This window comes from Tiliqua scincoides, chromosome 6 (genome assembly GCF_035046505.1).
Source record: "Tiliqua scincoides isolate rTilSci1 chromosome 6, rTilSci1.hap2, whole genome shotgun sequence".
Taxonomy (NCBI): Eukaryota; Metazoa; Chordata; class Lepidosauria; order Squamata; family Scincidae; genus Tiliqua; species Tiliqua scincoides.
This window is the reverse complement of record NC_089826.1, coordinates 30,158,755-30,230,843: the sequence shown is the minus strand read 5'-3', so window position 1 is coordinate 30,230,843 and position 72,089 is coordinate 30,158,755. Positions and strand designations below refer to the sequence as shown.

General features: G+C 44.8%; 1 protein-coding gene across 1 annotated transcript; it reads left to right on the top strand.

Annotated features, from left to right (window-relative positions):
• Positions 1 to 21,311: 21,311 nt before the first annotated feature.
• QRFPR (pyroglutamylated RFamide peptide receptor) lies at positions 21,312 to 64,174 on the top strand. Its single transcript, XM_066632538.1, has 5 exons — positions 21,312 to 21,651; positions 46,859 to 47,017; positions 59,314 to 59,375; positions 61,289 to 61,524; positions 64,126 to 64,174. The coding sequence occupies exons 1-5, from the start codon at positions 21,312 to 21,314 to the stop codon at positions 64,172 to 64,174; spliced, it is 846 nt and encodes a 281-aa protein (XP_066488635.1).
• Positions 64,175 to 72,089: the final 7,915 nt, after the last annotated feature.

Genomic DNA, 72,089 nt, shown 5'->3' with positions numbered 1-72,089 from the left:
AGCTCTGCCTGTTGTCTCTGATGACAGCACACAAGTAGCTTTCTCTGCTAGCTGTACTTGCACTGGGTCCCTGCCTATTTTGCCCATTGCCAGCCATCATAGACTGAGGAGTTTGATTGGCAGCTTCCCTCCCTGTTCTCTCTCTCTCTCTCTCTCTCTCTCTCTCTCTCTCTCTCTCTCACTCTGTGTGTGTGTGTGTGTGTGTGTGTGTGTGTGTGTGTTCCTTTAAACCAGTGATTTTCAACCTTTTTCATCACATGGCACATTGGGAAGGCACTAAAATGTTCAAGGGACACCATCAGTTTTTTGATGACAAGACATACCACACTGCTGGTGGGGGACTCATATCCCTCAGTGATCCTGCTAATAAATAACCCTCTCCCCAATTTCTGTGGCATGCCTGGAGACCATTCACGGCACACTAACGTGCCATGGCACAGTGGTTGAAAATGGCTCTTTTAAACAGATAGAGCTGGAAGTGGAGCAAAACAGAGCAGTTTCAGAAGGAAAGGAAAAGGTGTGGTTTAGAAAACTTGCTGTGTTCTTTCCTTTCTTTTGCTGGGCTAGGTGAGGCTCTGCCTCTCCTGCTGTCCCTGACAGCATGTCACTGTAGAAATACCCCCTGCACACATCCTGTAGATGACCTGCAGAGTAAGGAAGGTGAAATGGCATCACACTGCTTTCCCCTCTTTTGTTCTGCATAAAAGCAGAGGGAAATACTTGAAAGGAAGGAAGGAATTGGGCTGAGTGATCCTAATAGAAAGAAAAAGAAAGGGGCACAAGGGAGGGAATGCCATTTGGTGGTATTCACTACACGCAGCAAAATATCATAAGCTAGAATTCTCTGAAAATGAACAGTGCCAACTTCAGTGGTGTTTATCAATCCAATAATAAGACCAATTCTTGGTCTATCTGCTTGGTTACGCTTGCAGGGCAGCAATCTAACATGCTATCTGTGATAGTGTGTAAAAGATTGCTGAAAGACCTACTATAACACTTTCCTTCCGTCAGTCTCATATTATAGATAAATGATCAAGGCCCCATCTGAAGTCCCAGTGTACTTACAGTGTAGGCTGTAAGGAATAAATAACTTCTTATGGCCTTGAAATGGGAAAATGCTCTACACACTGTTCACATTAATGAGAACCTGCATTCTATTCAACTAACCTCATTATCCAGAGCTTTGTAGGCAGTGTTACAAGCAGTAACAACAAATGTTACCAGGTGTGCTCTAAGGCACATGTAACCTTTGCATGTGGAGGAAACTGACAATTTGTTCAGGGACCGAGTGCAGTGGCTCATGGCACAATTCAGTGGATTGGTTTGAAATGAGAAAGGTAAAGTGCACAAAGATATGACTTTATAATGGGGACAAATATACAATAAAAGGGAATAAAAAAAGATATGCAATGCAATACACACACAGAGAGAGTAAGTCCTAAATAGTAGCAGTTGTGAAGCAGCCTAGAAGAAGGGGAAATATTTACAAGATTAAGGGCCCAACTTTCCAGGGCCAATTCAGCTGCAATGCAGTTTCAAGGCTTCCAAGACACCTCCCCCACTGCAGGATGCTGTGCACACCCCACTGGCATGGCTGCATTGGTGCTGGAAAGTTTGATAGAACTGGGCCCTAACACACAAACAGTGTTAACCTTGGGGTGCATTAACACACACAAAAAATGGAGGACATAGGAAAGGAGGAGGATGAAGACAATAGTCTCTTAGGAAAATCTGAGAGATCATCCAGGGAATCCAGGAATTAAAGAACTGGGGCATATGCATTAGCAGGAGGGGAAGAGGAAAGAAGCTAGAAAGCATAAAATATTCCAGCTGTGGTGCAAGACTGTGGCCTAGGTCTATATCCTCTGTAGGCCAGAAACTGGTTTGCAGACAAGTAGTTTGCATGGTCATTATTTTATTTCTCTTTAATCTCTTTAATTCAATACGTGCAGGAGACACGCATCTCAACATGTGTAATTGGTGCTAGGTTCCTGTCTGGAGAGCAAAGGGCCAGACCAATAATCTGACTATTTGCACAGGATTAACAGAACAAACTGCATATCCACAGGACCAACTTTTAATTCAAGTTTTTTAAAAAAAAAGGGTCGCTGTGCTCCACTTTTAATTTAAAACCTTGTAATCACCCTCCTTCCTTAATTAATCCATGGGGCTTTGCACTCCAAATGTGAACTATTTACTCCTTAAATAGAAATAAATGTTCATACCTCCAAAATTTGGATGAAATCTTCCAGCTCCAAATACAGCTGAAAAAGCACACTTGGTGTGTAGTCACCATAGCCACCTACATCGGTGTTTTTCAACCAGTGGTACGGGTACCACTGGTGGTACTTGAGGTGCTGTCTGGTAGTACACATGGGACCCCTGGACATAATAAGCAGCTCCTGCTGCATCAAGTCACCTGCATTCTAGGCTCCATCTGAGAATCACCATTGCAGCTGGCCTTTGCTGTTACAATCCCTGCAAAGCAATGCCCTTATGCCCTGCAGAAACAGGATAGAAAACCTTGCTCTGCAGTGCACCCCAAAACACGTGAAATCCACTGTCTTTCCTTGTTGTCTAATGTGAAGCCAAACTGTCTGTAGGCTTAACAAGTCTCTCTGTCTTTCCTATCTATGTGATTGTGTATTTGACTGAAAGTTTTTTGAACTGTTTGTTGGAGGCCTGAGATCAGCCAGCAACCTCATTTGACGGATCCAGTAAGTCCTCTGAGGCTTAGCACACCTGTCAACAGTGCTTATTGAGTGGGAGAGACTAGGCCTCTTCTCTTCCTCACCACCTTCTTCAGGGCTCTGTGCTGTGTGAATGTTAGCTGTAGAATCCCCTATCTAAAATAACTGTGAGTGAGCTAATTCAGTTAGACACAACTGAACCCCCTTTCTTTGGTTTTGGACCACTTTTAGCAAACTGTCACCCTTGAACTTTCCTTTAACCACTGAATTATACATTCGTGCCATTGGCCATTACATGTCCCTGTCCCCCCCACATGATTGTTGTTCCCTCATGTGTGCATGTTAGTTGTGTATCAAAAAGCACTGCCAGTAACAGGAGGGAGATCCTGAGACGGCCATAAAACACCTCCTTGTCTTGCAGCAGTATTGGAATCGTGGAAGATATTGCAAGGAGATAGGATGTGGCGTTTGCAGTGGCCCTTTGCTCTGGTGAATCCAGGAGACATGGGGTCAAAACCTGGGCTTTCAGCAGTGGGTGTGCTGCACAGCTTCAGCCACTAGAGGCAACAAGGTCTTTAGGCAGTGGTTCTCGAACTTTTCCGGTCTGCGGCTCCCCGATCCTTGTAGCCATTGGCCATGGCTCCCCATTACAACACCTCACCTCAGTTACCTCCAAAATGGGGATGAAGGTGTTATAATTATACACTCAAAACAAAAAAACAGCTGCCAGCATTCTGAGGCTGCAATCCTAACCATGCTTACCTCACAGTAAGTCCCATTGAACAAAATAGGACTTACTTCTAAGTAGACCTGGTTAGGATTGTGCCCTGAGTTTGTTTGCAGCACACCTGGAGGGTTTTGGAAAGGGAGGGGGGAAGTGATGAATTTGCTGGGGGAGGGAAAGACTTTGTTTTGTGTGTTTCTGCTAATTGCAAACTGATGCAAACTGAGACCTAGAGACTATTTGGCTGCAATCCTAACCTCACTTTCCTGGGAGTAAGTCCCATTGAACACAACAAGACTTACTTCTGAGTAGACTTAGCTAGGAACTTTTGTCTTACAATAGCAGCCAACAGAGTAAAAAAGGAGGCAGGAGGAAAAGTGGGGATGTCTGAGTCCCCCTTGAGTCCCTTCGGGGAGAAAAGCGGGGTAAAAATAAAGTTATTTATTATTATTATTATTATTATTATTATTATTATTATTATTACGGCTGAAAAGGAATGGGTGCTTTTATTTTTAATCAATTTTTGGAGACAAAACCATCAAGAGTGGCTTTTTTTCTTTTTTTAAGGGGAAAGAAAAAGAGAAAGGTGAAGATCCTTGGTTAAGCTGACACAGACCTCACGCCTATATAGGTCTACTCAGAAGTAAGTCCCATTTGAGTCAAATGGGCTTACTACCAGGAAAGTGTGGAAAGGATGGCAGCCATACTAAGCAAGATTACAACTCACCCCCAGAGTAGATGGGGGCATGCTCACACTCATACACCCCAACATGCAGATGCCACCCCTGTTCCCCCCCCAGGCAAGATGGAGGAATGCAGGCTAGGGCATTTGGACACCCCCCCCCCCAAGAATAGGCTGGCTCCTTCCTTCCCAAGCAGAGGAAAACACTGAGCTGCTCGTACTTACTCTTCCCTTGCAGTTTGAAGCCTGCCAGGATCTCCCAACACTGTCCAGCCAGCCTTCTCTCCCACCTCCGCCTACCCTGTTTCACAGCCCTCCCCACCTCACGCTGCCCCATCCACCTCGTTCACAGCTGCAGAAAAGCAGGCAGCACGTGCAGCTGAGCAGCGCAACTACAGCCTCCCCAGATGCCCCATGATGCCCCTGGAGGCTAGTCACGCCTCACTAGGGAGGCTGGACGCACAGATTGAATACCTCAGTCTTTAGGGATAAAAGTAGCACCTGGATGGGGGGGGGAGCGAGAACTTGCTAGCTTATTGGACTGATTTTTCCAGCTGACAAACTAATGGACTGGGGGGGTCACGTGGGGAGTCCTAGCCGACAAGATGTCAGAGTCGGAGCTCCGCTACCCTTATCACTCTTCTTTTGTTTTTCAAGCCTTTGGCTGTTTTATTTTTTCTCCCGTCACATTATCAGGTTAGGGGAACGACTCCTGAACTTGCTGCGACCAACTTTGTTTCGCTCTGCTTTGTTTATAAGAACTAAAAGGGAGCCTCATTATTTCTGCCAGTTGGACTGCTCTTATCAGATGCCATACTTCTGAACTGTGAGTGGGTGCTCCTTGTTTACTACCTAGCATTACCCCTTCTACTCTAATGGGGGGGAAAAGAACACTCTCCCCTGGGAACCCTGACACCTGCAAACTCCACCCTAATATCAAGCAGTCAAGGCTCAAGGCTTTTTCCCCCCTTCTCAACCATCATTGCCTGCTGCTTTACCTCAGAGCCCATCCCCCCTCTCCTGAATCTGCCTGCTCGGAGCCTAATACTCCCTCCAACATACCTCAGGGGAACCAGCAACATCTACAATCGCCTGGCGATGGAACTTCTGATGATGGAATACCCATGAGCCATGAACCGTCTGACCTGTTAACTAAGCACTCTCTATTGGCTGCTAAAACCGTGCTTCAAATATTTTCCCAACTTGGTCATGTTATCGATCTCTTAAAGGGGCTGTACCAAACTGTTTCCATGATGCTTTCTGCTTACTCTAATACTCTTGCTGATTCCAAGCCTCGTGCCCCCCAGACTCTTACCACCTCCTTACCAGAGGACCCCCATGTTCCTGCTCCTCCCAAAACTACTTCTCAGCTAATATATGAACCCAAATGTGCAGTGATCACAGTATTTACTTTCAAAGGAAGAATCCCTGACTGGTCCGGGATCAAGTTGGCCATGAGCCATCTGGCCACTCTTCTGAAATAATCTCCATCTAATATTAATCTCTTCAGGATTGAGAGACTGGCTTCTTCCTCGCATTCAGACTGCTTCTTGTTGCATTTCACCTCCAACCATATCCCAAGATTGCTGTTTTCACATGCTAGAAGTCTGGAAGGAGCAGGCATCTTTCCTCACAGATATTTTAGGAGCACTGCTACTGTGAGCCTTCTGCCATCTAAAACCATCCTACATGACCACCCTCTGGATCGATCACTTCTGCTCAACCTTCCCTCCCCTCTGATGGCTGCATCCATCAATTCCGGTGCCTTGAATGACTCTCAAATGAATTCTTCAGACTGCCCGGCTGGTCCATCTTCCAACTTCTGCTCTTTTACCTCGAAGCCAATTCCTGACTCTGTGGTTTTCAGTTGTCCCTTGAGGACATCACCTGACTGCGATAACCTAGTTGTACCACCTGCCTTCAACAAGAGTGCTTTTCCCTCCTCTCCTGCTGCTCCTCGTCCAAGCAACCCTTTATCTCCCACCTGTACTGTGGATAGGCGCTCTCAAGGTGGTCCCTTTCTTCTTATTGATGCCTCAACCCAACTTGAACCCCCCCCCGAACTATGACCTCACAGACTCCAACTCCGAGGGGGGAAGATTGCCTATTCCTATGGAGACTCTTTCGATGCTCCCAGTCTACAGCCAGCGACTTACCTCTGCCAATTCTTCCCCTCTATTGCCAGTTGAAACCCCTGCAAGAGTGCACCCCTCTGCAATGGAAAGAATCCCTTCTGGTTCTACCAACTGCACAACCATCGCTGACCCTACTTGTTGACTATCAGATATTTCCCAGACCTCCCTAGACTTGACTTCTATCCTCAAGCTGGTATCATGGAACATCGCAGGCTGGGAGAAAAAGAAATTTGATCAAGATTTTATTAACTATCTGTCCCTCTTTGATATTATCTTTCTGCAAGAGACTTGGTCCCTGACCCTGCCAACCATCCCTGGGTTCACCTCTCATCATCTCCCTGCTTTTAAATGCAAGCAAATGGGTCGCCCCCGTGTAGGCCTATGTTGCTTGATTAGTTTCTCCTCTTGGTTTTCCTTATCCCCTCTTCTCTCTCAATCTCGGTTTTTTCAAGCCTTCTTATTCCAATGTAAGGAGCTCAAGATTGTAATGTTTAATACATATATTCCTCCCTCTGACCCCTCCCCTTATGTTTTTTGGAATGAGGCCAAGAACCTCTGCTGAAAAATACTTGGCCTCTACGCCCAGAGCTTTCCTTTTAATTATGGGTGACCTTAATACTAGATTGGGACCAAATAACCTTGCCCTGGCCCACTCCATGAACTGGGACCTAGATGAACAAATCCCCCTCTGGTTCCAGGGCTCTAGGTCTTCCAAAGATCTTGTTGTTAGTAGTTATGCCCCCTACCTCATTGATTTATGCCTCGAGCTTAACTTAGTAATCCTTAACGGTTCTACCAGAAGGGATATCCCGGGCGAATTTACTCACTTCACACCTAGGGGGACAAGTGTTATAGATTACGCACTTGCCTCTCTGGCTCTCCTTCCACTTTTCCCTGATTTTTTTGTTAACCCCCATTCTGACAGTGACCACTTGCCCATTCAACTATCCCTTGCCCCACCCTTCCTTAAGACTTTGCACAAGAAACCTCAACCACAGTTTTCACCCCGTCTTAAATGGTCCCTTAGGATAGAGCAGGGGTGCCCAAACCCCAGCCCTAGGGCCACTTGTGGCCCTCGAGGACTCCCAATGCAGCCCTCAGGGTGCCCCCAGTCTCCAATGAGCCTCTGGCCCTCCAGAGATTTGCTGGAGCTCACACTGGCCCGACGCAACTGCTCTCAGCGTGAGGGCAACTGTTTGACCTCTTGCATGAGCTGTGGGATGAGGGCTCCCTCCACTGCTTGCTGTTTCACATCTGTAGTGCAGTAGCGGCAACATAGGAAAGGCCAGCCTTGCTTTGTGCAAGGCCTTTTATAGGCATTGAGCTATTGCAAGACCTTCATTCATTCATATAAGTTCATCTTTAATATATACATTTATGTAAACTTATGTAAATTTATTCAAATTTTAAATGTAAATTAATTCTTTTTTTCTCCGGCCCCCAAAGCAGTGTCAGAGAGATGATGTGGCCCTCCTGCCAAAAACTTTGGACACCCCTGGGATAGAGGATGCCTACTACCACTGGACCAGACTGGAAGAGTCTATTAATCTAAGTCATACCCTGGCAGAGGCAGACTCACCTTCTACGGCCATTTTAACCTATGACTCCCTCTCTGAATCATTAATCCAGTTTCTTAGATCCTCTCTTCCCTCTCACTCTGATAACCGTGCCCCCACTTGGTTTGATTCAGAGTGCTGGTTAGCCAAGACTCAAGTTAGGCAGTCCTTTCTTTTAGCACGTCATAACCCCTCCCCTACCTCCTTGAGATCTTATTTCCACCTGAGGAAATGTTGTCAGATCCTCTTGGGGAAAAAAAAACAACACTCTTTTGCCCAGCATAAATGGCGACGACTTTATGATGCAATCTCATCCAATAATTGTAAATCCTTTTGGTCTCTAGTTACCCGTACCAACTCACCTCCCTTCAGTAACGTCCCTCCCCCTATCTCCCTGTCCGGCTGGGTAGCCCATTTCTCGGGAATGTTTTCTGCTACTGACTTTCATGAACCCTCTATTCTTACCCCCCTAAATCTCCTGCAATGGCTACCCGTTTCTCCAGATAAGGTGGTAGCGCTGATTAGCACCTTGAAACCCGGGAAAACTCCCGGCCCCGATGACATCCTAAGCGAAATTTTAACCAGCAACCCTTCTTGGTTGTTGGAACCCCTGTCTAACCTTTTTACCCTGATTAATCAGATTGGCCTTTTCCCAGATTCCTGGCTTTCCTCAACTCTTGTCCCTATCTTTAAGAAAGGTGACCCTTCCTTCCCGGGTAATTACAGACCAATCAGCCTTCTTTCCTTTATAGGGAAGCTTTATTCTAAATATCTACTCACTAGACTATCATCTTGGGCTCTTTCTAAAGCCCTACCGGGTAGAGAACAAATCGGCTTCCGCCCAGGTGCTAACACTGTCGATCATGCTTTCCTGCTTTCCTGTTTGGCCGAGAAGTATTCTGTCCACCATGGTGCCAAACTCTTTGCGGCCTTTATAGACCTCCACGGAGCGTTTGATTCTATTAATAGGGCCATGCTGTGGAACAAACTGGCCAGCTGGGGGATAGATCCCCATCTCCTCTTTCTAATTTGCCGCCTCCATTCATCTAATTCCTGCAAGGTTCGCCTTAATGGCCTGGGTATTACATCCGACAAAATCCCCATCAACAAAGGAGTTCGCCAAGGCTGTATACTCGCTCTTCTCCTTTTTAATTTATTTCTGGCAGATTTACCCCCTTACCTATCTAGCTGTCAGAACTCCCCCCCCCTTAACTGTGTCCCCCTTCCTATCCTTCTTTATGCAGATGATGCAGTCCTTCTGTCTGTCACGAGATCTGGCCTACATCACTCATTGTCCTCTTTCCAAGATTACTGTCTATCCAATGATTTAATAATTCTGAAAAAACCAAAATCTTGGTTTTCACTAAATCCTGGGCCCCGCTCCCCTGGAAGATAGGTAATCTCTCCTTTCAGCAAGTTCAAACTTTCAAATATCTGGGGATTACCTTTCACTTCTGTCACAGCTGGCTCCCTCACAGGAAATCTGCCATTTCCTTATCTTCACTTCACTTAAATGCGATTGCCCGTTTTCATTACTCTAGGGGGGGTTCCCAATCTAATTAGAGGGATCCACCTCCCCTCTACTATTGCTTGGTCCCTCACTTTTAAGTTCTGGCTCCGCCAACACTTAAATACTCATTCTGAGTCTCTTTTAAAAGATCTATTAAGGGACTCTTATCTTTCTAAGTGGTTCAAATTTATTGATTCCAAGCTCCTTTCGTTAGGCCTGTCCCCCGAATCCCTTGCAGACATTAACCTTCATAGGGCCCACGCAATTATTAAATCCAAACTTTGGGAATCCAAATTTAACCATCTCTCTTCAAATCTCAACCCTACCTGTTCTCCCCAGTTTTTTGGCCTCCTTCCCTCACTTGGTCGCCCCTTCAATTATTTCAGTAAACTGATTAACCCTATTAAGAGGAGAGCGTTTATGCTCGCAAGATTTAATATCTTCCCCTCAGCTGTTCATTCTGGCAGATTCTCCAATATCCCATGAGATCGCAGATTATGTCCTTTTTGTTTCTTAGAACCGGACACAGTGGAACATATATTACTCTGTTGCCCGGCCCATCAAGCTCTCCGAGATACACATTTGGAACCCCTGCTGTCTTCTTTTTCTGACACTTTTACTGACCTCTAACTTGTCCTCTTGAGCGACAACTCTGTGGTCATTACCAACGAAGTAGCAGAATTTCTTTCCACAGTTGTTAAGCTAAAACCCCCACCCTGATCATCTTCCCCCCCCTTGTTTCCCTTCCTTTTATTCTTACCAGTCCCTTGTTGCAACTTTCCCTTTCGGCAACACAGCCACTGTGCTGGCTATTGTACTGCTATTTATTGTTTTAATGCCAATAAAGGTTTATGGTATGGAACTAATGGACTGACTCATGGATTAATGAGATTAATGGATCCTAATGGATTAATGGCTCACTGACTGATGGACAATGACCTTGCACACTAACTAATGAACTGGCTAATGGATTAACTGACTGCCTGGCAAAATAGTGGAATGGAGATGCTAGAGACTAGTATGCGGCTGCCATACCCAAGAGTTACTGCTTGAAGAACTGGGCAGAGGGACCCTGCAGCCCCACAGACAAGCTACCTACTAGTTACCTTCCTGCTGGTGCTGGGGTTCAGCAGTAGTTTTATATGCTGCTAGAGCTAGCTGAGTTTGAGCCAGGGGGACTAATTAGCTTAAAATGGGCACAAGTTTTCTAGAACAAACTTGGAAAAGGAATTTGGCAAAACAGCAGCATGGGTATAGTAGTGATTTTTATCAAATGCCCAATTACTTTTAACTGATGCCCCATGTCTCTAAGAAGAGAATCCACTGAAAGCAGTGATTCTCCTTGTTTTCAAGAGTTCTTGTTGGATTGGTGGAATCATGTGGTGGAGGCTTAGGGCTAATCTCTGGGCTTCTGCTTGAACAGTAAAGTATAAACCAAGGAGTGCCAAGATAAGGGAGCTGAGAGAAGGCTATTTGGAAAGTGGCTTAGAAAATGTTGGGAAGGGATGAGAGTGGTCTGATACCTGTTCTGGGTGCCAGCAAGCACAGAGGTTCTTGGGTCACATGCTTAACACATCACCAATGGGTTATGCTCAATGCAAGACAGAAGAGAGTGAAAAACAACAGGGGGTTTGTGACCAATCAACAAATTCCCCATAGGATAACATGGAAACTTCTGTTAGGTAAGTTCACCTTGGTAAATTCACCTTGGACCATTCTTCAGTTTATTGATGTTCCTTCCCTGATGGAGTTGGATGTACAGCACCTGGAGAAGTGTGCGGCAGGATACTTCTTGATTGCTTGTGCCTTAATTAGCATACAGCTTGTGACTGAGTTTTTAATGTAGTTGGTGAGAGAAGCCAAGGTTGAAGGCTCTCCTTTTATGAATGTTCTTGTTTACCTCTAAGCCAGAAAACTCTTAGAATGTGGCATTGTTTGAGTCTAAATCAGTGTTCTTCCTTAAATCAGTGGGTCATAGCCCCAAGAGGATCGTGGGGGAGGTGGTCAGTAGTGGCAACCTCTCAAAGCTCACCTCTTACAAGAACAAAAATGAACAAACAAGAACTTCACATTCTTCTCTCTCACTAAGTGTGTAGGCATACTTGGAGCAACCATGACTGCCTTTCCCCTCTGCCCACCCCCACATGAAATCTTTCTGCTGGAGTGCCGCATCTTTTCCTAACTGTAGATGGTGTATCTTCAGAGCCCCCTGTATTGCCCAAGCTTGTTAAATATCTAAAACTAGATTCTATTGATAACCAGAAAGTGCTCCTGAAAATAATCAGAATCTGACTGGTTACCCTGCTTATTTCAAAGGCCTCCCTTGACACTTTGTGGGGTCAGTAACAAGTTACAAGCTGTTACATCCACCTTATCCAGTATTTATGATTCCATCCAAGCCATTTCAGTTTCTTCCATTCTACTTCTGGACTTAAATAATATATATAATATACAGTATTTATATACCGCCTTTCTTGGTCTTTATTCAAGACTTTATTCAAGGCGGTTTACACAGGCAGGCTTATTAAATCCACGCAGGGATTTTTACAAATTGAAAGAAGGTTCTCTCTTTCAAGAACCACCACATTCAAGCTGTTACACTCCGATCTGGTTTAACATTCTGGCCTCCATCCTCCCACGCTCCGAGCAGATGGAACAGCTCAGCTGCAGCTTGCCAGCTGCTTCAAGGTCGCACGGTGCCGGTGGCCTCGAACTGGCGACCTTGTGGATGTTAATCTTCAGGCAAATGGAAGCTCTACCCTCTAGACCAGACCTCCTGAACTTCGTTAAGTTCAACCCCATCCAGGTTGAGCTTCATTGTGGCCCCCAGTTCCTGCCTTATCCTGCAGGGTGGTGTGTGTTTTCTCCCATTGCACAAGTAGTAGGTTTCAGAGGGGGACTTCAGGGCAAGAAAATGGTACAGGGAGGAAAGAGTTCTGATCAGATTCCCCTTGCTGCTTTTATCTTTCAAACACTCAGCATGAAACCTGCTGTCAATTCTACTTTGGCCTTCAACTCTTCTCTTGATCTTCCAATTCACTACTCATTACAAAGTCTGCAGACAAATGGTAGTTTCTTTCAAAGCTGTAGTTTGAAAGAGGAATCTCTGTTTATGGAATATACACTAATCCCACTTGACTTCTAATAGGCAGGTTTCATTAGAGGTCATAAGACTGGTGGGGGACACACCACTTGACAAGAGGCAACAGTGGGACAAAAAGAAATGTGTGGATACATCTTGGGAAGCAGTGTTGCTCTCTGTGGTCTGTGGAACTCATTGCCACAGGATGTAGTGATGGCATCTGGCCTAGATGCCTTTAAAAGGGGATTGGACAAATTTATGGAGGAAAAATCCATCACGGGTTACAAGCCATGATGTGTATGTGCAACCTCCTCATTTTAGAAATGGGCTATGTCAGAATGCCAATGCAAGGGAGGGCACCAGGATGCAGCTCTCTTGTCATCTGGTGTGCTCCCTGGGGCATTTGGTGGGCCGCTGTGAGATACAGGAAGCTGGCCTAGATGGGCCTATGGCCTGATCCAGCGGGGCTCTTCTTATGTTCTTATGCTCTCACCTGGGGCAGCCCATCCATTAGGTTTGGTGATATGGGTTGCATCAATTGCAGGTGGATTTGGGCTGCTCTCTGCTGCCACCCCTGCAGCCTACTGCAGATCTGACCTGCACTTTCAGCCTGTTAAAACTGAGCACTTGCCTCCTTGCCTCGCTCCAGGCACAGTTTCTTCGGACACAGGAGTGCAGGACTTCTGGTCTGATTTGCAGGGATTGGACAAACTAAAAAATTCCTCCATTCACACAGGTCCATTAAATCAAACCAGAAATCCTACACTTCTGCAACTGAAGGCACCACCTGAGGAGCATAGTGTAAGTAGCACTACAGAGGCAGTGGACCTGGGAGCAGCAGGCAGCGTTCCAGGTCATGAAGCTGTTGTTCTCAGTGGATTTTCAGCTCTGTTTGAAACTGTCCAGTCCACCAGCATTGCTGCCCTGGACCTGCTTCTGTACTGACTTAACTCTTCCCAAAGCTTTGCTGTATCACCCATACTATGAGGTGACTGGAGCCAAATGAGAGAGGATGGCAGCATATTAACATTAACCTCTACCAGTTGTTCGATTGGTAGGGGGTGATGTTTACTTCTGAAAACAAAAGGGATCCTTCCCTCTTTCTCCCCTAGGAATTTTGAAAGGCAAAATCGGCTCCTACCTTGATTTTCACAGTGTCTTGCCATGAAGCCGTTCTGGCTGAAAATCCACATCTTGTCCCTGCTTGCATTTCAGTAATGTTCCTCATGAGACTTCTCAGCACAAAAAAAAAAAAAAAAAAAATGTATGCAATGAGAATAATTTCAATTCCCTGGAGAGTCAATATAAAAGCTTGCATTATGTTCCTGCATTCCTTTGCTATACTTGCCAGTGTTATAGTGATAACAGTCCCCAGTATGAGTTCCCGCATAACAAACAAATTCGATTGTTCCCAAGTGGAAACAAAATCAAAGCATTCTGACTGATGGCATGCTTTATTGTCCTCAGTCCAGGAACAAGGCAGTTCAAAGAAAATGTGACATTGGGGTTTCTGCAGATCAAAGTTCTGACAGAAGAATGCCAAGAGAAAAGTCCCATAAAATGGCGGAAGGTTTTACACAGCCTCCAAGCATGGAGAACAAGCAGCTCTCATAGCTGCTCTATGACTCATGTCTCTGTGTCTCTGATAGACTGTTATATTTCAGACTGTGATACTGTTGCAACTTGAATGCCTCCCTAGATGTATCTGTTCCCCATTGGCTCAATGAGTTTTTTCTTTTTCTCCTTATATTTTGCTCCATATAATGTTAACACATTTAAATTTTTTATCATGTAATATTAAAACTATATTTTAATGCCTTGCTTGATGTTTTTACTTGTGATGCTTTGTACTTGTTTATAAAGCTTTGTAAGCCACCTTGGATAGTTGCTTTGGCATGGGAAAGGCAGGGTATAAATCTCTTAAAATAAATAAAATAAGGGCGCAATCCTATCTTGCGCTGGGACAGGCAAGCCAGGAGGCTTATGCTGTATCCAGAGCAAGATAGGGCTGCAAAGTGGCTCAACCAAAGGTAAGGGGAAACCCAGGGAAACCACTGCAGCCCCTATGAGTCTCCTCGAACTTGTGCCATCTCAGGCGGTGGCACAAGTCCAAGGAGAGTGGAGCAGCTTGGAGCCATTCTGCGCTGCTCGGGAAGGGGGGTTGGGATCCAGCATAACAGCAGGATCGCAGCCCTGCCCACCCCTGGAACCACCCTCCCCCCACCCCAGAACACCTCCTCCCACCCACCCCAGAGCCTTGTGTTGGCCAAGCTTGACTGATGCAAAACTCGTCCCACAAGCAACCACATAGGGTGGGTTCAGCCTCTGTGTGCCAGCACACTTCTGTGCGCTGGCGCAGCTTGCTCCCAAGGAGGTGCAAACATGCTTAATGACACGTTTGCGATCCTCCTAGGTGGGTGCAAGGGACTTGCGCCAGCCTAAGGATTGCTCTGTAAATATAATAGAAGCATATGAGGCAAATCAATGGTGTGTGTCCTTGCACAGTTCAAATGAATGGCATGAATGAAATAAAGAAGGAGGCAAGGTTTAAGGTGCAATAACTGGGCAGGAGAATCACAAATGCAATGCAATGAACACAACAATCATAACTAGGCCCTGAATGTCAGTGGTTTCTACGGAGAAGGAAAGAGAAATTCCTTACAAGAAGAAAGGGGCGCATAATGGCGCAAAGGAGCAGAACACAAGGAAATCAGGAGGCCGCCCCCAGGGAGAATAAGGGCTGAAAAACTAGAGGTTCTGTGGTAGCAGGAAGGGAGGGGAGGGGAGAAATACAGGGGAAAGACAAATGGGAAAGCACCCAGGTTCCAGCCACAGGGCAAGACTGAAGCTGAGTCTTTGTTCACTGTAGCCTGAACCAGAGCTAAGTGCAAGGAGCGAACCCCTCAGCAGATCATGACAGCACTTCACTTTCTTGCAGTAGAAAAGCTAGTCTCTCCCACCAGACAAAGCTTGCTAACAGGCACTGGAGGTACTCCTTTGTGCTACTGAGCAGCCCAGTGTAATGGTTAAGGAGTCTGCCAGGGGCTAATTCTAGGCCTCTCCCTTAGGAAATAAAAATCCTAGCAAAGAGACTCACAGGCATATATTTACCAAATGAAAAAGTGGCTCTGTGGGTGCTGGAGATGCAGTGTGCATTTGCACTCATGAAAAGGATGTGGAGGAGAAAGAAAGATTACAAAGAAAAGACAATGGTCTGATACCTGTCCTAGGTGCTGACTAGCACAGCGGTTTTTTTGGTAGTAGAGGGATGCTGGAACGTGCTGGAATCCCTAGCATGTACGCACTACTGAAACAGAGACACCTGCGTTGGCTCGGTCATGTCGTGAGAATGGATGATGGCCGGATCCCAAAGGATCTCCTCTATGGAGAACTCGTGCAAGGAAAGCGCCCTACAGGTAGACCACAGCTGCAATATAAGGACATCTGCAAGAGGGATCTGAAGGCCTTAGGAGTGAACCTCAACAAGTGGGAAACCCTGGCCTCTGAGTGGCCTGCTTGGAGGCAGGCTGTGCAACATGGCCTTTCCCAGTTTGAAGAGACATTTGGCCAACAGTCTGAGGCAAAGAGGCAAAGAAGGAAGGCCCATAGCCAGGGAGACAGATCAGGGACAGACTGCACTTGCTCCCAGTGTGGAAGGGATTGTCACTCCCGAATTGGCCTTTTCAGCCACACTAGACGCTGTTCCAGAACCACCTTTCAGAGCGCGATACCATAGTCTTTCGAGATTGAAGGTTGCCAACTAGAGGGATGCTTGACACAGTACCAGTGGTTGTCTGAGCAACAGCAAGAAGAACAGGGAAAAGATAGGCAGTGGACACAAGGGTTCTGTGACCCTGCTTTTTATCATCCAGATTCCCACAGGGAAATGCAGATGTTATTGTGAGAGTAATAAACCAGGACCTTCCTTCTGTGACTCAATGGCCTTAGTGGTTCCCACTGACATGGGATAGATGCCTCTATAAATCCTGCAGAAGGTTGGGCAGAACCTTCCTTCATTGTTCAGGAGGCCTGCACTTTAATCATCATACAACCCTTGATCAAATTTGCAGTGAGGTTTTGTGCTCCTAATGATTTTGTTTACTCCAAAGTCAGGAAACTTCCAAGATGTGGCTTGTTTACAGAACTAACTCTTTTGAACAAGCGAGTCATGGAATTTCCCAAAAAGAAAGGCAAGGCTTCTCCTAATTTGGTCAGCTTCTCTGACTTAGAATCAAAGGTTGTTCCTCTGCAAAATCAAAGGTTGGCCTTTTCCCCAAGATCTGTAGGACTTGGATCTTTCTTGACATCAGCAAGCAGAATGCCTTAATACTGGCCTAGTCTAGCTCACCTGGCATACACTCAGCACCATGTACATGTGTACTGTATATGAAAAAATGCCAGGCAATAAACTAGTCTGAGAGATGCTGGGGAACACCTCTTAGGGAGGTCCATTTGTGTATCTTGCATTTCAAGAAAGGCAACACTAAGTCTGGATTTCCTTAATCAAGGAAGCGAACTGCTCTCTAAAATGTATTTGTAGAGTTTATATTCCACTTTTCAACATAAACACCCTCAAAGCAAAGCATCTTCAAAGCATAAAAGCAAACAAAACATCACAAAAGCAGTAAAATGTTATATAAAACCTGAGCATCAATTAAAAAAAACACAAAATGCAGTGAACACAGTAGCTAAAAACAGCAGCTAAAAAACCACTGAAAGGATAAAGTACATGAAAGCATGAAAGCATAGGAGAAGAGATACTTGACATCTAAAAGATGAAAGAAATGGTGCCAAGAGAATGAGGGAAGGCGTTCCATGGGCTGGGTGTAAGCACACAGAAGACCATTTCTCTGATAGCCACTCAGCTGGGGGCACACAGAGAAGAACCTTTGGCTGTGACCTTAATCAATGGGCAGGTTATTATGGCAGACTTTGAGATATGGAGTGGGTCTTTGAAATGTGTATGTGGTCAATTGGGACTGTTAGTAGAAAACCACATTCTTTGCACACAGAAGGCCCCAGAATCGATCGCTTCTATCTCTGGGCAAGGCTGAGAAAATCCTTTGCCTCAAACCCTGAAGAATTGCTGCCAGTTAGTGACAATACTGACCTAGATGCAGGGCCAGCCCATCCATAAGGCAAACATGCCCATTCATATCAGGCAGCAGATTGGGACAGAGAAGAAGGGACATGAATGGATGCCTGCCTCCTGTCCCAACTCCACCACTGTGGACAGAATTGGCCTCCTCACCAGACCCGTCTTCCATGCAGAGGAAGGAGTGAGAGTCCTACATTCTGATCCTTGGAGGTCACCATCATCTTGCTTGCATCAAGGTGAGGTATACCACTCTCTGAGGATCAGAACACAGCTATGCTGTCTACTTATCCAGCTCCTTCATGTGAGCTCTTGAAGCTAAACAGGAAAAGTTGAACACATTGGGATCACTTCCAGCGAGCTCGGTGTTTCCTGCTTTGTTTCAAGAAGGAACTGATGGAAGAAGGGGTTTTGTTTAAAAACAAAGAAAGAAATGCCAGCCACACTGAGAGATCCTGGCACCCTCTCGATTTCCTGCTTTGATTCAGAATTGTTTTTTTAAATAAGCCCTTAATTCTTTCCTCCTCTGCACTTACCTCTGCCATGAGAGTCCACGTTCCAGTGAAAGGGACAAGTTCTCAGTTTCTTGATCTTGTTCTGGAATCTGACCAGGAATTTCAAAATGGTGTCCTCTTATATTTAGCAGGCGGAGAGCAACTGCTTTTCCCAGTATGGCATCTTTTCCAGTGGCTGTTGCTGGTGTCTCGTCTGTATATATATATTTTTTGTAAGATTGTGAGCCCTTTGGGAACAAGGAACAATTTATTGATTTACTTTACTATGTAAACTACTTTTTGAATTACTCCTGTTGAAAAGCAGTGTATAAATATTACCATGTTGTTGTTGTTGTTGTTGTTGTTATGAGATTTTTGCAGTCAGGTAGACGTTATTGACTGGTTTGTTTTATCCAGACATCGAGTCTTTCCCAAGGACTTGAGATGCCTGGTTTTTATCCTTTTTGCTGTTATTGTTGCAGAATGTAAGCTGTTCCCAGTAAAGCTACTTTTTGTAGTTGGTGGATGGCAATTTCTGTGGCCCCAATGCTGTTCAGGTGCTCTTCAAGGTGTTTTGGAATAGCACGGAGGGCACCAATCAACACTAGGATCACTTTGGTCTTCTTCTGTCAGAGCCTTTCAATTTCTACTTGTAAAGCTTTGTATTTTGTTATTTTTTCCAGCTCTTTTTCTTCCACTCTGCTGTCCCCTGAGGTTGCTGTATCAATGATTTTCACTTGTTTTTCTTTCTTCTTAATTACATATATCTGGTGTACTGTGCAATAGATGTTTGTATGTCTGTAGTCGTAGGGCTGAAAATTATTATTATTATTATTATTATTATTAAGAAGAAGAAGCAGCAGCAGCAGCAGCAGCAGCAGCTTTATTGGGAACAGTTTACATCTTGTGACGATATTTATAACAGTAAAATAGGACTTGGGAAGGACTTGATGTCTGGATAAAACAAACCAGTCAATAACATCTACTGATTGTACAAAAATATAATAATAATAATAATAATCCCCCCCCCCCCACTGGCACAGCAGAATCACTAGCAAGCTAGTCCAGTCCCCTGGCTATGAAAAGAGATGGTTGCAGTGAGGAAATGAGGGAATCAGGAATGTTCAGGTTGTTACAATGCCATTAAGTTTCCAAAGCTGGCTGTAAGATACTGACCAACCTGGAGTGGTGCAATCAGGATCACAGCATCAGCCTGTTCAGTGCTTGCACAATTCTATCCTGCAGACATGGTGCTGCATAGCAGGGGTGTCCAAACATTTTGGCAGGAGGGCCACATCATCAGTTGGGATGCTATTCAGTCCCAAAGATTCCTTTGGAGGCTGCAATGCCCTGCATACTGATTAAGAACATAAGAAGAGCCCCACTGGATCAGGCCATAGGCCCATCTAGTCCCGCTTCCTGTATCTCACAGCGGCCCACCAAATGCCCCAGGGAGCACACCAGATAACAAGAGACCTCTTGCATCTGGCATTCTGACATAGCCCATTTCTAAAATCAGGAGGTTGTACATGCACATCATGGCTTGTAACCCGTGATGGATTTTTCCTCCAGAAACTTGTCCAATCCCCTTTAAAGGCGTCCAGGCTAGACGCCATCATCACATCCTGTGGCAAGGAGTTCCACAGACCAACCACACACTGAGTAAAGAAATATTTTCTTTCGTCTGTCCTAACTCTCCCAACACTCAATTTTAAAGGATGTCCCCTGGTTCTGGTGTTATGTGAGAGTGTAAAGAGCATCTCCCTATCCACTCTGTCCATCCCCTGCATAATTTTGTATGTCTCAATCATGTCCCCCCTCAGATGCCTCTTTTCTAGCCTGAAGAGGCCCAAACGCTGTAGCCTTTCCTCATAAGGGAGGTGCCCCAGCCCTGCAATCATCTTAGTCGCTGTCTTTTGCACCTTTTCCATTTCCACTATGTCTTTTTTGAGATGTGGCAACCAGAACTGGACACAATACTCCTTACCATCAGTTTGTACAACGGCATTATAATATTAGCCGTTTTGTTCTCAATACCTTTTCTAATGATCTAATGAATGGGGATTGGTGGCACAGCTAGAGGAGTGCAAAGCAGTAAGGTTTGCGGGGCGCTACAAGCAGCCCCTCCCCTTGTCCTCCTGAGCCATTGGAGGCAAAGCCTCTGTTTTGCTCCCCCGTCTGGTATGGCCCGGAGAGGAACGGGGAGGCACCCTGCAAAACTTAGTGCTGTGACCCCCCTTCAGCTACACCACTGCTTGGGATGAAGCCCCCCCCCCCGTAACGCTGCGATGGGACTTCCTTCCAAAAAGGGGGAGAAAGCAGTAAGTCTTGCAAGGAGCCTCATCGCAGCGTGCAAGGCCCCCCCTTCAGAGCCATTCCAGGCGGGGGGGTGAGCAAAACGCTGCAGTGAGGCTCCCCGCAAAACGTAGTGCTTTGTCCCCCTCTAGCTACGCCACTGGTTCTGCGGGCTTCGTGCCCAAGGTAGTAGCAGCAGCACCCCCGTGCGCACGGATGTAGTGTCATCTGCCTCTGAGAGCCCAATCCTTTGCCTACGCCTGTCTACTCAGAAGTAAGCTCCATTATAGTCAATGGGGCTTACTCACAGGAAAGTGTGATTGGATTGTAGCCTATGAGGCCAATCTTATGCCTGTCTGCTCAGGAGTAAATCCCATTATAGTCAATGAAGTTTACTCCCAGGAAAGTGTAATAGGATTGTAGCCTAAGACCCCAATCCTTTGCATACTCAGAAGTAAGACGCATCAGAGTCAATGGGGCTTACTCCCAGGAAAGTGTGGATAGGATTGGGCTAGCCACACTTTGCTGGGAGGAAGCCCCCATTGACTCTGATGGGAGTCCTTTCCGAGTAGACATGTATAGCATTGCGCTCTAAGGCTGCATAGGGTTGGGCTCTCAGTCACCTTGCACCTGTGCAGCATGGCAGACGCTTGCCCGAGGGCGCTGCGTCAAGAGCTCCCCCGTTTCTCGCCCGGCGCCTCCGACAACCGTGCCATCCTTCAGCTCTCCATGCCAGCAGCCTGGCCGCAGCTGTTGCAAAACTTTGCAGTGTGTGTGTATGGAAGGGGGGGGGGGGGAAGAGAAGAGGTGATTTGAGCTCGTGGATTGGCTGGCGCCTCCCAGAAGGTGTCCAATCGGAGGTTTCGGGGCGCGGGAGACTGTCCTCAGTGGGTGATGCTGGCGAGGTGCAGAAGGGAGCGAGGGAGAGCCTGGCGCGCGCTCCCTCTCTCCAAAGTTCTCTCACGAGTGCCGAAGGCGCAGTGGCTGGGCGTGAGGGGTGCCCTGCCCGGAGAAGAAGGAGGAGGCGCAGCGCCCCCGCCGCCTGGCCATGCGCGCCCTCAACATCACCCCGCAGCAGTTCGCGCGGCTGCTGAGCGCCCACAACGTGACGCGCGAGCAGTTCATCGCCCTGTACGGGCTGCACCCGCTGGTCTACATCCCGGAGCTGCCCGGGCGCGCCAAGCTGGCCTTCGTGCTCCTCTGCGCGCTCATCTTCGCCCTGGCGCTCTTCGGCAACGACCTGGTGCTCTACGTGGTGGCGCGCCGCAGAGCCATGCGCACCGTCACCAACATCTTCATCTGCTCGCTGGCGCTCAGCGACCTGCTCATCGCCTTCTTCTGCGTACCCTTCACCGTGCTGCAGAACATCTCCAGCAACTGGCTGGGGGGTGAGTGAGGCAGAGGCGAGCAAGGCGGGCTTCTCCCCCTCTCCGCCAGGGGGTGACAAAGCTTGGCACCTGCACCCCACCACATCAGGGACATGCAGTGGGTGGGGAGGCAGGTGAGGCAGAGCCTCCCCACCAGAGTCTTTCAAAAAGCGCCGCCATCCTGTGAGGTGCCCAAGCACCCACAACCCATGCTCAGAGTGGGGAGGGAGGGAGTACAGAATGCGTGGGTTGTGGGTGTATGGGTACCTAACACAACAGCCCTGCGCTTTTCAAAGGACTCCAGTGGGGAGGCAGTGCCTCACCTGCCTCAGGCATCTTAACCAGAGGGATTGTCTGTGGATAATAACATGCCAGGGAGACACCAACTGTGTTATTTTTCTGCAGGGAGTTGTAGTGGGTGGGAAGGCAGGTGAGGCAGAGTCTCCCCACCGGCAGTGGCGTCGCTAGGGGGTGCGGGGGGTGCGGTCCGCACGGGGTGACGCGCACGGGGGTGACATGCTAAAATCATGGTGCTTAGGAGTAACCCCATCATATTATATACCGTTGGATGTGGAATTTCGAGCGGAACGCAATGCAAAAAACCAGAGTGAAATATCTCCTTTCTATCAAAAGTTATGGTCAAAAAACTGGAGAACAAAAATGCATGGATCCCTATGGAAAGTGGAAGTGAGCCGTAGCGTGTGTTTATTCTGAGTAGGCGAACTTGCCTTAGTCCCTCGGAAAGGGCAGGCTGAGAGGAATCCAACGAAACCAGAATGGTCCTGATCCAATGAATGCAACCCCCAAAAACACCTGAGAAGGAAGTCCTTCCCTCCAAGCAGATGAATATGTTGAGCCCTATGGAAAGCGAAACTAAGCCTCACGGTTGAATTAACTCACAAGTAAGCAAACGTGCCTTGGCTGGTATGGAAGATCAGGTGAAGGAAGGTGAAGGAGAGTGCAAGGCTACCAGAATGGTCCTGATCCTCTGCACCTGGAGCTAAACAAGTGCTCCAGAAGGCAGCCTCCCCCCCCCCCCCACTATAAAGGATCAAAACAGAGGCTTCAGCTGATAAGGTGAACTTTTTTGAGACTTGCAAAGCCAGGTGTATCCTGACAGTGATCTGGTTTAAACAGAAGTTCTTCAACTGAACTGGGCACTGGGTGGGGCTAAAAACCTTACTGATGGGGGGGGGGGTGTTATTGCAGGCAGGCTAGATTCACTTGGTGGAACAGGGCTGGGTTTGGCTTATTTATTTGTTTTACTTTAATTATTTATACTTATTTATTTTAATTTGCCTGATGATGTCACTTCCACCATGACATCTCTTCTGGTGGGTCTTGCACAGATTGTCATTCTGAAAAGTGGGTCCCAGTGCTAAAAATTTGAGAACTGCTGCAGTAAGGTGTTAGTAAGTTGACACCTGGGGGGGGGGGGTAAGTGACACCACTAGTGACCAAAATCACTAAAATCATAATTTTGAAGAATAATACCATCATGTTATAGATCAATCAATGTGTAATTTCATGCAGAATGTGTTCTATCTTTGTTCTATCAAAAGGTACAGCCCAAAAAACCAGTGGTGGCAGAGTGATGGTATATCACCACGCCCACCACCTGGGGTGTTGCCCCGCCCACTGCATGGGGGATGACGCGCTGGCATCCCGCACTGGGTGACATGAACCCTAGTGACGCCACTGCCCACCCGAGTCCTTTGAAAAGCACCACCACTGTGTGAGGCGCTTTTTTTAGGACTCCTGTAGGGAGGCTCTGCCTCACCTGCCTCCCCACCCCCTCCACATGTGCCTGCACCACATATGTACACACTATTTGGTTTTTCTAGAACAGTGGTTCCCAACCTGGGGTACGGGTACCCCCAGGGGTACTTTAGGAGTACTTGAAAAAGAATGGAATAATGGCTGAAAAGGCAGGTCTGTATTGGAATGCCTTTTGGGGCTGACATTAGAATGCCTTGTGGGGCTAATATGAGGGGTACAATGTACGGAAATGGGCTGCCAAGGGGTATGCAAGTGAAAAAATGTTGGGAATCACTGTTTTAGAATGAGCAGTATCTTGGGTTTAATTTTAAAATGCTGCTAGTCCTCATGGAGGCACCAAAAATGGCTGGAAAGATCAAGTGTACAGTAGACCCCTTTTGGAGGATAATGCAGCTGCAGCCTTACCTCTGTAGTCTCCCTGAGCAGGCAGCAATTTCAAGTAAAGATTCTGGCAGTCCTCCTTCCTGCTTCACAACTCTACATGGTTGTAAGATTTTTTTTTTTAATTGTTGGGATTGATCCATCTTTCTTTAGCAGTAGATGTCAGCCACCCTCTGTTCTCATGTTCTCACACGAAGCTTGGCTTTACAGCAAAATGAATTTTTTTCTTTTTCACATCTTCTACCAGTGGAAGAGATTAGATCCTATCAATCTCTCAATCTAACCTAAAAGGTGCCCATTCTTTAGCTGAACTGCTTCCACCTCTAATGTAGGTGGAAGCCCATCCTTAAAGGCCTCTCAACCTGTTGATTTTGCTGGACCTCTCAGTTACTTTTAATAACAACATTCTTCTTCTGAACCGCTTTACTGGGCTGGTGTTTGGTGGGGGGAATCAGGGCTAGCTCAGCCATGAGCTGACTGAAGTAGTTGCTTAAGGTAGGGAGTTGGGACTTGCTCTCTACCCTGTTTTGTTGAAGGAGGCAGACTAGGCTGATTATGATAGGAATAATCCCAGGGTGCTCTGTCCATTCTTTTTGTTTCAACAAAAAGTAGGAAGCTTTTAGCAGGAAGAAGTGGTGATGGACCTCAAGGTAAGAGGATGGAGTATGAAGGAATATGGATTGATGTGCTTGGTTGTTATTTTCTGCTCCACTGCTGTTCTCCTTGCCTGCCAGCTGCTTCCTTAAGTAGCAACTTAGGCAACTGAGGGGGTGATGGCAGTGGTATTAGTACTGGTGATGGGGTATATGTTAGCCAAAGTATGTGCAAATGTATTTATTTTTAAACAGCGGGGTGCAGAAGTGTCAGAGGTGGTGAATCTACCCCAATTCAAGTGGCAAAGTCACTGGGTCTCCCTGGGGAGGCACTATTTTGCCATGACTCTTCATTTTCCAGAGGGTAAGGCTGAGAAAGTGGTGCTGAGAAACTAGCATTTGACCACTTGCAGTGGTGCAGCTGAGAGGGTGCAGGGGGTAGCAATGCACCGGCAACAAGCTTTAGGAGAGCAACAACCTGAGCATAACACTCATGGCCACAATTGTGAAAATCTTGGTATTTTTGAATAATACCATCATGTTGTGTACCATTCAATGCAGAATGCAATTAAACAAACCCCATCAAAATATCTCTATTCTGTAAAATGTTGTAGCCAAATAACCAGAAAATAAAAACACATTTCCCCCATTTTCACTATTTTTAAAGCTCAGGCACGACATCACTTCCAGGGCATCATTTTGAGCCCGACACCAGAGTGAATGATCATTAGCTACGCCACTGACCACTTGGCTTTTGTTCAGAAAGTATTTCAGTTGATTTAATGCCCTGTATCATTTATTGCTTTCAGTTCTTCTGGTTTGATAGCTACTACAACCAATGACAGCATTGTATTTTGGCTAGTGAGCACCAATTCCGCTAGCACTTTTTCAGACAGGTTTTTGCTATCCGGGAAAATATATCTCATATTACTTGAGTCATTAGTATTTTATGGTAGGTTTTTTTTTTTTTGTTATAAGTTACTTTAAGGGACAGGAAAGCAGGGTAAAAATGGATAGATCAGTATTTCTCAAACTGTGGGCCTGTACCCACTGGGGGTTGCAACCTGATTTTTGGTGGGTCACTAAAAGGTGATGGAATGATCAGATAACTAATTGCCTCAAGCTCTGAGACTATTGAAAAATCAGATACTGTTAACTGCTAATTACCCTGCAAATAGCTCAGCTCCTGCAGTTTGCAAGCTTGTGTAAATATAAGGAGATAAATATTTCAGAGTCTTTTTTCTGGTTAATATTACTTGTTTAATTTATTTATATATTTATATTATTTCTTGCTAGATCTCCTTCTCTTAAAGTCTGGTACACCCGGTAGAGTGTTATTTTTAAAAAATGTGTCCCGCTGCTACAAAGTTTGGGAACCACTGGGCTAGATAATAATCATTGTCCCACAGAGAAAATGGAGCCTTTCGAATTCAACTTAATCAAAATTCAGCAAACATTGAGATAGGGAGTTGACAGAAGGAATAAATAATATTAATTTGGATATTATTGTGTTTTACCATAGATACTTGCCTATAGTACGTAAATTTTTTGCCAAGTAATCAAGCTCAAATTATCACTTCACCTTATCTCTGGGTCAATCAGAGGGCAGAGCCTTTCAACTCTAAAAAGTTTTGTTTCTTTCGCAAGCGGCAGGCAGGCACCGATCATTAGAAGCAATGCAGAGATCTTTTGTTTCTGTAGTAACTTCCCTGGGAAATTCCAGCCAAAGTTAACCTTTTATGTTCCCTTTTGCAAATGCTGCTGCAACCTGGTTCCTTTGTGCAAATGCATGCATTTGGCAGAAGCCTTTTTTTCAACACCAGGATGGGATCCTCCTTTCCATTAGAAATAAAGTCCCAGGCTACAATTCAGTGCACCATTATTTAGAATAACTCCCATGGAAAGCAGTGGGTCTACTTCTGAATAAAAAGTGTTGCAAATATATGCAGCTGCATCTCTTTGCTGTGAATTGAATTGCACATTCCCAGTTATGTGTTATAAGTTGTATGTTATATGTAGAGTTTCTGGCTTAACACACCAGACACCTTAAAGGTGGATTTGATTCATGGTTCTCCTGCAGTGGTTCCCAACCTTTTTCATTTGCATATCCCTTGGCAGCCCATTTCCATAAATCGTACCCTTCATATTAGCAAAATGTTTGTAATAATACAAGCCCTCATCTCCTCTCTATGAAAACCGAGACTTCATGTATTCATCACATATTTTCTCCTTTCATCTGTTTGAAGAACAGAAGGCTCTGTCTTTGCACTGTTTTGCACCAGAAGTGTGCTGAGAAATTCTGGGTGATTGATCACTTTCCATATTATGTTTCAGCTTTTTTACTGTGCTGGTTTTCAATCACTGGTTCATACATGAACTGATGACCAAAAACTAGCTATTGGTGGGGTTTTCACAGCCAACTAGCTACCTTCCTTCCTGCTTTGTTGGTTCTTGCAAGACATTCTGGAGCACAACCTGCCTTTTTTTGCCATTATTGCATTCTTTTTCAAGTACCCCTAAAGGTCCTGTTGAGTGTCCCTGGAGTACATGAATACCAGGTTGGGAACCACTGTTTTACTGGTATGTAGTTTACAGTGCACTTACTCTGATAATGTTTACAAAAAGGTGGTGAAGACCAGAATTTAAAAAGAATAAAAATGTATCTTATGATCTTTTACTAGGTTTTTAATAAATTAGAGACTACAGTTCTTAGGTAACAATTAGTGGTAAGTTATTTTTCAGGATCTGGCCTCGGGTAAAATCAGACAAAACTATAGTCAGACACTCTGCTAAGTTTAACCCCCATCCGAGGGTCATAGAAAATGCAATGATTTTTGGCTCAAAACCTGCCCTTGACTTATCTGTGGGGTTGATTTATATGCGAGTGTCTGTGGTAATTATTGTATATCATTTGGACATCTTATTAAGTAAAAAAAGGGGGTTCTGGGTTCTACACCACAGCTTGTGAACAAGCAAGATATGGAAATAGGACTGTGGTAGACACTGTCCTGTCCTTTTATTTGAAGAGGTAGAGGGACACTTGTGATCTTGGGGTTTTTGTTTGCTACACTAAACCATGACTAAGCCCCACTTTCATGTGAATTCTGAACTGTGCCAGAGCAGAAAAGTTTTCTTTTCACCGTTGCTTTGCATTTTATAGTGTAAAGATTTGCTGCCAAGCATTTAATGCACTTTGACATTTAGAACATAGCTTCTATTATTTCAATCATCCACATCAAATAAAAAGCCTAGCATCCTTGTAGTGCCTATGGAAAGGTTTTAAGTGTACCATCTATAACTGGGTAATTGACTTGTACCTTGCCCTCAAGTCACATCATGAAACAAATATTGCTCCAGTTAAATTTAATGAGCTGCAAAGCCCATCCATTGCACCTGCAGACATGATGAATGACTGGCTTGGCAGCGTTAAATGCCAGGGCTTGCTTAATTAGTAGAGGAAATAGAAGATAAACTCTTATTTTTCTGAAATGGGTCCAAATGCCTGTTTATTAAAATTTGAAGTCCAGGAAGGCAGTGTGAAGTTCATACCAAGGGACGATGGGCCCAAAAGATGTAATGAAATGAAGGAATTTATAGCTACCTAATTAGGTACAATTAGACGGAACATCACTGATATTTTTTAAACTAAGAGCTATGCGCGGTAGGCCCCAGAAAAATTCTCCGGGTTCCAATACTTAGAATGGCCAGTGGCTTATTTAGCCATTGAAGTCAAGTGACCTGAGGTACTGGCTTTTCTCTGGAAGACAGTCCATGTAGAGTGAGCTGACTCTCCTATTCCGAAATCAATCTGTATGATTTTGATCAATAGCTATTGGAATGTTCTGAGGTTTATGGAAATACTTATTGAATAAAGCTAAGCCAACTTTTGAGGAAAATATTCTTCTAACACAAACTGCTGATTTAAAAGATCAAACTTTCCAGTTAGTTTTATAAGGAAGATTCCACATAGCAGGAACTGAAATGCATATCAGATTATACTATACTTGTCATGGCATAGTCATGGCATCCTTGCTGTACACTGCAAGGATACCCGTGAAAAATTTATATATCCTCTTCCTGTCATCAGATATTTGGTTTGTATAGGAAAGAACATTGTCTGCAGTCATTCGCAGGCTCTGGAATTCCCTCCTGAATCCACAGTTCCCGGGGAGTGTGGGTGTAGTAGCCTTGCTGGAAAGCTTGCGTCGGCGATTAGGAACGCGCAGCACAGACAGCAGGGTCCTTCACCAAAATGTGTATTTACAGGTACAGTGCAGGTCAGTACAATCAACAAGCATGGGTCCCACGCAGGGAACCCAGAGCCACACACGCCCACAATATGTAGAGCACAGCGACAAAGTGCTCCGCGTCCAGCCATCCAACAACCCTGAAAGACCAGCAGTGGATGCTCTAGTTTTATGGAACATCTGGCTCTGTTGCTGCCAGCATTCTGTGACTGTCCTAGGCATGTCTATTCCGAAGTAAGTCCCATTGTGTTCAGTCAGACTACCAGGAAAGGGTGTATAGGATTGCATCCTAAGACCTTTTATTTGAGCAGGCTTTTAATTTGTAGTTGCTACTGGGGTTTATATGGCTTTTGCACTGCCCTGATTTTTATGCATCATGTTTTTGTGCTGTTAATACCATTTTGTCTTTATTTGTGATTTTATTGTTGTGGTTTTACTTTGAGTGCTTTTATTATATGACTGTTTTATAGTATTGTTTTGGACCTGAGCTGATCTGTTTGCAATTAGCAACCTTGGGTACCAATTTAATATAAGGGCTGATCGGGTTACAAATGCCTCAACAAATAAAATGCAAATGTAATTTTTTATTTTGCTCATGAATTTCTTCCTTTTAGCTTGGTAATTCCAGCATCTGATCCAGGAACTTGCAATAAAAAGGGTTATAGAGGAACAACTTTTCCTCATGTAGCTAGTGAAGAAGATATGTTGCGAAAGTAGCATGTCGCTTTACCCTGGTTTGTGCAAGGTATTTAGTGTCTGGGGACCCAATCCTATCCAACTTTCCTGCTCCGGTATAGCCACAGTGCAGCCCCGTGGTAAGGGTACACATGTTCCCATACCTTGAGAAGGCCCTAGTGACTGCCTCTCCACCACAGGATGCAGTGCAAGCACTCACCAACTGGCACAACTGCACCAGCACTGGAAAATTGAATAGGATTGGGTCCTGAGACACCTAATTTTAGTATGCATATAATTAGTATGCACCTAATTTTAGTGCTTGCACATTAGGTATAGCATGCCACCTGGTTTTTTTTTTAAAAGTTCAAATATATGTTGACTGTTATGTTGCTTAATGAAGTCTCAGAAGTCATCATTGCTAATGTTTTTTAGAGTTCCTACTAACCCATTTTGAAGCACAGGGAGGGAAAGCATGGGGGAGGCATTCTTTGGTGAAGGAAGGATGGAGAGAGGGTGGAATGGGGGCAGGAGCGGCCTGGGAGGGGAGTGGAACTGGCAGAGACCTCCTATACTGGATCCTGCCCCCCATCTCAGGCTCGGAAGCCTGACACGGGGCTTCTCAAGTCTTTAGCTGGTGCAGATTCGAGAAGCCCCATTGCGGAGGCTGTGGCTTTACTAGGGGCATGGGGATGAATGTCCCCTTCTCCCAGTAAGACTTTGGGCAGCTTCCTTGGCCCCACAGAATACTGAGGCAGCCATTTCAGTTCTGCTGTACTGCCCTTGGGTGTACTGGAGCTTAGGATTGGGCTGCCTAGCTGCAATCCTAAGCACTTGAAAATAAGTCTCATTGAAAGTGGAATTTTCTTCTGCATTCATAGACATGCATAGAATTGTGCTTTAAGAAATCCTGTGTGCCAGATCTTAGAGAACAAGGAAGTACATAGGAGAAGATGATCGCTCATGTATCCTAGACCTAGAACATGCAGAAGGAGTTCCTTCATTTGCATGGTCCTTGTAAATCAAACCAAAAGTCATGAACTTCTGCATTTGAAGGCTGGATAGAGTGGACATAGGACTCAGCTGTGCTTGATACAAGCTGGGGTGGTGACTGCCCAGGGACTGATTGCTGTAGTCTCCTCCTCACCTCCACAGGTAGCAGTTAACAGGCTTTTGCCTAGAGGCACGAGCCTCTGGTGCGTGCTGAAGGGCAAGACCCAAAGGGCTCTTAGCCCGTCGATCTTAGCCTCAATCCATTGGACCTTAACAAATCCCTCCGCAACAAAGGGGAAGGGGGGGGGGAAACAATCTCTGCTACTATGCTTCTTAGCTGAGTAAGAAGAAAACCTGAACCAGAGCAAACAAAGTGAAAGCGCTGTGCGGAAGGACTTTGGAATGATGTTGATAGACCAGACCAAAAAGTGCTGGTGATGGCAACAAAGGTAAAGGAGGAATAAGCCTGCTACTACGTGTAGTAAGAGGTAGCTGCAAATGGTGATTTGGACTCTGCCCAATGGTAGGGAACAAAGCAATAACAAATGGGAGATGATGACTAATATTTAAGCTGTGTTCTATTTTCCTTTTAAAATTAATTTTAGGTAGCATTATAATTGATTTTTAACTTGTCCAGATTCTGTTTGTTTGCCTTTTATGTGTTTCTTTACTCCCAGTTTTATTCCTGAAGTGCTATATTGGCTCCCTATTTCTTAATATCTCATATTTTAACGTATGCTTTTATTTTATGTTTTATACTTTTATTCCTTATACTTGGTCTATTGTTTATCTATATCTTATTGTTTGTTTTTAACTTACCTTAATCAGTTAATTTTATCAATAATTTTATATTCATTACTACCAATTTTATTAATAATTTTACTCAATGAATCATTGATAACTACTAACAACCCATAGCCAGCCATTGATCAAAGCATCAGCTAAACTCCCACCTTCTGACCACCTCCAAATTGAGCTCTAGTTTTTTGAGCTTTTTACTTGAATAGCTGGACTGGCAGTGGTGAAGAATAAAAGGCAGCGCACCTTATCGGGGCTCTTCCCCTCCCAAGCCAGCAAAGCAACTCAGAATAGAAGAATGGATGAAAAAAACTACCTGATAATCCAAGAGCTGAACTAGCCAGTCCAATTCCCCCAAGCAAGCCAGCAATGTCTGAATTAGAACAAGGTCCAGGTAACAACTATTCATTAGTACATGAGTCCCCATTGGCAGATACTGGTGTCCTACCAGTAAACGCAATGGAACAACAACCTTTCAACAATCCAGAAGATACCTCTCCCTGTGAGTTAGGACAACAAATGATGCCAGCCCCTATCATCCTCTTTGAATTGTACACAGCGTTCAATTTCAGTTGTTAGACTTTATGGGTGATTATGCGGTTTTAATGGGCAAATGGGTATTGGCAATAATTATTAAATTGGACCAGCTAACAAACCAAATTGCTTATTGTGCAACACCTGCAACAAAGGCCGAAAGGCCACATTCTAGGGAAACCTTGGAAAATGCTCCAGACACAGTTTCTTCAGCCAAAGCGACACTCTCCACAGAGACTCCTGACCCTCTGGCCCATTGCGTAAAGACCAACAATATGCAAGTTGACTATGTGTTGCAAACATGTCAGCTATGCCTAGAAATGCAGAACCTGCCTGTCAATCAAGGACGCTGGACGAATAAGAGACAGAGCATTCTGGCTCTAAGTAGCCTCTTACATATGGACTTACAATTTATAGATTTGGTAGAACTTGAGAAACTTTCCTCTCCACTCGCCAAAACAAGATTTCTACTTAAATTTGCCAGCTCGGTAATCCCATTAACCCTTCTTAGAATGTCCTTAGAATTAACCCTAACCCTTCTTAGAATTTTAGAGAATCTAAAAGTCCAAAATTGCCATCAATATATTATACTTTGAAATGTAAATTGTCTGAAGCTGTTAAACAGGATCAGGAGCAGCTCATGAAGGCTAGCCGGGAATTCTTATATAATACCATTAAAACCAATAACACTGCCGGTTTTTGGAAACTTATCTCAAGCTCCTTTCAACAACGTACCTTTTTTATTCCTCCAATTTCCGTTTTAACTTGGGAACAGTACTTTCATGCCATTTTCTATTATGATAGCAAGCCCCCTTCAGCTAGTACCTTAGAACCTGTAAACACCCCTGATTGCCCAACAGTCACAACCCAGTATGTAAAGCAACTCCTTAGTAAATTGAAAGCTAGTAAGGCCAGTGGCCCTGATAAACTTCCACCTGATCTATTTAAATGGTGGGCGTCACTCTTGGCTCATTTATTTACAATAATAAAAAATACTGGTATATTGCCAACCTCTTAGACCCAATCCATAATTGTCCCTATTTACAAAAAGGGAGATAAAAAGTTCCCCGGGAGCTACAGACTAATTACAGCCCAGTCCTGAGCTGTCTGGGGCGCCCAGGCTTGGTGGCACTGAGGAGGGCTGTCACTGAATCCAGCGCCTCCTGCGCTACTGCGGGAGGCACCTTGGGAGAAGGGACATTCGTCCCCTTCCCCTGAGTAAGGCAAGCAGCCCCACAATGGGGCAACTCACTTTACTGCCAATCAAAAGGTCAGCAGTAAGGAAAAGGTGCTTGTGTAGGGCGCGCAGCCCTACACAAGTGCAATGGATGCTGCAGAGTAGAGTTCCGTGGATCCTCCTCCCTCCCTCACCCGCCACGCTTCCCACCCTCCCTCTCTCCGCCCACCACCGGCCTCCGCTCTCCCTGGAACGCCTCCTCCCCGCCCCCTTCCCTGCCCGCACCTACCGTGCTGCTGGTTGGCGGTCCAGGAGACTGCCAAGCTGTGGGAGCTGGGTGACTGCCCGGCACTAGCTTAGCACCGGCCGGCGCTGGGCTAGCACGGGTGGGAGCCCGGCGGTGAGCCCCGCGAACGTGCCTTACAGCATGTTTGCGACTGTGCTCGGCGGCATGGAGCCATGCCATCGAGCACTGGATTAGGCTCTTAGTCTATTATCAGTAGTGGGTAAAATTTACGCTAGCCACCTACTTCTCTGGATAAAGGACCAAAATATTCTTGACCCAGAAGGTTGTATAGCTGGTAAATCTACTTTGAACAATTGTTTGCTACTATCTCAATTTCCAAGCAGGTAAAACAAGCTAAATCCCACCTTTATGCTGCTTTCCTAGATTTAAAAGCTGCATTTAAAAGCTATTGACAGAGATCTATTATGGGCAAAACTAGCAAATGTGGGCCTTGACAATAGACTGCTTTTTCTGATACAAAGTCTCTACCTCAACACCTCTTGCAGGATTAGATTAACCCAGCATGGCAAACTATCAGGACAAATTATTACAAACAAAGGTGTGAAGCAGGGATGCACCCTTGCTCCAATCTTATTTAATTTGTTCATAAATGATCTTGCCCCTTTCTTGCAAAATATAGACAGTCAGAGCCCTCGACTTGGTACCCTTTCCATACCAATTTTACTTTTTGCTGATGATATAGTATTACTGTCGTGTACCAAGGTAGGACTGAAACGCCTAACAAAAGCCTGTGTGCATTACTGCTCCTGCAGTAAGCTGTCTACTAATTATGATAAATCTAAAATAGTAGTATTCAGCAAAAGGTGTAGACTTTTTTCTTGGATTTTTAATGGTAAAAATATTCAGCAAATTAAGCAATTTAAGTATTTAGGAGTCTACTTTCATTACCAGTTATCCTGGGCAACTCACCATCAAGCCAGGATTAATGCAGCAAACTTGACATCTCAGGCAATTTACTGTTGTTTTCATAAGTGGGGCAATTCTTTTATCCCAGCTGCTGTAAAGATCTTTCAAGCCATGGTTGCTCGAAATAACAAGGTTCAAACTGTTATTTGCCTCACCTATTTGGATGTCTGCTGTTAATAGCTCTGTTGAAAGGATCCAGACAACTTTTCTTTACAGTGTATTTGCTGTGTTCCTTATGCTGTCTTATGTTTAGAAGCAGGAGCTATCAGACTAGAGACAGTGGCATGGCTTCATTCTTTCAGGTTTTGGATTCAGATCAGTTATATATCAAACAACGATCCCTTCCTTAAGGGCATGTTCTCCTTTATACATTGGTATACTACCACCTGTGCTGCGAATGGCTCGCTATCTTTCTTTCCTGAAGAATCCACAGGAGTGATATGCCCTCACCCTAGCGAGGTGCAGCACGCTCCCCTCTAAAGTCTTAATTGGAAGATTCAGTGCAGTCCCGTATGAAGCACGACTTTGCCCATGTAATAGCAAGACGGTAGAGTGCCTGACTCACACATTACTGTATTGCAATCTATATAAGGTTATTTGTTTACTCAGACCCAATGCTCTCAAAATTTCCGGGATATCCTGATAAATTCATTCTGCAACATCTGCTGCACAAAGTTGATGAATTGCTTATTACCCAATTAGCAACCTTTAGAAAATTGGTAATACAGTGCCGCAGAGCTCTCCCTCCATTTACTCAATTGATATAAACTAATGTAAGTCTAGTAAGAGCTATTAACATAGACAATACTAACTCATGATGATGCCTCTGTTGACTATAAAAATTTTATTCTTTGACCTTCTGACCTCCAATCAATGTTGGAATGGGCGTACTGCTCATGTAACCATTTGTACTATTTATTCCTACTTTTTGTTTGTTTTTATGTCTCATATGCCAATAAAGGTGAATGATATGAAATGAAATGCATTTGAAGAAAGCATGCCAAAAGCAAAGTAAGGGGCTTTTTGTTTTTGTGCAGAGGTATACCCGAGGTGGTGTTGGGTGGCATTCCAGGTTGAGCTGTCCCACCTATAACTCTGAATTTTTCTTCCACAGATCTGTTCCCCCTTTCCCCACTTCCTTCCTTCCCTTCTAGGAAACATACTAGTTTAGTAAAGACATAGCACTGCCTCAGAAGCAACTCTTGTATTGAATACAAACCATTCTTTGTACACATATTGATTTGCTTGCTTGTCTGCTTTTGCATTTCCCTGTCTAATTATTGTAATTTATCCACCACTAAGTAGTACTGTCTGGGGTCTGGCCCGAGTCTCTACTTGCCTGGACATGGCTAAGCTCCTAGCCAGCAGGCTTTTCCACAGGGGTGGTAGCAGTGACACAAGGTCTCCCACCTCACCAGTGGGACTGGCCCCAAGGAGACAAGAGACATGGGAGCCCCACCTCTTCCTAATTGCAGTTGGGTCAGCCCCACTATGATCCAGGGAGAATCCTGGTCGGGAGACTGACGTCTGGGGCAAGGGGGGGGGGTAGAGCTGCCATCAGTAAGCTCCAGAGAAGCAGAGTTGGTGAGTCCTTGCAAGATCAGGAGCCTGGGAGGCTGTCAGGCCAGGATTATGCAGCCCTGCCAGGAGAAAGGGGTGAACAAGGAGGTGGAGATGCTCAGTATAACTCCAGGAGAGCCAGTGATGAGGACACTCTGGAGGAGGCTGGCTAGCAGGTAGCATCCTGAGCACTGCCATTCCAGGAGGGCGAGCAAAACACTAAGTTTTTTTCAGGAGCAGGGAGGCCTGTGTAAAGAGCCCCCAACCCTTGCCTTTAGATCCAGTCATGGCTGCAAAAGCCTTTGTCTGAAAAAAACTTAGCATTTTGTGCCCCCTCCAGGAACACCAGTGAGTCTGAGCTGGCCAGTCAGTGACCCTAAACAAGGCTGCTGGCAGGGAGGAGGACCAGTGGATGATGAAACCCCCTCCCCCTGCCTATTTCTGAGGCTACTAGATCCTTTGATAGGCTGGGAGACTGAAGGGTGTCCAACCACAACCTTCTCTGGCTCTAGCGGTAACCTCTTACGAAGCCCCAATATCAGTTATTCCGGGGGCAACCATCTCTCTCCCAGCAGTGCTGACAAGTACTATATATTTTATTACTTTTGACTACTGTCTCCTAAATCTCTTGAATGCTAGCCTTCTTTTGGGATGTGCCATAGGCCAGTGATCAAAATCCCTAGAAAACACTTCTTTCAGTACACGTGCAAATGTGCTTACACGTGTAACTAATTTAAGTGTGATAAGAATACCATCCACCACCAAAGGGCTACCATCAGCAGTAGAAAAATCAGCAGATCACATGTGCAAGAGTTTCTTGCTCTAGCATGGCTTTGAAACTTTCTTGACATCACAGTAATTTAAGCGCTTCAGCGATATCAGCATGGAGTTGCAATAAAAGGGAAAAGCTGCACTTGTCTAAGAAAACTGTCTGTTATGCAGCTTTCAGAGTCACAGTGGCACTACTGGGACAAAAAGGGTGGTAGCCCATTTCTCTTGCTTCCAAACTCATTCCACAAGCGGTGCTGTTCAGAAAACAATATTATTGACAGGACTTCTTGATACATTCATGCCTCAAGTTGCTTGCTCAAATGATGCCCATCTTCATTGAATTAGTTCTACTATGTTGAGAAAATATTTAAGCCTGGAATTTGATGAAACTGAACATTAAGAGAGCATAGTACCTCCTCATCTAAACAGATAAGCCTTCTGTTGGACAAGGTCAGATCTCTCATTTTCAACCAGGGTAGTTGAGCGTAAATTGACTGTGCAAATTCAAGCATTCCTTGGATTTACCTTGCTGCTGGCACAGTTTCTTCAAATGCAGCAGGACTTCTGGCTTGATATAAAGGGACCATGTGAATGAAGGAACTTCTTCATTTGCAAATCCCCTGTAAATCAAACCCTAAGTCCTGCTCTTCTGTGTTTGAGGAAGCCTTGCCAGGAGGAAGGAAAAGAGGGAGATGATTCTGTTTCTGCCTGCCACTTTTAACAGACAGAAAGCATATCAAAGTGACTTACATCTAAGGTGGACTGGAGGTAGATGCAATCAATGACCAGATACAATGGAGGACACAGTGCCTATACTTTTAACCATTGTATAGAAGAGGGAATTTTGTCAGGTGCAGCAGGAGCATGGAAGGATTTAAAAAGCTGCACCTGTCAAATTCCGTCTTCTATACAGTGGTTAAAAGTATAGGTAGTGGGTCCTCCATTGTATCTGGTCACTCTGATGGCAGTAGATGGGCGAAGGGTACCCTGAATCTATTGCCCTCTCACTCCCCCAGCAACTCACTGCTGATACATGCAACTGTTATCATCTAACCTTATGGAAGGAGTGCCCCTTGTAATAGGGTGAAGAGAGGGTGAGGAAGGAGAGACACAGCATCACTGAAATTGGTCAGGTCTGAAACAGAAGAAAACTGGAAGGTCACTTTACCCTAGGACAGGTAGACAGTAGAACAGAATGGGAGCAGGACTGGAAAAGTGATAACCGTGCTATGGAAATGAGTGTGTTTTAAACTGGGGGCAAATGGGTTTTTCATAGGGATACTGGTTTCTCAGGTGAGAGAGAGAGAGAGAAAGAGAGAGAGAGAGAGAGAGAGTGCTCCTTCAAATATGCACAGAGACACTGTGGGGAGGCTGAGGATCAGAGAGCTGACTGAGATCTCACTCACAATAACAGACATTGGTACTGGCTCTTAGACAAGTTGGCTCTCACACAAGGGAGTTTAAAAAATCAGCTGGTCCCTGCATCTGTGAGTTCTGCAACAGGCTACTTCTGCTTATATTAACCCAGTTTCTCTTTAACCTGATTTATATATATCACACACACACACACACACACACACACACTGCTCAAAACAATAAAGGGAACACTTAAACAACACAATGTCACTCCAAGTCAATCACACTTCTGTGAAATCAAACTGTCCACCTAGGAAGCCACACCGATTGACAATCAAGTTCACATGCCTTTGCACAAATGGAGTAGACAACAGGTGGAAATCATAGGCAAGTAACAAGACATCCCCAATAAAGGAGTGGTTCTGCAGGTGGTGACCACAGACCACTTTGCAGTCCCTATGCTTTCTGGCTGATGTTTGGGTGACCTTTGAATGCTGGCTGTGCTGTCACTCTAGTGGCAGCATGAGGCGGAGTCTGCAACCCACACAAGTGGTTCAGGTAGTGCAGCTCATCCAGGATGGCACATCAATGCGAGCTGTGGCAAGAAGGTTTGCTGTGTCTGTCAGTGTAGTGTCCAGAGCATGGAGGCGCTACCAGGAGACAGGCCAGTATACCAGGAGACATGGAGGAGGCCGTAGGAGGGCAACAACCCAGCATCAGGACCGCTACCTCCGCCTTCGTGCCAGGAGGAACAGAAGGAGCACTGCCAGAGCCTTGCAAAATGACCTCCAGCAGGCTACAAATGTGCATGTGTCTGCTCAAACGGTCAGAAACAGACTCCATGAGGGTGGTATGAGGGCCAGACGTCCGCAGGTGGGGGTTGTGCTGACAGCCCGACACCGTGCAGGACGTTTGGCATTTGCCAGAGAACACCAAGATTGGTAACCTCACCACTGGTGCCCTGTTCTCTTCACAGATGAAAGCAGGTTCACACTGAGCACATGACAGACGTGACAGAGTCTGGAGATGGCAGGGAGAACGTTCTGCTGCCTGCAACATCCTCCAGCATGACCGGTTTGGCAGTGGGTCAGTAATGGTGTGGCGTGGCATTTCTTTGGGGGGCCGCACAGCCCTCCATGTGCTCGCCAGAGGTAGCCTGACTACCATTAGGTACCGAGATGAGATCCTCAGACCCCTTGTGAGACCATATGCTGGTGCGGTTGACCCTGGGTTCCTCCTAATGCAGGACAATGCTAGACCTCATGTGGTTGGAGTGTGTCAGCAGTTCCTGCAAGATGAAGGCATTGATGCTATGGACTGGCCCGCCCGTTCCCCAGACCTGAATCCAATTGAGCACATCTGGGACATCATGTCTTGCTCCATCCACCAGCGCCACGTTGCACCACAGACTGTCCAGGAGTTGGTGGATGCTTTAGTCCAGGTGTGGGAGGCGATCTCTCAGGAGACTATCCGCCACCTCATCAGGAGCATGCCCAGGTGTTGTAGGGAGGTCATACAGGCACATGGAGGCCACACACACTACTGAGCCTCATTTTGACTTGCTTTATGGACATTATATCGAAGTTGGATCAGCCTGTAGTGTTTTTTTCCACTTCAATTTTGAGTATGACACCAAACCCAGACCTCCATGGGTTGATAAATGTGATTTCCATTGATGATTGTTGTGTGATTTTGTTGTCAGCACATTCAACTATGTCAGGAACAAACTATTTAATAGGCATATTTCGTTCATTCAGATCTTGGATGTGTTGTTTAAGTGTTCCCTTTATTGTTTTGAGCAGTGTATAAACCTATATATACAGTGTAGGGCCAGTGTAGATGATTTCTGCCCTAATAGAAGCCATCACTCTTAATTGTCTTTTGTTCTGTTGGGTAATACAATGTTTGCTTTCATCTTTATGTTCATTTCTGCAGAAATTGAAAAATTGGTTTTTGAATTGAATTGATCTGAAAAATCATGTTATAGAATTTGGTAGTAAGCTGTAATTATTATGAGTATCCATTTTATAAGCTGTAATTATTATGAGTATCCAAAATCATGCAGGGGATGGACAGAGTGGATAGAGAGATGCTCTTTTCCCTCTTGCATAACACCAGAACCAGGAGACATCTATGAAAGTTGAGTGTTTGGAGAGTTAGGACAGACAGGAGAAAACATTTCTTTACCCAGTGTGTAATTGGTTTGTGGAACTCCTTGCCACAGGATGTAGTGATGGCATCTTGCCTAGATGCCTTTAAGAGGGGATTGGACAAATTTCTGGAGGAAAAGTTCATTACCGGTATATAGTCATAGTAAGTATGTGCAAGTTCTTGGTTTTAGAGGCAGGGTGCCTCTGATTGCCAGATGCAGGGGAGGGCACCAGGACGCGGGTTGTGTCTGTCAGGTGTGCTCCCTCGGGCATTTGGGCCACTGAGATACAGGAAGCTGGACTAGATGGGCCCTTGGCCTGATCCAGCGGGGCTCTTCTTATGTTCTTCTTATGTTCTTCTCTTCTTATATTCTTATGTTAAGTGAAGATTTGGGAATTATGCCATTTTGTTCCTTTAAGCCTTATACTGTAGTGTACTGCTAGTTTTCCCTTTGACTCTCAGACTGCAGTCCTATAGATACTTACCTGGTATAAATCTCACTGAACTTGCTTTCAAGTATTTTTGAGTAGGCACACCTAGATTGTGCTATCTGTTGAGGAAATCTGTTAAGAATTAAATTCTTAATTAATTAAAAAATTAAGAGAATAAAAAATCACAGTATGTATGAGTTTAAAAATTTATTTAAAATAAAGTAGTAATATTGACATTTATATATCATTAATTAAAATGCATTACTTAAAATGTAGATCTTAAAAATATATTATTAATACTCAGCAATATATAACTAACACACCAGACAACAAACCACTTACAGTCTCCCATAAGATTAAACCCCCTCCCTAAACAGTATAAGCTGTTATAAAATAGTACATAAGAACATAAGAACAGCCCCACTGGATCAGGCCATAGGCCCATCTAGTCCAGCTTCCTGTATCTCACAGCGGCCCACCAAAGGCCCCAGGGAGCACACCAGATAACAAGAGACTTCATCCTGGTGCCCTCCCTTGCATCTGGTCTTCTGATATTGCCCATTTCTAAAATCAGGAGGTTGCACATACACATCATGGCTTGTACCCCGTAATGGATTTTTCCTCCAGAAACTTGTCCAATCCCTTTTTAAAGGCATCCAGGCCAGATGCCGTAATCACATCCTGTGGCAAGGAGTTCCACAGACCAACCACACGCTGAGTAAAGAAATATTTTCTCTTGTCTATTCTAACTCTCCCAACACTCAATTTTAGTGGATGTCCCCTGGTTCTGGTATTATGTGAGAGTGTAAAGAGCATCTCCCTATCCACTCTGTCCATCCCCTGCATAATTTTGTATGTCTCAATCATGTCCCCCCTCAGGCATCTCTTTTCTAGGCTGAAGAGGCCCAAACGCCGTAGCCTTTCTTCGTAAGGAAGGTGCCCCAGCCCCATAATCATCTTAGTTGCTCTCTTTTGCACCTTTTCCATTTCCACTATGTCTTTTTTTGAGATGTGGCAACCAGAACTGGACACAATACTCCAGGTGTGGCCTTACCATAGATTTGTACAACGGCATTATAATATTAGCCGTTTTGTTCTCAGTACCTTTCCTAATGATCCCTAGCATAGAATTGACCTTCTTAACTGCCGCCGCACATTGGGTCGACACTTTCATCGACCTGTCCACCACCACCCCAAGATCTCTCTCCTGATCTGTCACAGACAGCTCAGAACCCATCAGCTTATATCTAAAGTTTTGATTTTTTGCCGCAATGTGCATGACTTTACACTTACTAACATTGAAGTGCATCTGCCATTTTGTTGCCCATTCTGCCAGTCTGGAGAGATCCTTCTGGAGCTCCTCACAATCACTTCTGGTCTTCACCACTCGGAAAAGTTTGGTGTCGTCCGCAAACTTAGCCACTTCACTTCTCACCCCTGTCTCCAAGTCATTTATGAATAGGTTGAAAAGCACCGGTCCCAGGACAGATCCTTGGGGCACACCGCTTTTCACCTCTCTCCATTGTGAAAATTGCCCATTGACACCCACTCTCTGCTTCCTGGCCTCCAACCAGTTCTCAATCCATGAGAGGACCTGTCCTCTAATTCCCTGACCTGTCCTCTAAGTATAAGCACTTACAGGATGATTGATGACTTCTGTGAGCAACTGCTGACAGTTTGCCTCTCCTCACTATTAGTTATTATTATGAGAGTTATTACATTGTGTGAAGCTGTGATCTTCTTAACCAAGATGCTCCAGAGTACTCATTTCAGGAAAGGAGCCTTTTTAGGGATGAATCACTAGGTATGAAGAACTAGCACTATCTCATTTTCCCCCATTCTAACTTTAGAATATTTGAACTCTCCCTACTTTTTTCTCTCCTCAGAAAGCCGTTAACAAAAAACAAAGTTAGAACAATTTAAGAGAGTGTGGTGGACATCTACTTGAGAGTTGCTTATTTGCTCAGTATGTTAACAGTGCGATCCTATGAATGTCTATTCAAAAATAAGCATTGAGTCTAATGACACTTGCTCTTAAGCAGTGGTGGACCTCCCCAGCCCCGCGCCCTGGGGCAAAGGTCTGCGATGGTGCCCCCCTCAGGCTGTCGCTGCCCCCGGGCGCAAATCCGCCCCCCCCCCACTCCCAGAGCCTCATGCAACCCAAGGCTGTGTACGGGAAGCCTCTCTGAGGTTTCCCGATGCTATAAACTGTGCTTTCAGGAAACTGGAAGCACGGTTTCCAGCCCCGTCAGGAGTCTCAGAGAGGCTTCCATGGGTCCTACAGTCTTGCACCCAGGGCATTTGCCCCATAGAATATAATGGGAGGGCCACAACTGCTCCCAAGTAAGCATTCCAGGATTATAGCAGGAGTCATTTAGATCCCGATCCTATTTAGTGTACTGCCGGTGCTCCAGTCCCACTGCCAGTGCTGGGTGTAGTAAAAGTGCTGTATGGCACTTCGCTGCTGGCAGGAGACACCCAGCACCAGAAAGGCCAGAAACCCTCCTTCTGCAACGGGTGGAATTCAAAAGAATCCCCTCACCTGAACTCCGCAGATAGCACAGATGCTGTGGATGTGATCAGGACTGGAAAAAAATAACATGTAGGTAAGAAACTTAGAGCAGAGCAGTCACAGGCTACGGATCACTGGGGGAAGGGGTCACAAACCTGCAGGAGGAGTGCCTACCAACAATGGGACAAGGAGAGAGAGAAGCAGCAACAGAGAAGCACCAAAAAGCGGTAGAGCTGGCCTAGCAGGCAGGTCACCTAGTTGCACAGGGGGATCACCGGGGGGGGGGGATTGCTGCATCGCTGCTCCCCAAGCATGCCACCTGGGGACATTTGCCCCCCTTCTCCCTCCAGGTACACTAGTGACACTTCTAATGGTCTGCCTACTGGAAGTATCAATGGAAGTAACTGGTGATGACAGACACTTGTAAGAGGCACAAGGTGGGTGGGATGGCTTTTTAAAGTGCACAAAAACCACATGCTGGAGCTCTGCCCACTGAGACGAACCTCTTACTAGCATCTGTTGTGTCACGGTCTCAGTGCCAGGCAGCGGGTATCCAGGATACTGTGCATATCAGTGGGCACCACCTTACGTATCACTGGTAGTATGCATATCACCGATTGGGAAACACTGGTCTACACCTATTGTAGGAGCTCTCCAGGATTTCATATAGGGGTCTCTCTTAGCTTTATCTGAAGAGACCAGGAATTGAATTTAGGGCCTTCTCCATGCAAAGCTCCTGATTTACCACTGTGCTGCAACCTTTCATTAGCTCAGAGAATCTGTCCATGTGATTCCCTCATTTCACCCTCACTACAACACTGTGAAGTTTGCTAGACTGAGAGAAAGTGATGAACCCAATAAGCTGTATGGCTGAGCAGGAATTTCTCCAGGTCAAACAGTGTCAAATAGACACTGTGTCTATTATTAACTCCTGCCCTGCTGGAGTAGCATAAGAACCAGGCATAATAGGATTAAATTAGTGGTTTTCCATGCACAGAATATAATCACAAAGACCTGATCACATATGCTCACTCTCAACTTCATTTTTAGCATTTCTAGGATCCAGATGATTTTTCAAAAAGAACTCAAGAAGTTTTGTGAGGTTTTGAAAGTTGTATTTTGGCAGAGGATGAACTTGGCTGAAGGTTTCTCTGTCTATGTGGACTGAACTCTCTTGCACTTTGAGGAAGAAAAAGGAAACGTATTGATGGAATGTGTTCATAAGTTCTTTCAGAGAAACTGCGGGTTGCTCTGCATTCTTAAAGAACCAGTGAGATCCAGAAGTCATCTGGAGATCACAATTTTCTCTGCAGGAGAGATTAGTGAGTCCCACTTCCCTCATTATAGCAGAACTGTATATACTGGGGGAAGGGAATTGTGGGTCAGTTGAGCATCTTTTTTTGTATTAAATGTCCCAGAAAATTCTAAGGAAATAAAGATGTGAAGCCTTGAAATTGCCTCTATTCTGTAAAATATACTTCTTGCTAAATATTCTAAACCCAGCCGTTTGAAATTTTGTTTTGATTGAAGCTGTTGAAAGCATGCTTCGGTTGCTTTTTTGATTTAAAAAGAAAAAGCTGAAATATGATCTCTCTAAACTAAGGAGTATTTCTGCAGTTAAAATGATAAACAACCTGGAACAGATAAATGGAATGGAAAACATTTGGTAAAAAAAACCTATTAATATCTGAGCTGAAGGCTAAAGCTTAAAAACTATTAAAAATTGCTAGGTAATATAAAAAGAAGGCAGTTTCATGGAAACAGATGGGGCTTTCAGAAGAATTGAATAGGTTCAGAAGGTAAAGAAAATCTTGGTAGATGGTAATATATAAAGCCAGTTAAAGAGTAACTTTTCTGTCTCCATTCTGCATCTATAAAGCTTAATGGGCGCACCTGTCAAAACAATGGCACACATCCTTCTGTTTAGAACTTTCAGTTTGCCCCTTTTTCCAAAGTGGACTGGGGTTGAAATAGCTCAACTACCCTCATGTACAAAACAGGGACACTTTTGTCCTCTGCAAGATCCTTGGGAAAGCCTAAGACTGAATTGGGTCCTCTACTTCCCAGTTCCTTATTCAACACAGAAATGAAAATGGTTGGGGGGGAAAAGAATTGAAGTGTGCACACTTCTGCTCCTCAAAATAAACTTTGAGCCACCCCAATTCCCATATGCCTGTCAATAGGAAACTGTTACCCAAGATGCCCTAGCACTGTGGTGGTTGCAAAGCCTTGTTTTAGAACATGGCAGTCATGTCAAAGATGTGTACAGGGAATGAACATACACTTAGTTGTGGCTTGAGACTGCTTATAAGCACTAACAAACTTTGGATCAAGCACAATACTTGGGATCTCATAATGGACACTGTCGTAGCAGCAGGGGTGTTTCTGTTGTGATAGCCAACTCTTATTATGAGTAGCAGAGGTGTGCACATGAGTGCACACTTCATATCCATGCTGCTTTTGACTAGTGCTAAGTCAAGGTTTTGCTGCTTTTGACTAGTGCTAAGTGAAGGAGGAGCCAGAAACAAAAACCTTTTAAAAAGGTTTTGCTGCTTTTGACTAGTGCTAAGTGAAGGAGGAGCCAAAAACAAAAACCAACCTCATGTCTCTTCCCCGTCCTTTCTCTCCACTCTAAGTTCTGACTTTGTCTAGTTTGTATCTCAGTGGTAGAATTCTGTGAGATAGTATGGATGCCTGTGTGACGGGGCAATGTGAGATACAACTGAGAAAGGAACAAACTTTATTCTTGCGCTAGACACTGGGTTCACCAGGAGAAAGAGACTTGTTTAATCCTTAGCCAAATTGTGACACTGAGTGTATGCCTTTATTTTCCCCAGTGTAAGAGAATTGCTGCCATTTGTTCCAGTGGGCCAAAGCCGTGGAAGGGAACTGAACCTGTCTACAGCAGTTGACATTTGGTAAAACCAACCCCATCGACTGAAACCACAAAAAGAGCAATTTTCCTTTTTCCCATACTGAGTGCTATTCTAGAAGGGTAGAGAAAGGGCAATATACTGGCAGTGCTACCTCCCAATAGGAGTTGAAAACAGCTCTGGAGTGGGTGGTGGGTGGAGAACTTACTTCTTTAGGATCCGAAATTGTTTTCAGTGTAAATTGTAAATTGTAAAATTGTAAAGTGTAAATTGTTTTCACTGATGTAAAGGGCAGGCTTGGTCCTGAATCTTGCTTTGCCTGAAACAGTGGCTTTGGGGGTGAATTGTAGGAAAGGAAAAATGGAGGTGGTGTTAGGTAAGGTAAGGAATGGATCACATTTATTTCTCCCTTTCCCATCTGTCCCAGTGGGTCTTTAGCTAGTGTCTGTTCAAACAAACTTATGGTGAGTTTTTAAAGTGTAATACTGTTTCTGGTCTTTCTTTCTCTGCCTGATTGAATAAAGGACAATTAGGTACAATGGGTCTCTCAGGATACAATGGATCACTAGAATACATTCAGGCAGTGGCAATTACTGTATATTTAAAAGATGTGACTCACCCTTAGTCGGGCTAATTTTATTTGTCATTTAAGTAACCATGGGGGCAGTGGGTTTTATCGCTAAAATGCCAACAAAGTAATTTTGAGGTTTGACTTCAGCATTTGATGTACTCTCTTGAGAATGGCATTAGAGCACAATGCATTGTGAAGAGTTGAAACACTTCACAATTTCAATTGATGGAATTTGAAAGTGCTTAGTTTAGGGTGGGCCATACAATCCTCTGATAACAGAAAACACAAGGGGAGAAAGGTTATATTAATTTTTAATCATTGTCCTTTTGAGCCCAATGTCAGGGACTTCATGTCTTGAACAGAGAATTTCAAGTTTTTCACCCACTCATAATTGATGTTGCGTTGCTAGGATTTCATCTTCTTTCAGGGCAAAGAAGGAACTGTCTCTGAAGTTACTATTGGTCTGTTCAGTGCATTTTTTGCTCCCAAGGCCCAGACGAAGTATTAAATAAAAACTGTGTTAGGTGGTTGCTGTGTTTTTGTTACTTCTTACCAAAATGGAAAATGAGACTGGGCTGATTACTTGTTGTTTTGTCTGTTTCAATGCTTGTAGGTGCCTTTGCCTGCAAGATGGTACCATTTGTCCAATCTACGGCAATAGTTACTGAGATTCTTACAATGACCTGCATTGCTGTGGAAAGGCATAATGGGATTGTCCACCCACTAAAAATGAAATGGCAGTACACCAACAGAAGAGCATTCACAATGCTTGGTAAGGTCCTAGGCAACTTTGATATTTCACCACAGGGTGCATTGATATACTGAATGTTCGTTGATGCGTTTAAGTAAAATATTTATGCCCTTTGGCCCAAAGAATGGCTTATGACTAGGGTTGCCAATTCTAATTGATGTAATTTCTGGATCCTTCCCCCCCCCCCCCAACATGATGTAGCGTCATTTAGCCAGGGAGGCCCTGTTAAAATCCCCTGAATTGCTTTCAGTAGTCTCCTGGAGGTTGATTCAGATACCTAGAGGCACCAGGCAAATTCTGGAGGGTTGGAAACTCAGTCAGCTAAAAAATTACAAAAACATGATTCTTGAAAAACAGAAAACCTCAAGTATCGAGATATTTGTCTGCAGGACTTGGGTCTAATTTTCAGATGGAGTTTTAATTAACAAACACCTGTGAGCCCCCTGGCTGAGTCATTTCTCCTCTAATCTTTTTGTTTTGCTAATAAAGCCAAATAGGTCTGGGCCCCAGCAGCTAGGTGAATGTGGATTCTGTCCACCCAGATACAATTCTCAGTACAAATACACTTCAAGTTTATTAAGAATATACTAAGGAGATATAATAAGGAAAGCTGAAGCCCTCAAAAGGCTTATCCAAGAGGTAACACACAACAGCAGGAAAACAAAAAATACTAATTTATCCTAAAACTGTTACACTCACAGTTCAATCCTAACAAGTGCTGGTGCATGAACACACAGCCCATACTGTATCTAGTTCTGGCAAGCAGCAGGCTGGTGGTCTCTTTGAGGTAAAGGGATATTTGTCCCTTTACCCTGTGTAAATTCCCAGCCTGCTCAATGAGGCTACTCAGATCTGCGCCTGCCAAACACCCAGTGCAAGTCAGAGAGACTCATGTGCCGCTTTCAAGCCCAGGAGGGGAAATAGTGCTGCCTATACCACCTTCCTGGGCTTGTTCTGCCTGTCTCCACCCTCCCCAATGTGTTACACCCCTCCCTGCCCTCCCCCAGCCTCTGCACTGTACAGTAGGAGCTTACCTGCTGTGTCAGGTGTTCCATGTGGATCCAGTGCTGATGGGATGGTGCAGGCCTTCACAAAGGTACTCCTTACTCTCCCAGAGTGTCACAAAATGCTTTATAGTGCTTTTGCAACACCTTAGGCCAGGGCTTTTCAAACTGGGGCATCGCGACTCCCCAGCCTGTGGGCCCTGGCCTCTGTCCCCTTAAGGGGCAGGGGCAGCCTGGAGGCAGGGAGGAGGCAGCGGCGCGATCCCCAGGATCACGTCACTCAGCAGGAGCTGCTCAGCAGGAGGCAGCAGGGGCGGGTGGAAGGCAGCAGGTCGATCATTGATAAATTAAAGATCAATAAGTCACCGGGCACTGACATCATCCAAACCCTTCAATTAAGGAATTGAAGAATGAAGTTGCTGATCTCTTGACTAAAATATGCAACTTGTCCCTCAAAACAGCCAAAGTGCCAGAAGATTGGAGGATAGTGTTAAGGTTTGAAAAACAGCAGACACAGTAGAGTCTTTGAATTTGCTGTTGTATATTTGAGCAAGGAGTTACACAGACAGAGTAGTCAAAACAGTCCAGGTCATACACGTGGAGTAAAGCAGTCCAGCAGTACCTTATCCAAATCAGTATCCACAAAACACAGTCAGTCAGTCCGTCCAAGGTCAGTTTACAGCATATACATAAACAGTATCCGATCGTCAAAGTCTCCGGCAGCAGTTTCACATTTTACACCTACTGCGCTGGTGGAGCTGAAGACTGAGGGCTAAGTACTCTGAGCACCCAATCAGAGTCTGCTCAGTTACCTAGGGTGTGGCAGGGACAGGTGCAGTGCCCAGAAACTGCCAGCAACTTTCCATGAACTAAACTTGTTAGCTTTCTCTCGGGCTTTGCAAGAACAGAGAGCGAACATTCTCCTTCTTGGTTCGGGGTAAGTTGGCATTCACATATTTCTCATACCCTTAGTCCAAGCGCTTTACAGTTTTCCATATGCTTGGTTACACCTTGCACTTCCGTCAGTGCATCTGCCATGTTCTGGCTGGATTCACAGTAGGTCAAGGTGATCAAACCATCGGACACACATTGCTTCACATTCTGGAAGTGCACGTCAGTGTGTTTTGACCTCCCCCGGATGCCAGGAACCGATGCCATTTGGATGGCTGCCTGATTGTCCTCCATAACAGTAATTGGCTTTGACGTTGGCACACCGAGATCCATCATTAATTGTTTGTACCAAACGAGTTCTGAGCACATCAAACTCAGTGCAGCAAATTCAGATTCGCAGGTAGATAGGGATACATGTCTTTGCTTTACTGTTTTCCATCCTATTAAGGATCCTGCTAGGAACAGTGTTATACCTGAGGTAGACTTCCTGGTTTCTGTATCTGATGCAAAGCTCGCATCAACATATGCTGTGAGCTTCAGATCTTCCTTTGGCTCTAGGTATAATGACATATCTATAGTTTGCTTCAGGTATCTCAGAATATGTTTTGCTGCTAGCCAGTGTCTCTGTGTAGACTGGTTTGAAGCCCTGGCCAATAAATTTCATGCCATTGTGATGTCAGGCCTGCTCCACTGACTAAGATACATAAGACTACCCAATGGGGACTTATACATGTTGGGATCGAACATGGGACTGGGCGTTTCATCTCTTTCAAAGTCTGGTGTCATAGGGGTTTTTACCCCATTACTTTGCTCCATGTTATATTTTTGGAGTAATTGGGCTATCTTTTCTCTTTGTGAAATCTTATAGCCTAGTGACACCTCAGTTATTTCCAACCCAACATACTTATGTATCTTTCCTAAGTCACGCAGAGTGAACTTTCCCCTTAATACACTAATCAGTTCATTTGCTTGTTCATCACTTTTACACATTATAGCCAAATCGTCTACAAAACAGAGCACTATACATCTTTGTTGGCCTTTACCTCTGGTAAACACACACGGATCCACTATACCCTGGTGGAATCCCTCGCCCTTTAGTACATTTGATAGGCATTTGTTCCACTCATATCCTGCCTGTTTGAGTTCATACAGATTCTTCGTCAGTAACCAGTACTTCTTTTCATTTTCAGCAGCACCTGGTGGTTTTTTCATATAACTGGTATGCCTCAACAGTGCATTCAAGTATGCAGTTTTGATATCTAAATGCCTGATCTCATAATTTTCCTTAGCAGCTAGTACAAGTGCACTATACAATGAACAATTTCTGAGCGTGGGTGCGAAAAGTTCATCATAGTCAGTAGCATCTTGACCAAACCCTTGTGCAACCACTCTGGCCTTGCATTTTGGATGACCATTTGCATCTCTCTTTACCTTAAATACCCACTTGCAACCAATTGCTTTCTCCCCAGGTGGGAGATCAGTTTCCTCATACACATCCAACTCACACATTGACTTTAATTCAGAGTCAGCGGCCTCTTTCCAGGCCGCTTGTTCACTTATGGGCATGTCCTTTATGGATTCGAATGAAACAGGTTCAATGGATGCCTGACAAACAGTTCCAGGTTTGAATCTGTCGGGTTCTCTCCTTTCCCTGGTTGATCTACGAGGTATAATGTTGTCCTCATCCTCTGGTTGTGGTAAGATTTCCGCAAGTGCAGGTTCCTGTTGACACCCACTTACTTCCATCTCATGGGATGTCTCACTGATAGTCTGCTCCTCCTTCAATGTTGGAAGTGATTTCTTAGGAGATTTCTCCCGGGCAGGGATGGTGGACCGCTGCATTCCGTCTCTGTTGACCACTGGGTAGGAAGAGGTGACACAGAGACCCAAATGATCCCATCCTGTAGTATCTTCCAAGAATTTTGCACTTGCACTAATCACAATGTCCTTAGAGTGCAAGTAGCCAAATAGGAATGCCTTGTGGTTTGACTCATATCCAAGGAAGTAGTAGTAGTAGTAATAATAATAATAATAATAATAATAATAATAATAATTAATAATAACTTTATTTATACCCCACCCTTCTCCCCAAAGAGACCCAGGGCGGCTTACAAACAGATTAAAACATGATTTAACAAACAGATAAAAACATAGTAACACACTGACAGATATGATAAAAAAAAGTGGTCAGATAAAAAGTCAGGTAAAAAAGAGTATATAGCAGCAGATCAAAAGGAATCAGGCCAGTAAAAAATACTAAAAGATGTAGAAAAGATGTTAAAAAGGCCATGAGCTCAGAAGGCTTGTTTAAACAGAAGGGTCTTCAGGCCTCACCGAAAAGTCTCAAGAGAGGGAGCCATTCTCAAGTCAAGGGGAAGGGAGTTCCATAACGTTGGTGCCACTACTGAGAAGGCCCTATTTCTTGCCGCCGCCCCACGTACCTCCTTAGGCAGTGGCACTTGTAAAAAGGCCTTCTCTGATGACCTAAGAGGACGAGCCGGATTGTACAGAAGTAGGCAATCTCTAAGATACCCTGGCCCAGAGCAGTATAGGGCTTTAAAGGTCAAAACCACCACCTTGAATTGGGCCCGGAAACGAATGGGCAGCCAATGTAGCCCCTGGAGAAGCGGGCTGACAAGTACATTTTCCTACTCTTCTGTTGACCTTTCCATCGCAGTCCCTTTGGGATGTGCACAAACGCAGGGACGCCAAACACATGTAAATAATCTAAAGAGGGTGTTCTCCCATGCCAGAGTTTGTATGGTATTTGTCCAGTGGCAGAATGCCAAATAACATTTAGATTATGTGAGGCACACATCATAGCCTCTCCCCAATACTTAAACGGTAGCCCACTGTCCTTTAGCATACAAAATGCCATGTTTTGCAGAGTCTGGCCATGCCTCTCACAGTGCGCATTGTGCTGGGGTCGATATGGGGCTGATTTGGGCTGATTTATGGTGCTCTATGCCCCTGTCCTTGAGCAGTCTTTCAAACCTTTGATTCACAAATTCATCCCCCTGGTCAGTAATTATGCATTTAGGCAGCTTGCCTGTCTTCCTATGCACAAACTTCAGCCAGTATTCCACAGTCTGGCTGGTCTCACCTTTTGTTTTCATCAAATAACAAAATCCATAACGAGAATGGCGATCTTCAATGGACAACACAAAACGAGCCCCCCCCCCCAATGCTGGGCAAGAATGGCCCCATTAAGTCCATAAATACCAAGTCAAGCACTTCATTGGTATGGTAATTCCCTGGCTTCCTGGTGGGTGTAGCCTTTGCATACCTCACAGTCCAAATACAAGCCACAGGACTTTAATTTGATCCCTTCAGATTGTTCTACAGTTTTCCTAAGGGCTGGGAAGCTAGCATGATCCAGTCTGCGGTGTAACTTATGGATGCAATCAAAATGTGCATCCATAATGTTGATATGGATGCAATCAAAATGTGTCACAAAAATTTGTGAGTAAACACAGATCCCACAGTTGCCTTGGTGGAACGCAGCAGATATAAATCATCATGCAGTTGTCTCTGGCTTTGCAAGAACAGAGAACTAACAGATAACAAATGTCACGCCAATCTTTAAAAAGGGAAAGAGGGGGGACCCGGGAAACTATAGGCTGGTCAACCTAACATCTATACCGGATAAGATGCTGGAATGCCTCATCAAAGATAGAATCTCAAAACACATAGATGAACAGGCTTTGCAGAGGAAGAATCAGCATGGCTTCTGTAAGGGTAAGTCTTGCCTCATGAACCTTGTAGAATTCTTTGAAAATATCAACAGGCATGTGGATGCGGAAGAACCCATAGACATTATATATCTGGACTTTCGGAAGGCGTTCGACACGGTCCCTCACCAAAGGCTACTAAAAAACTCCACAGATTGAGAACTGGTTGAAGACCAGGAAACAGAGAGTGGGTGTCAATGGGCAATTTTCACAATGGAGAGAGTTGAAAAGCGGTGTGCCCCAAGGATCTGTCTTGGGACCAGTGCTTTTCAACCTATTCATAAATGACCCGGAGACAGGGGTGAGCAGTGAGGTGGCTAAGTTTGCAGATGACACCAAACGTTTCTGAGTGGTAAAGACCAGAAGTGATTGTGAGGAACTCCAGAAGGATCTCTCCAGACTGGCAGAATGGGCAGCAAAATGGCAGATGCGCTTCAATGTCAGTAAGTGTAAAGTCATGCACATTGGGGCAAAAAAATCAAAACTTCACATATAGGCTGATGGGTTCTGAGCTGTCTGTGACAGATCAGATGAGAGATCTTGGGGTGGTGGTGGACAGGTCGATGAAAGTGTTGACCCAATGTGTGGTGGCAGTAAAGAAGGCCAATTCTATGCTTGGGATCATTAGAAAAGGTATTGAGAACAAAATGGCTAATATTATAATGCCGTTGTACAAATCTATGGTAAGGCCACACCTGGAGTATTGTGTCCAGTTCTGGTCGCTGCATCTCAAAAAAGATATAGTGGAAATGGAAAAGGTGCAAAAGAGAGAGACTAAGATGATTACTGGGCTGGGGCACCTTCCTTATGAGGAAAGGCTATGGCGTTGGGGCCTCTTCAACCTAGAAAAGAGGCGCCTGAGGGGGGACATGATTGAGACATACAAAATTATGCAGGGGATGAACAGAGTGGATAGAGAGATGCTCTTTACACTCTCACATAACACCAGAACCAGGGGACATCCACTAAAATTGAGTGTTGGGAGAGTTAGAACAGACAAAAGAAAATATTTCTTTACTCAGTGTGTGGTTGGTCTGTGGAACTGCTTGCCACAGGATGTGGTGATGGTGTCTGGCCTGGACGCCTTTAAAAGGGGGACAAGTTTCTGGAGGAAAAATCCATTACGGGTTACAAGCCATGATGTGTATGTGCAACCTCCTGATTTTAGAAATGGGCTAGGTCAAAATGCTAGATGCAAGGGGAGGGCACCAGGATGAGGTCTCTTGTTATCTGGTGTGCTCCCTGGGGCATTTGGTGGGCCACTGTGAGATACAGGAAGCTGGACTAGATGGGCCTATGGCCTGATCCAGTGAGGCTGTTCTTATGATCCCCAGGATCGCGCTACTCGGGGCTGCAGAGGCTTGGGAGCACTTACCCAAGCCTCCTGCAGCCTCCCCAGGGTGCAGGGAGCCTGGTGCGAACCTTTGGCAGGGCTCCCTGCAGCAGTGAAAGTGAAAGCAGAGCGATCGCGCTCCACTTCCGCTATAGCGGAGGCGGGGCATGATCGCTCCGCTTTTGTATTCACTGCTGCAGGGAGCCCTTCCACAGGTTCGCACCGGACACCCCGCACCCTGGGGAGGCTGCAGGAGGCTTGGGTAAGTGCTCCCAAGCCCCTGCATCCCCGAGCGGCACGATCCTGGGAGTCGCACCGTTGCCTTCCACCCACCCCTGCTGCCTCCCCCCGCAAGCACTTACAGTGGCTCAAACTATCCATGAGAATTTGAAAACCACTGCCCTAGGCCCATGCAGCAGTTTCTGTGTCAGTGTTCATCAAGTATTAGATTGTATCTAAAATACTTACTGCAGCTGGTTCCATGAGGCAGATAGTCTGTTTTAAGTTTAGCAGCAAGTTATTTACCTCACCTGTCTGGGTGACCCATCCAGCAGCATCCTTCCCAGAAAGCAGAATGGCAAGAGGCAAGATAGCTTCAGTTTTAAATCTTTTTGATTGTTTTTGAATCGTTTTGAAAAAAATAGAACGATGCAATCTCTACCTTCCTACCTACCTTCTTTGCTTGTAGGTAGGCCAGGTGTCTAGCTTAAAAAATTAATTGCCATCCCATGACCCATTAGGGTCTCCCAGTTTCTCATGTATCTTTGTCAGCTTATCTCTGGATGTGCTCACTGGTGCAAAGAGAAAACCCTCAAGACTTGAAACAAGCTGAGTCTCTAAAACTAAAACTTAGAACAGCTTTTGATCTTACTCTCGGTATCTTTCCTTTGACACTACCATAAATCCAGTTTCTCACCTCTGGGTCAGAGTCCAGTAAGGCGTCCTCCACTAGAATCTTTCCCAGGGCCAGCAATCTGAATCTGTATCATACAGTCCCTTTTTAGATGTTTATTTCCCCTTCTTTGTCGATTCCAACTTTCTCTAAATATTGCTCTAGTCAAGTAGTTCCCAAAGTCCTTCTTAGGAGGAGGGAACCACATGTGTATTTGCTGGGGTGGGGGGATTGCAGCAATGTGATCCCCAGGATTACACTGCTGCTGGGGATGGGAGGGTTTTTTTTCACTTACCTCCAGTCGGTGCTGGAGACCTGGAAGGTCTGAGGAGCCCTCCGCAGGACTCCCCAAATCTGTGTAAGTCTGAAAAATAGAAAAAAACGGGCACTTCTGGTTTTCGAGATTAAACCGGAAGTGCCCTTTTTTCTCTTTTTCAGACTTACAGAGGTTTGGGGAGCCCTGCAGTAGGCTCCCCAGACTCCCCCAGTATTCCTAGTACTCTATTATTGGCTGGAGGTAAGAGAAAATCCCCTCCAATCCCCAGCAGCAGCACAATCCTGGGGATTGCGTTGCTGCCTTCCCTTCCTCCCCACCCCTTAAAGGGACATAAGCCAGTGCTTCCCTTGCTAGTGCGTCATGACCCACCAGTTTGGGAACCACTGCTCTAGCCTACCTATTTCATTTAAATCATTTTTGACCAATGTTGCATATACACAAATAGGGATTAAATGTGCAAACCTGTGAGCCAGACAAAAGTGGATTAATAAAGTACTTTATTTAATCCATTCTCTTCACTCCAGATAGCAGCATAGGATCACAAGGGACAAAAAAATCAACCTATCAAAAAAAAAAAAAAAGGAACCTATCCTAAAAACATGATGAACCAAAATGATCTTAGCAATATGCTAGACTGCCAGTCTAGTGGAGGCCAAGCAGGCCTCCCAGGTAGGGAGTTTCACAACCTGGGCATTGCATTCAAAATGTCCTGTTCTGTGTTGCCACCAAACATACTTCTGATGGCAGTAGGACACATAGAAGGACCTCTGTTGATGACTTCAGTGTATGGGCAGTGTCATGTGCGAGAAAGCAATCTTTCAGATATCCAGATTCTAAACTGTGAGAACTTTAGATGCAAGATACTGCTCTTTGGAAAAGATGGCATTGATTATGATCCTCTTCAAATTAATACATGTGAACAGTGCTTTCTTCCAACACACATTGACTTTACCTGTTGCTGGGCATAAAATAATCAAGTTGAATTAGTTTGTCTGAAGGTTTTGTGCAAACTAAGTTTTACAACCAAAGCTTCTTAGGCAAGCTATATTTTTCTTGCAGTGCCTACCAAGTGGAAATGAACTAGTGCTGCTTGATTCCTATAGCCACTGACTGACTTGTGTCTGTGTATGAAGTTAGTACAATTCGGTGGGGAAAAAAAAGAACAAAAATGTCTTGCCTATGGAGTAGAATACCTTTGTTCTGTTTTTGTGGATGAGCTGTATTCGGATTTCTTCCCTTCGAGAACACCTCTAGCAGCCTGCATAAGTATGACTTAATGAGCACCTTTGAAACCGTGGACTAGGCAGTATGGCAAAGGGACTTTATTACTTCCAAAAGAGGCAAGGAACTGCATGGATTTTACCCTACAGTTCTGTGTGCCCTGATGAGGTGGTATCTCAGAAGGTTACCTGACATAGTCATAACTTATGTGTTATAACTTAGTCATAATTTATGAATTCCTAGGTGAGTGAAGTGGGAAAAGAGTCCTGATTTCATTGTCTACCTTCTTCTTTCTAAGTCTTAGTAAATTCTGTGATTTAGAGATGTCAGATTGCATATTTTTAATTCTCATTGAAAACTGTAAAGTTTTGACACATTGTTCTGGATTTTCCCACAGGGCAACATGGGAGGGCACCAGGATGCAGGTCTCTTGTTATCTGGTGTGCTCCCGGGGGCATTTGGTGGGCTGCTGTGAGATACAGGAAGCTGGACTAGATGGGCTATGGCCTGATCCAGTGGGGCTGTTCTTATGTTCTTATGGTATTTCATGGTTAGCTGCAGTTGTAACTATCTACCTCCTGGTCACCAATGCTAAAGCATTTCTCATATAATCTGTTATCTAGCCCATATGTTCCATATAACCATGTCACCAGTTAAAAGCAAAAATGCTAAAAGGTTACTGGCACAATCCTATCAAGATTCCTGTGCTATGATACAGTGGCGTTGAAGCGACCTCCGCCGTATCCAGTACAGGAACAGAGGCTGCTGAAGACTTCCCTGAAGTAAGGGAACTTTGTCTCCTTACTCTGAAGTAAGCTTTAGTAGCCTCTAGTGATAGAAGGTAATACAGAATGAAGGGTAATATGCAATTAGGGCAAATGCTTAAAAGCTTAATAGGTTAAAAGCCACCCCATCTTCTTTAGGGAAAAGGCTTAGAAATTGCAAACTGGCTGTTCTGCTGAATTGGTAAACTCTGCTAAAATTGGCAGCTCTGCTAAATGTCAAGGTTGCTTCTTGGCAAGAAATGAATCTTAGACTTAGACAAAGCCTATTCCCTTTGAAAGTTTGGAGGAGGCAAGGAGATAAGAGGAAGAAATAGAATGCTAGGGAGGATTCTGCCTTTTTGGCTCCCTGTTTGAATGGCAAAACAGATAACAATGAGCAGAAGAATGCCCATCTTAGCAAAACAGTTTGCAGTTTTAAAATTATTATTCTTTCATGCTTTTTAGAGTAGAGGACAGTGTTACATGCCTTACATTAAAACACTGGAAGAATTATTTCAGAACACAGAAGTGCCAAAGATATCACCATGTCTGTCTGTCGGTTATTCTTCCAAAGCTTCAAAATTAGTCTCTGTCCTTAAAGTGTCTATAGAAATATGGTAGCTATCAGAGTAAATTTTAATTGCCTGATTTTATTAAAGGCTTGATTAAAACATAGAAACACATAAGAATAATGAAAACTATGTCCAGCAAAATCATAGCTAGCCTCACAGAGAAACCTGCACAGAAATTTGTTTTGCTAGCTGAGACCTTGAGGCCTCAGAAAGTCTTGCGTTGATACATTTTTGGAATTTGGCAGAGAGTTGCATCTCAAAGATAAAGCTCTTTCTTGGCAGCAATATGCGGGCAAGCCAAGATGTCACAATGCAGGGAAAACACACAAATATGCAACATTGTCGTACAGAAAGGTTTTGGTATTATCAGTTGGCAGGCTGAAATAGGGTTTTTTAGCTAGACACCTGCAGAAACAGTTCAGAAAAGAACACTAGATAAGCGAAACCTTCATGAGAAAGCCTCTGTTGAGCTGCAGTTGATTTGAAGAACATGTAATGTGTTTAAAAGTAAATGAGAAATGGATTTCTCAATTAAAAGAAATCCTTTACACAATGAGAGTTTGGCTTGTTTTATATTGAAATATATGAACGGTATATCACTATAGATCCCTTAAATGTACTCAAAGTAACAGGTCACAAATAGAATTAAGGCATAGAGTAAAAGCAAGTTCAAAGGACCTTGCTTAACAAAGGTTGGCATAGAGCCCCACAGTTTTGCTGAGAACAGGAGATGGAATGTGGGAAAAGATAAGGCAGGTGGCTCATGTGAGGTCATCCTAATCAAGAAAGAGATGTATGCCAAGAAATAAGGTCTAAAGACTTGCCAAAAGGCCAGTTCTGAATAAAAATAAGGTTACAGTGCACTCTACTGGTTCTTGAAAACTTTGTATTCCATATGTTTATATGTATAATTTTGCCTTATTTGGAACCTGTAACTTGAAGCTCACTAATCAAATATCTCTAAGGCTATCTACAGCCTATGAAGAGTTAGCCCCATCTATGATGTCAAACTTCAGCCAATGGGAAGTTCAAAATCTTCAAACAAAGGACCTAAAATGTTATAAAGGGTCTGGTTAAGATTGACAGAGGCTCTCAATGCTTTGGACAGGAGTCCCTTGAGATGCCCGTTGCTGGCAATGAAATAAAGACTTGCAGACAATCACCCTTGACTACTGAGTCTTGCTTTTGAACCTTGCAACACCTTGCAACATCAGTAGCCCCTATGGGGCTACTTCAGCTTGTGCCAGCAAAATCACTGGCACAAGGCCAAGCAGCCTCATATCAGTGGTTCAGGCCCAGGAGGGGGATAGGGTATGGAGGAGGCTTCTGCCACTGATCCTGCCTGCTTCTGGCCCAGTCTACCCCCATCCCTGCTCTTCCCCTGCCTCTCTGCCTGCCTGCACAGAGCTTACCTGCTCTGGTGCGCACTGGTGTTGTGCTGGCACCAGCAGGCCTGCGCAGGCCTTTCTGCCATTGCTACAAGCCTCCACGCTGCCATAACGAACTTTCCAGAATGTTTATGACAGTGTGCTGCTCGTTCTGCCGGTGCTAGGCCTGTTAGAATTGGGCTACCCATTAAAATCCTATGTTACTTTTCTTAAAAACTAACAATCATCCATCTTTTATTCCCAGGCATAGTCTGGCTGTTGGCAGCAATTGTGGGGTCACCAATGTGGCATGTACAGCGTCTGGAGGTATGGTATGTTGTGTTGTGTAATACCTGTAACTAATTTACCATATTGATCTTAATGAAGTGGCAGCATAAATAGTCTGGGATTATCCACCTTCTACTGTTCAATAGATTAATACAATGCTCTGTGGACAACAATTTCATGTATTTGTGAAATAATAACCTTAGAAACTGGCATCGGCTTTATGCAAATAGGTCATTTATCTGTTGAATCACAATTGATATAGCAGTGGCCTCATGAAGCTTTGCCTCATTGAAACAAGATATTTCAAGACAATTTATAAGACGCTGCTCCGTCTGGGTGACTCACCTGTCAACTATAACTCCTGCATTTCTTCTTTACTGCCTCTGGGCATAGAATATAAATTCAGAGTTCACACTGTTAAGTTTGCCTTGAGTTCACACTGAGTTCACACTGTTAATATCACAAGATTCTTTGTTGTTTCACTGAGCATTTTTCTAGAACAAACAGAAGATTCAGAGCCCACATATATGATTGCTGTATTTTAAATAGTGTTGCTTTAATCATTATCATACTCTGCTTTGGAAATCTCTTCAGTTACAGTGAGTGGTACATTTTCTGAAAGGAAAAATAAAGACTACTGATCCTATTAGATGTAGGCTGTTGTCCTTCTGTCTCTGAGTCTTTCTCCTGCTACCTCCTCTGAGCTATCTTTTTCTCCCCCTCCTGTATTCTTTGTAGTCCGCTCAAAGTGCTCTAGTGTCTGGCTTAGCCCTATTCAGTGGAGTTAGCTGTCAGTTGCTCTGTTGGCCACCTTTCCTTGTTTTCAGGTGCCACAGCTCTTTTGTGTGGGCAGGATGCTGAAATTCACAGAGACTCACAAATTAAAGAAACAAACATTCTGAGCCTTTCCTTTTTTCACAAAGGTGAGGATGGTTTGCTGGTTATGGTCCTTCTTATCTCAGACACAGGGCAGATCACTGGAAAGGTGGTGGAGCAAGAAAAAGGGGTCTGTTGTGTGCTTTATCATCTCCAAGAAAGGGAACTGATGTGGAGAAAAAATCATAGAAGCTGTGCTGATGTGAAAGATCTCACTCTATGGACAAATTAGTTTGATCAGAAATCGTGACAAACATGCACATGCTTGTGAGGGTAGATTGCACACAGAGGAGGGGGGCCCATTGCTTTGTGGTGGTGGGTTTCAGGGTAAATCTATATTATAATAACTATAATATTTAAAGGATCTTGGGTATCAGAGCTGGGAAAGTTCCTTCTTTCTTTTCCAGAGATCTTGGAAAGCTGGTATCACCCTGCATAGTCAGTGCTGTCCTAGATGGATTAATGGTTAGATTTAACAGAGCAGGTTGATAGGTTCCCTATGTCCTATATTTAGACCAGGGGTTCCCAAATGTGCCTGGGAAGAACATAGCTCTGGCCCCTTAAAGGGGGGGGGGGGGAGGTAAGGCAGCAATGCAATCTCCAGGATCATACTACCAAAGGGTTTTTTTTCAACTTACCAGATAGTGCCAGCCTCTGCAGGGCTCCTCAAGCCTCTGTAATAGTAAAAAAAAGACTTGACTGAAAGCCACTTCTAGTTTTCGATTGAGAATAGGAAGTTGCTTTCAGTTGAGTTTTTTTACTGTTACAGAGGCTTGAATAGCTCTGCAGAAGTGTCTGCACGGCTTCCTGCATGCCTCGGAAGCCAGCACTCCATCTGGTAAGTTGGAAACCCCCCCTCCCTGGCAACACTGCGATCCTGGGGATCACATTGCTGCCTTCTCCCCTCCCCCGCACACAGTTACAGTGCTCCCAACTCCCTTGTAGGAATTTGGGAAGCACTGATTTAAATCCTTTACATCTGTGGGAATCTGATGAATTAGTGCGCCCTTTTTCTCCTCTCACAGCGGACTATGAGTAAGTTCTCTTTTCTGTTACTTCTACTTAATTTGTTTCAGAATAAATATGACTTTCTCTATGAAAAAGAGTATGTTTGCTGCTTGGAAGAATGGTCCAGCCCTGTTCACCAGAAAATATATGCTACTTTCATTTTGGTCATCCTCTTCCTCCTCCCGCTGATGCTGATGCTCTTGCTCTATAGTAAGATTGGTTATGAGCTATGGATTAAGAAAAGAGTTGGAGATGCTTCCGTTCTGCAAACCATTCATGGGAATGAGATGTCTAAAATAGCACGGTTTGTACAGCCAGCATTTATTATTCTAAAATTTGAAGGTTACTTATGTAATTCTTTAAAGCTTTGCCTCACTGACTTTGCATGTCGACAGGCACGTAGACAGAGATTGGTTGGCAACCTTCAGTCTCGAAAGACTATGGTATAAGCCTACAGCACCCGGTATTCCCAGGCGGTCTCCCATCCAAGTACTAACCAGGCCTGACCCTGCTTAGCTTCCAAGATCAGACAAGATTGGGCATGTGCAGGGTAACAGAGATTATCTTTTCAACAAGAAATACTTTGAATCAGACTATAAATTACTACCTGCTGTAGATAAATATTTTCTTTTCTTGCTGTTTCCCTGCTCCAACCTTTCCTCTCTCAAAATGACTTTTTCATTTTTTTCATTTAATTATGTAATAATTTACATAATTATTGAGACTCATAACAACAAGCTTTAAGGTTTTTAGATGTTCATGACCAAAATTAACTGGTTAATCCATTGCAGCTCCCAATGTGGCAATGTAGCAGTGTTGGTGTGGGCTCTGCTGACTCTTGCGTGGTATGGTTTTGATCTCAGAAAACGTGCTTGGGATAAGGAAACAGTTTTCCTTGCCCCAGGGTTAAGCCCCTCTGGGTCTGGTGGTTCAACTCAGATCTGTGCTAGTTCTATAGCTGCCAGGAAGTCAGATTATGCCTGGGGAGGAGGGCAGGATCATCATGGTCCTGATCCACAGTCCTCCCAACTTCTGTCACCTCCGCAGTCTACCCACCCCCTTTCTTATTCAGCCCTACCCCAGCACCATTTCACCCCCTGCATGGCCTAACCTGCTCTGGCAAGTCTTTGAGCATATGTTGAGAGCTGGAAGCAGCTCCTTCCTCCTTGCTAGTTGCTCAGCAACACATGCCAGCTGAGGCTGCTTTGCGACTTCATAAAGCAGCCTCTGCAGGTGCAACGTGCATTATGCCAGTGCCATCCGGCATAGGATTGGGCTGTAAATATCTCAACACCTTTACTAATCTTTATATAATACTCTTCTAGCACTTAGGTCCCTTTTTTATCTACAGTTGATGATGCAGGAGGTGCTGCACTGTAGCTTTTTATGCTTAGGTAATGCACAAATCCCTGAATAACATGGTTGGAGATTACAGTGTACCTCCTCCTCCTGTCAACATCTACTCTGTATGAATGGTAGTAGAAATTTTTGAGGTTTCAAAAATTTCTGTAATTGTGTTTAACATTTGGTCTCATTGCAAAATGAACTGTGGCTTCCTTACACATGTAGTGTCAGAAGTGTTGTGGCACATCTCATAATTCCTGTCCCCTTAAATAGAAAAGGCAGAGAGCACTTTTGGATGATTACCAGGGTGTAACTTTGGGGTAAATTGCCCTGGGGTACGTGGAGCTATCACGGCATGAAAATGGGTGTTGCGGCATCTTAAGCGTGCTGGGTAGCCGTAGGTGGGACATTTGTCCCTTTCCCCTGGGAAAGGGAAGTAGCTCTGCAATGGGGCTACTTGATTCTGTGGTTGCTCTTCAACTGGCACAGAATCAAGGAGTCCTGTGTCAGGCCGTGTGGCCACACATGGGGCTCCGGATCTCACAGAGCTGAGCTCTGCTGGTCCCACCCCCTCCTGCCTCACTCCCTCTCTGCCATGCCTTCCCCTGCCTTCTACCCACCCCAGAACACTTCCTCCCCACCTCCCCCTGCCCCATCTTACCTTTCTGCCACCCAGTGTTCACAACACGGGCTCCAACACTGGGCCCGGAGTAAGGCTCACAAATGTGCCTTATGGCACGTTAGCAACAGTGCGCGCTGGCAGTAAGCTGGCATGCACAGTCTGGATTGGGCCCTTAGTCTTCTGCGTTACCTGCTAAGTGTCAAGGAGGATTTTATACACCCAGGGCTATAGGCGTGGTAAAATGAACATATAGGAAATTGCCTTATACTGAGTCAAACCATAGTTTGCCCAGTATAGTGGGCCCACATTATCCACGGGCGTTCCATTCCCAGAACCCCTGTGGATAAGGAAAACCACAGGTATTCAAACCCCTGTGAGGTACTTTCCCCGGGCCTCAGAATGCCTTATAAGGCATAAAAACATCACTTCCTTTTTTATGGTAAAACCGGAAGTAGCGTTCTTTGGCCGAAATTGCCATTCTGAGGCACACAGAGGCCGTGGGTGGTCACATGCAATCTCTGTGGGCCTCAGTAAAGCCTCCAGACCTGACTGGAGCACAGCTTTGGCTGGGTTCAGAGGCTTGGGGTGGGGCTTTTCGACATCCGCAGATGATGAAATCCATGAATGCCGAACCCACAGATAACGTGGGCCCCCTGTATTGTCTGGCTGTTAGCAGCTCTCCAATCTCAGGCAGAAGACCTGAGTCTCAACCCGATATCTGAGAGTCTTTAGTTAGAAAGTCAGAGAATTGACATTGAGGCCATCTGCATGCATACAGTGTGCCCTACTGTTGAACTATGACCCTTTCCAGTCAACAGCATCTCTATCACCCTATTCCACTTATCTGTGCAAGAATTCTCAGTGCAAGTTCTCTCTCCTCTTTTAGGAAGAAGAAGCGAGCAATCATTATGATGGTAACCGTGGTCGTCTTGTTTGCAGTCTGCTGGGCTCCTTTTCATGTAATACATATGATGATAGAGTACAGTGAGTAATTTCTTTGTCAGAATATGTAGTGTTTTTTTGATCAGCAGTCTTTTTCTAGTTATGTGAATTGATCCTGAGGTGTCTGTAGATTTTGTTCTTGACAGTTCTCTCTCTCTCTCTCTCTCTCTCTCTCTCTCTCTCTATCTATCTATCTATCTATCTATATCTCTGAACTGACCTTTGTCCTTAGAGCAAATGAATTCAGTAGAACAAAGCAAATTCAGTATGGTTGAGAGTTATGTAGCTTGCCTTGAAATCATAGGCTTATCAAGGATTTTACTGTTGCTGTTGATTTAAGGGGAAAGCATTTGGATATGTTGCTTAATCATACAAAGGGTACAAAACTGTGTGATTGGCAGGGAGTATTGCTGTGGGCACAGCCTTTCAGAGTCTTTACTTGAAGAGAAAGTAACACAGATATTTTTATACAAAATTCAAAACATTTTGTGGACAGATGAAAAAAATCTGAAGTTGACAACACATTCTTGACTAGTTAGCTTTGATGTGGAGTCATTGTTTACAAATGTTCCTATACAAGAAGCTATAACAAGAAGATATACAAGAAGATCTTTCCCAAAGATATAACAAATCTGTTTGAACACTGTCTAACCACTACATATTTCTTATACAAGGAAACAATCTATGAGCAAAAAGAGGGCATTACAATGGGAAGTCCCCTCAGACCGATAGTAGCAAATCTCTATATGGAAGAAATTGAAGGACTGGCCATAAGAACTGCCAAATTTAAATCAAATTTCTGGGTTAGGTATGTGGACGATATCTTTGTAATTTGGGAGCGGGAAAATTTTCTCAAGCATCTTAACTAGATACAGCCAGCTGTCAGGTTCACAATAGAGAAAGAAAAAGATGTAAGTCGACCATTCCTGGATACTTTGATCAACAGAAAAGCAGACTTCGCTCTAGGTTACCAAGTTTACCGAAAACCTACCCATACAGATTGTTATTTGCACAGTTGTTCAATCACCATCCTAAACAAAAATGAGGAATTATCAACACTTTAATAAATAGAGCAGAATTACTCTTAGAACCATAATATCTGAAGAAGGAATTACAACATGTCCAACAAGCTCTGATCCCAAACCTCCACTGCCTTGTGGCTACCTCCAGTTATGGAAAAGGCTTCAGGAGTCAACCTCGAGGCAAAACCCGGAGCCGGAGTCCCTGAGGCAGTTCATGGCTGAACACAGTCACATTCTGGCAACTCCTGTGACACCACTGGAACCAACTGTATTGGCTTCCGCCTTTCCATTGGACCATTTCCGTGACGTGGAGAGGGGGGATTTGCTGCATGGGTAGCAGTCTATCCTCTATATCTACTTTACCCAGGCTTTGTGTACTGGAGAGGACACTCTGTTCCAGAACCACTATTCAGAGCGCGATACCATAGTTTTCCAAGACTGAAGGATGCCAACAACAAGGATATGGATTGGCTGATTAAGGGCTTGGAAATGGAGGAATGATCTGCATAAGAATTCTTCTGTGCAGCAAGAGAGCTGGAAAGGAAGAGTTGCTGGCTGTTGGGGAAGCCAGGTATAGAGAGAAATATGGGGGTGATATTTGAGGATTCTGTATCAGTGGAGTCAGTTATCTGCCCCCCTCATTGTGTGCACCCCAGCACGCGCACCCTCCAGAGGGGGGCTCTGCTTCCCTCGCCTCCAGAAGGCAATCTGACTGCGGGGATGTGCACCCATATCTGCAGTTTCAGGTATATAAATAAATAAATACTTTTCATGATGCTGAATGGAAAGTCCAAAAGCTTGAGTATGGAATGAAAATTATGTATTACTAAGCACATTAGTCTGTATTATAACACATATTTTTGCTTTCTCTAGGCAACTTTGAAAAGGAGTATGATGATGTCACCATTAAGATGATCTTTGGCATAGTTCAGATAATTGGATTTTCCAATTCCATTTGCAATCCCATCATATATGCCTTCATGAATGAGAACTTCAAAAAGAACTTCCTGTCTGCAATATGCTTTTGTGTTGTGAAAGAGAACCTGTCCCCATCCAGACAACGTGAACTGGGAATTACAATGATTCAGCACAAGGAAGGTGTATCTAGAAGAGCACCCATCTCAGAGATGAGCAGAAGGGAAGCATTCAGCGAAAGACACATTGAAGTGAAATTCTGTGATCAGTCCCATGTCAAGAGAAATTCCAGGAAGCACCTTGCTTTGTTTACACCTGAACTTGCTGTGCACACTTCACTGGACCACTAGCATAATGAACACTTCCTTGTTCTAGCACTGAAGAATTGCTACACCTTTTGTCAGGTTTGGTCAGTCTGGAAGCTTCATCTAAATAGTAGGGGCCTGGTCTTCTGCCTTTACATAGTGCATTACACCTGCTGCATTTCAGGCTCACCTTCATACTACTTCCAGCTGCTGCTGACCTCAGGAATTCTGAACTTGGAGAATGGCCCCTCAGGGCCTGAATTTGAGTGTGACCAGCCATGGTACGTGTTATAAAATGTCTATATTTTATGTGTAGTTTTGTGTATATTTTGGCTATTTTCTTATGTGGGAACCAACTTTGAACTCAAGTCTTTGATTCAGAGCTCAGATTCCATTGCCAGCACCGTAGTGCAGCAACATCACAGTCTTCAGTTGAGTTCCTTCTGAATCAAGAGCAGCTACTTTGAAGGAGATGTTATAATTGTAATGAGCTGGGCCACTTGCAGAACCTGTGCCCCAGGAATAGCCAGGAGTGCTGCTCCTCAGTGATGGTGGCGGCAGCAGCAACCATGTTATATGTTACACCCTACCCTCTGCAGGACCTCTCACCCAAACACACGGCAGTAGAGGTAAATGGGGAGCAGACCCAGAGGCTGGTTGATTCAGGGGGCATGTTTTCTTTGGTCCACAGCAGCCTGTTAGGATCACCCAGGTGGAGAGATGTTGACAGTACTGCCTTATGAGAGTGGGCCCCATCTCAGTCCCAAAGGCAGAGGTGAGGTTGAAATACAAAGGGTGGGAAGGAAAATGGGTTGTTGCAGTGCACTCAAACATTCCAGTCCCAGTAGTCTTGGGGACAGAGCTCTTGTGAAGGAGCAAAAGGTTGCAGTTCTTCAGAAGCAGGATACCAAGGCTCGAAGAGGCAATAAATTGTGAGGGCCAATTGCAGACCAAGCAGCACTCATTGCAGGAGGGAGATGGAAAGGATGCCCAGGATGCCCCATCACTCTGTTTCTCAGCCAGAGGACCCACCTGGTTAAAGAAGGTAATGTGGCCACCAGGGAAGGAACCACTCCAGCATGTAGGAATGTGTCAGCTAGGGGAGACATGACCTCTCAGCCTGGGATCAGGAGAAAGAGGACTGGGGGAAGTGGGTGTCTCCTTGTGGGAGGGGGCACAGAAGCAGCAACCCCCAGTCCAGCCAAAATCTACATCAAAGGAAGGTGCATCTCTCCAGAGTTCTTTGCCCATCTGCTACATGAACCAGTTGTAAGGGCCCAGAGAAGCCAGATTGCCTGGAGGTGTGTGGCTAAGTGGGGAAGGTGAGAGCCAAGGCAGCCTTGGGGCTACATGCACTGCTCCTGTGAGGAAAGCCCCAGGAACTCCACAACCAGTAGCTCCCCAGGCCAACAACACTGGGCCAGCTAGAGAATCTACTTGCCATTGAACTGTGACGTGCTCTACCAAGAAGAATGTACCTGTATGTTGCAATAACATGCTGACTTTGTGTTACTTTTGTAACTGCTTTCAGAATGTGTATGCCTTCATGAGAAAACCTGTTGCTTTAGCTTTTTAATGTTTGACTTGCATGCCTATTTGCTCATGATGCAAGTTTGTAATCTTTGAAAGTATATCATGTCTAATGTCTTTAGCATCTGTTTTCATTGGGGTCCGCCTATGGAACTCCTGGCTGCATGACAAGTGTTCTGATGCATTTTTTTCCTCCATGTTTATCCTTGCTTGTTATGTAGATCTCATTTTCAAAAACCAGCTTAGCTGCTGTCTTTCTCAAAAGGAATCTGGGGATGGGGTATGCCATAAAATGTCTATATTTCTGTGTATATTTTGTCTATTTTCTTATGTGAGAGCCAGCTTGGAACTCAGTCTGTGGTTCAGAGCTAAGATTCCACTGGCTTAGTGGAGTGAAAATGCAAATTGGGGTTCAAAGCAGCCATAAGAACATAAGAACAGCCCCACTGGATCAGGCCATAGGCCCATCTAGTCCAGCTTCCTGTATCTCACAGCAGCCCACCAAATGCCCCAGGGAGCACACCAGATAACAAGAGACCTGCATCCTGGTGCCTTCCCTTGCATCTGGCATTCTGACATAGCCCATTTCTAAAATCAGGAGGTTGCACATACACATCATGGCTTGTAACCCGTAATGGATTTTTCCTGCAGAAACTTGTCCAATCCCCTTTTAAAGGCATCCAGGCCAGATGCCATCACCACATCCTGTGGCAAGAAGTTCCACAGACCAACCACACGCTGAGTAAAGAAATATTTTCTTTTGTCTGTTCTGACTCTCCCAACACTCAATTTTAGTGTTTAGCCAAGTTTTAGTGTTTAGCCAAATTTAGCCGAGACTGATCAAACTGGCTGATCAACTTTCTTTTGTTCCAGCAACCCAAGATCCTCACTCAGTGAGCTCTCTGAAGAAGAGGCCCACATGAGATGCAAGTGTAAAGAGCTGGTAGTTCCATCATCAAAGGGATGGGTCTCCAAAGTATGACTTGCAGGCCACATCTGGCCCACAGAGACCATCCATTTGGCCTGCAAATACTCATAAGCCTCCTGGTTTGCAAGGAGATATTTTCATCCCCACCTTTCCCTCTCCAATGTATTCATTATTTATTTAAATTTTTAATGTTTATTTTATTTTTCTGGCTCTCAACACCTTGTTAGGTTTACAATGTGACCCTCCTCCCAAAATGTTTGGAAACCCCTGCTCAAAGGTACAAATGAACAGAAGTCATAAAGATTTTATTTTTATATTAGTCTGTCTTCCCTCTGTGCGTTACAAGCTCATTCAAAAACTCCCAGCTAGTGCTGAGTTCAACCAGACATGCATAAAATTCTGCACCATCTCAGTGACATCTGCTGAGCATTTGTATGATTGCTGGACTAGTATTCTTGATTTGTTCCAATGTTCTTTCTGTTTTGAATTAAACCTCTCTTTTTGCCAAATTCACTTCTCCTTTTCTTATTCAATTGGTTCTTTTATTTTTATTTATTTCCAAATTAGTAACAAACAGACGATACATATACAATACATACACAAACTATCTAAAGGTCAAGTATAGCAAGTATGAAGCAGTATATCCTATTTACTTATATCCCTGTTCTATCTGTTCTGTACTTCAGATTGCATAATTCCAATGCCATGACTTTTTATACTTGTCATTGAGTGCAATCCTAACTCCTTATGTCAGTGCTTTCCAGCAGAAAGGTAAGGGAGGTAAGGGAACAAACATTCCTTTGAGGAGGCCTCCATGAGTGACACCCAACTACAGGATGCAGCACACGGTCCGTTGGCACCACTATACCAGTGCTGGAAAGCACTGACATAAGGGGTTAGGATTGCGCCCATTGTCTCATTGTTCAATTGGTTCTGTTATCTCTCTCTTTTTTCTTTTTATCATCATTTTAATAAGCTTTTTGCACATTATTGAGTCTGCCTTGCTAAGGGAAAAGTCAGTGGATTGTCACATTTCCTTGCTTTGCAGGTACTACTGTGAGAGTGATTTTGATAGAAACCCCAGAGGTTCAGTATTGTTCTAGGAGGGGGGTTCTACCAAAGGAGCCCCTCTGGTTAGCCTGATCTCCTAGGCTGGTGGCCATGGATTCAAACTTAACAAGGCTTTTCCCCGGTAAGCTGTGTGTTCAAACAAGGGGAAGAGAGGGGAACAGGAAAGGAATGAGCATACTACACTAGGTACTACTGCCCTGGATCAGTTTGCTGTCGCTGGAGACCCTTCTGGGGACCTTGACAGTACTAGTCTGGCCCTGACAGTGGCTTGATTGAGCTAGGAACCAAGCAAGCATACTCCTCATAAGAACATAAGAACATAAGAACAGCCCCACTGGATCAGGCCATAGGCCCATCTAGTCCAGCTTCCTGTATCTCACAGCGGCCCACCAAATGCCCCAGGGAGCACACCAGATAACAAGAGACCTCATCCTGGTGCTCTCCCCTACATCTGGCATTCTGACTTAACCCATTCCTAAAATCAGGAGGTTGCGCATACACATCATGGCTTGTACCCCATAATGGATTTTTCCTCCAGAGACTCATCCAATCCCCTTTTAAAGGCGTCTAGGCTAGACGCCAGCACCACATCCTGTGGCAAGGAATTCCACAGACCGACCACACGCTGAGTAAAGAAATATTTTCTTTTGTCTGTCCTAACCCGCCCAACACTCAATTTTAGTGGATGTCCCCTGGTTCTGGTATTATGTGAGAGTGTAAAGAGCATCTCCCTATCCACTCTGTCCATCCCCTGCATAATTTTGTATGTCTCAATCATGTCCCCCCTCAAGCGTCTCTTTTCTAGGCTGAAGAGGCCCAAACGCCGTAGCCTTTCCTCATAAGGAAGGTGCCCCAGCCCCGTAATCATCTTAGTCGCTCTCTTTTGCACCTTTTCCATTTCCACTATGTCTTTTTTGAGATGCGGCGACCAGAACTGGACACAATACTCCAGGTGTGGCCTTACCATAGATTTGTACAACGGCATTATAATACTAACCGTTTTGTTCTCAATACCCTTCCTAATGATCCCAAGCATAGAATTGGCCTTCTTCACTGCCGCCGCACATTGGGTCGACACTTTCATCGACCTGTCCACCACCACCCCAAGATCTCTCTCCTGATCTGTCACAGACAGTTCAGAACCCATCAGCCTATATCTAAAGTTTTGATTTTTTGCCCCAATGTGCATGACTTTACACTTACTGACATTGAAGCGCATCTGCCATTTTGCTGCCCATTCTGCCAGTCTGGAGAGATCCTTCTGGAGCTCCTCACAATCACTTCTGGTCTTTACCACTCGGAAAAGTTTGGTGTCGTCTGCAAACTTAGCCACTTCACTGCTCAACCCTGTCTCCAGGTCATTTATGAAGAGGTTGAAAAGCACCGGTCCCAGGACAGATCCTTGGGGCACACCGCTTTTCACCTCTCTCCATTGTGAAAATTGCCCATTGACACCCACTCTCTGCTTCCTGGCCTCCAACCAGTTCTCAATCCACGAGAGGACCTGTCCTCTAATTCCCTGACTGTGGAGTTTTTTCAGTAGCCTTTGGTGAGGGACCGTGTCAAACGCCTTCTGAAAGTCCAGATATATAATGTCCACGGGTTCTCCCGCATCCACATGCCTGTTGACCTTTTCAAAGAATTCTATAAGGTTGGTGAGGCAAGACTTACCCTTACAGAAGCCATGCTGACTCTCCCTCAGCAAGGCCTGTTCGTCTATGTGTTTTGAGATCCTATCTGATGAGGCATTCCACCATCTTACCCGGTATAGATGTTAGGCTGACCGGCCTATAGTTTCCCGGGTCCCCCCTCTTTCCCTTTTTAAAAATAGGCGTGACATTTGCTATCCTCCAATCTTCTGGCACCGTGGCCGTTTTGAGGGACAAGTTGCATACCTTAGTCAAGAGATCTGCAACTTCATTCTTCAATTCCTTAATAACCCTTGGGTGTATGCCATCAGGGCCCGGTGACTTATTGATCTTTAATTTATCAATGAGGTCTGAAACATCTTCTCTTTTAACCTCTATCTGACTTAACTCCTCGGTCAGGAGGGGCCGTTCGGGCAGCGGTATCTGCCCGAGGTCTTCTGCCGTGAAGACAGATGCAAAGAACTCATTTAATTTCTCTGCCATCTCTAAGTCTCCTTTTATCTCCCCTTTCCCTCCCTCACCATCCAGAGGGCCAACCGCT

What these genes read in the sequence shown, in the direction of transcription:
- QRFPR (XM_066632538.1), top strand. Translation starts at nt 21,312, where the DNA reads ATGCGCGCCCTCAACATCACCCCGCAGCAGTTCGCGCGGCTGCTGAGC. An exon ending in CTCCAGCAACTGGCTGGGGG is followed by an intron (nt 21,652 to 46,858) that starts GTGAGTGAGGCA and finishes CAATGCTTGTAG; the next exon opens with GTGCCTTTGCCTGCAAGATG. An exon ending in GGCATGTACAGCGTCTGGAG is followed by an intron (nt 59,376 to 61,288) that starts GTATGGTATGTT and finishes AATTTGTTTCAG; the next exon opens with AATAAATATGACTTTCTCTA.